We start from the raw sequence: 72,089 nt of genomic DNA, 5'->3' as shown, positions 1-72,089 counted from the left end.
CGACCATGGCATCGATATTAGGCAAAGGAAAAGAATCCTTGGGGCATGCTTTATTCAGGTCTTTATAATCTACACACATTCTAAGTTTGTTTCCCTTCTTAGGGACTACCACTACGTTTGCTAACCATTCAAGATACTTTACTTCCCGAATGGATCCTATTTTGAGAAGTTTGGTTACCTCGTCCTTGATGAAGGCATGTTTGACCTCAGACTGGGGCCTTCTTTTTTGCTTCACCGGGCAGAATTTAGGGTCCAGGCTCAGTTTGTGAGTGGTAATTTCTAGTGGGATCCCTGTCATATCGAGGTGGGACCAAGCAAAGCAATCCATGTTAGCTTTAAGGAAATGAATAAGTTTTTTCCTGAGCTCTAGGGTTAGCCCCGTGCCCAGGTATACCTTTCGTTTGGGCTGATGCTTGGTCAATGTGACTTGTTTCAGCTCTTCGACCGTTGATTTGGTGGCATCGGAATCATCAGGAATTATGAACGATCGAGGGATCCAGTAGTCTTCATCCTCGTCGATCCCTTGCTTCTGTAATTGGGTCGAGGCCGGTGTCTGTGGTTGCTATTTGGCCTCCTGCTTTCCCTTCGAATCTGATCCCTTCATTAATGAGAGCGCCGATACCGGTATCACTTCATCGACTGCAAACATCTCCTTGGCGGCAGGTTGTTCTTCGTACACTATTTTGATTCCCTCCGATGTCGGGAACTTCAAAACTTGGTGAAGGGTCGAGGGTACTGCCCTCATGTTATGGATCCACGGGCTTCCGAGCAGGGAGTTGTACCTCATATCACCCTTGATCATATGAAACTTTGTTTCTTGGATGGTCCCAGCCATGTTCACTGGCAAAGTAATTTCACCTTTGGTCGTTTCGCTTGCCATGTTGAAGCCGTTAAGTACTCGGGTTGCAGGCACAATTTGATCTTCTAGGCCGAGCTTTTTTACGACCCTCGATCGAATAATGTTGGCCGAGCTACCTGGATCAATCAAAACACATTTAACTTATTCATAAGGACAAATATTACCAGTGCGTCGTTGTGGGGTTGTAAGATCCCCTCTGTATTCTCGTCATTGAAAGACAGGGTTCCTTCCGGTACGTAGTCTCGAGTCCGCTTTTCCCTCGTGATCGACACCTTGATGCATTTGAATACGCCTCCCTGAGGAGTATCGACCCCTCCAACAATCATGTGGATCACATGCTGTGGCTCTTCTTGCTCATTCTGTCTATTTGAATCTCTGTTCTTTAAATGGTTTTTAGCCCGATCGATTAAGAATTATCGAAGATGCCCTTCGTTGAAAGAGCGAGCTACCTCCTCCCTCAGTTGTCTGCAATCTTTTGTTTTATGACCATGGGTTCCATGATATTTTCACATTTGATTAGGATTTCTCTAGGCCGGATCAGTCTGTAGAGGTCGGGGCCACCTGGTGTCTTTGATGCGCCGAATGACCTATACAATAGCTGATGCATCAATGTTGAAGTTATATTCCGATAGTCGTGGTGCTTCTTTGGGTTTGGCATTTCTATCAAAACTTCTTTTACTCATGATCCCTCGAGAGCTCTGTCCTCAATCATTTCTTCTATCAATACGAGCCGGGTTGCGTCTAGGCCCGCTGTTTCTCTGATCTCCAACGTATGGCTGATATCGATCTCTGTTTGACTGTGGTTCCCGGTCAATATCCCTTTTAACTTTGTCTATGGTCCTGTTAGGATAAACGGACCTGGAAGGAGTCCCCAACTGGTCATCCTCGACCCTAATCTTTGACTGGTACCGATTATGTACGTCAGCCCAGGTTACAGCTAGATATTCGATCAAGTTCTGCTTCAACTGTTACGAGGCTACCGAACTTCGTATGTTTAAGCCTTGAGTGAAAGACTGAACACCCCAATCGTCGGTGACTGGGGGCAGATCCATGCGCTCCATTTGGAACCGAGATACGAACTCTCTGAACATCTCGTTGTCTTTCTGTTTTACTTTGAAGATGTTCGATTTTCTAGTCTCGACCTTTATCGCTCCGGTGTGTGCTTTAAGGAAGGAATCTGCGAGCATGGCAAAAGAATCAATGGAGTTAGGTGGAAAATTATGGTACCATATCATCGACCTTTTTGATAAAGTTTCTCCAAATTTCATCAGCAGTACGGACTCAATCTTATCGTCCTCTAGATCGTTCCCTTTTATTGTACATGTGTAAGAAGTGACATGCTCGTCAGGGTCGGTAGTTCTATATACTTGGGAATTTCTGGCATGCGGAATTTCTTTGGAATGGGCTTTGGAGCCGCGCTCGGGGGGAAGCACTTTTGTACGAACTTCTTTGAATCCAATCCCTACAAAATCGGTGGTGCCCCCGGAATTTGATCAACTCGGGAGTTATATGTTTCCACTTTTTTGTCATTCACTTCAATCTTCTTCTCCCCTGATTCAATTCGCTCTGTCAGCTCCTCGAACATTTTCAAGATAGCGGGGTCGGTCCCGGACTCATTCACATTTAACCTCCCCGGCACTGGCTCGGCCCTGTGAATAATTTCTTGTGATGGATCGGGTTTGACCCTACTCGGTGCGTGGTTATGAATTTGCAGTTGTGCTATTGCAACTTGTTCAGCCTGCAACATTTCGAATATTATTCGAAGGCTGATTCCACCTTCTTCGCCGCCCTGTGCGTTCTGACCGGCTAATCGAACGTCTTTGCGGATGCTATTTTTGGGGTCGACGCCCAGATTTGCATTCAGGGCAACATGGGAACTAACGTCGATGGCGTCTGCAACTGGTACTCCCTGCAGTTCAAATGGAGGCACTTCGTTTCCTGGGGCGGCTACATTGTCGTTTTCGTCATAAAAACCAAGACCATTGTCGATGTGTGTGGGTACTGCTTGAGAGTTCGACATGCTGATCCTGGAATCAAAACTGCTTACAAGAAAAAGTGTAAAGCAGTGTGTGTTATGAAAATTTGCACCACGCAATCACTATTATCCTTAGCCCCACGGTGGGCGCCAAACTGTTTACCCTTAAAATCGGATAACAATTAAATTTGTAAGTAGTTTTAAGGATATGTGATTTCACTTGGCACAAACTGAGATATATAAGAATTGAAGTTAGAAATTAATTGTAAAATGAAACAAACCAATGTAACGCGCAACTTCGGCCCTCGAGCTAGGTTGCCCTCGAACCAACTGAGTATATTATTGAAAAGTAAGAACTGAACAACTGAATAAAAGAGCTTAAGAGAGAAAACGTAATATATTGCTTTGTTATGAGTGTCTTTACAAAATGGTTGGAACCCCCTTTATATAGTAGAGGAGTTCTACATATAGTACAATTCTAAATACATAAGAAAATCTTCAGATTGGCTAATCAACTGGTCTTGACTCGATATATGCCGAGATCTCCGCCACGATCCTCGCCCGGTCACGGATTCCTCGGCTTTCTGTTATTCGGCCTAGCAGGCTTCCTTCGATCTCGCTAGATCCCTATCATTCTTGGTCTCTACCTTAGCTGGTCTCGATCTCGACCGATACCTGAATCATGAGCTAGGCAATATTTATTCATGTAACCATCCAATATAACTTGGGATTGAACCTCGGTCTGCCACCCCCGGTCTCGATTAACGATACAAAATCGGGCAAGCATGATTTTAACCGTATATATGTGGTTTTATAATAATTATCGATGATGATATTTTTATGCATATCAAGTCATTAACTATAATATCTAAGTTCAAGTGCAAGAGTAATTTGCTTCCTTTTGAAATTGAGTATGACATAGATGATTATATATTCCAATTTGGTGGAAAGAGGCATGAAAGTTATGAGAAGAGGCTTGCAAATAAGTTAAATACTTCTTCTTCTCTTATTCAAGTATCTAATGAGTTTTCATGTAATAAATTGCTAGAATGTGATATTTGTTGTGTGATGGGAAGTCATTCTTCAAGTCATGTTGATTGTGATCTTGCAAAAGTGTTTGCTACTAGTAAAGAGGATATACATGATTATTGTGATGCTAGTGATCAAATACTCATTCATGAAAAAATCTATGACTCTTTCTGTGATAATTTGAGCAATTGTTTAGAATTCTTTGATGTTGAGAATATTATTGGGAAAAGTTATAATCGTTAGCTTGAATGTATTAAAATTTGTATTTTTGGATTTATGAGTTATTCTAACCTTCTTGAGAATTTATGTACTTCTTTGAATAACTTAGATGTAGAAGAATCCATGGGATTTGTAACTGATTCTTGGTTATATAATAAAGGTATCTTATTTGATACATGTGGTAGAGATACTTGTATTAAATAGATGCATGGTCAATCTTTTGTAATTTTTTTGGCATGCACATGTTTGGACTACCTTATTGACAAGATCGAATTGCAAGTTTTATTGCATAGTGCATCTAAGAGAGGTTTTTATTGGACAAATCTAAGTAGGCATAAATTTTTATTGGGATGATGATGTCTATATACTTTATAAGGGGAGTATTTACACCTATTAGGATTAATTGGGTTAAGTGGACACACGGTCACTATCTTGTTTTATTCCTACCATTTTTTCAGATTAGTGGATGTCATTTACTAGTGCTTGTTTATTTTTCTTGCAAGGTCAAAATTCGAGGATGAATTTTCTTCAGGAAGAGGGGAATGATAGTATCCTAGGAAGCTCAATTCTATTCAAGGACAGGGATGAAGCTTTAGAATCTTAAAGAGAGACTTTACCAAGATCTCAAGCTAAAACATTACAAAACAAGATCATTGGACTTCAGGGGCGAACAAAGAAGCTGTTAGTTAGGAGAAAGAGATCAAGGAAAAAGGATATGAGTTGTCTAGGTGATATAATTATTTTATGGCCCAAATTCATGTCCAAGAAGAGGTGGATTAAATCCCAAGAGACATCCTCTGAAGAAGAACCAAATCAGGCTGCTGTTGGACCTATTTGGCACCTAAAATTTGTCCAAACTTTCATCCCAAGAAGTCCTACATAAAACCATGTTTTAATAACATAAAAAGGACTTACTTGATATCCAAGAAAGGGTACAATAGTCGTTCTAGAAGTTGAGTGCAAGTTGGTGCCAAGTTGCTTGCAAATTTCCTTCAAGATTTCCAAGATCTGTCCAAGATTAGTTTGGGACTTTCAAGATCCTATCCTAGATTGGTTTTAACTCATTTCCATATATTTTAGTACTATATTTATTTCTTTCCTAGGTAGTTAAGTTTATATTTTTCTTTTCCTAAGATTGTTAGAGTTACTTTCCAAGATTGACTTGGTTTTTATTTCCTAGTGTTTTTCCTTTTCCTAAGGTAGTTGGACTTGTTGTCCAAAGTAGCTTACGACTTTATTTTCTTATTTTTAGGATTAATTTCGTGACCTCTTACCGATATAAAGGGGTGTCTTCTTTGTGTTTAGAATAGATTACAACAAGAACCACGACGACAACAACAACAACAACAACAATAACAACAACAACAACCAAGTGTAATCCCACAAGTGATTTTTAGAATAGATTATGATAGACTATTATCAATAAAAATTGTAAGTCTGTTCTTGAAATCTTGTGTATGGCTACTCTTGGATTTATTCTTCAACCTTCCAGACTCAACTTAAGGTGGTAAGATAATTTCTTTGAAAACTTAGATCACTTCTAGGTATTCCAGAAATGAGATAAGTTAAGGCCTTTTGTTATTCTTGTTATTCTAAAGGGTCGGGTTTCAAAATCTATCTCTTGTCTTTAATTCTCTACCAAAGGCGATTAGTTCTTTGTTAGCTAATTGTTGTTGTTAGGATTTAACTTCAAAAATAGAATTCTTGAATTCAAGAAACTCTTTCTTGCATTCAATCTATCTTTAATTTCTGTCTTCTTTTTTTGTGTCTTTATTTTCTTTTAGCTTCCGCATGTTTCTTGATTTTCTTATTTTTTTAGTAATTCTTGGACCCCTATCGTGTTGTTATCAAGTGGTATTAGAGCATAGGCTAATCTAGGCTAATCTAGATTTCAATATTAATAATCCTGGGAGGTTCTTGAGCCAAAAAAAAAAAAGAAGAAACAAAAAACAAATCAAAACAAAATCTGGCCAAAACGAAATTTTTTATTGCTCATTATTATTTCAAAATTTAAGTATTATTTGTTTTCCAAGTCAAGAAAGGAAACAAGAAGAGGGATCTTAGTTCTTGAATATTAAAGTAACTTCTTTCCTTATTCTTGTGGGTTTTGGGTTTCCTAAATTCGTTCCTTTTTTTTTCCTACTAACCAATTCCTATTCTTCCTAGGTTTGATCCTTCACTTTCCTTTTCTTTTTCTAACTCTGTATTCTTATCACTCATGGTAATGACTAGTAAGTTTTATTAATAAATCAAAATATTAAGGACCAAAGGTTGCTTGAGTGGAAAAAGGCAAGTGAGGCGAGAGCATTTGTCACGACCCCAATTTCCACTCCATAGGATGTAGTGATGGCACCCAGTCTCTACGACTAGGTAAGACTAACAATTAATAATAACTAAACAGATATAATTAACAAGTTACTGGAAAAAACTAAATAACTAATAAAAACCTTCCGAAAATAGAATCTCACAATACACACCCCAAAACCGGTGGAACTGAGTCATAAGCTCTATAGAATAACTTTAGAACATCTAATACATCACTGACTGAAAGAAATACAACATGAAGTAAAATAGGGAAGGTGACTCCAAGGCCTGCGGACAAGTCCAAATCGGCTCTCGAAACTCAATTTCTTATTTTTAAAAAACTTGTCAAAGTTTCACAAATTTTCACTTTGATTCACATGATTTGATGTTAAAACCTAAGATATGATGATGGGATATGATTAGAAAGAGATTAGAATCACTTATCCAAAGTTTGTAGGTGAAAATTCCCTCTCCAAATTGCCTTCTACCGATCTAGGGTTCAAAAATGAGAGATAAATCCCGACTTCCAACCCTTATATTCAGCTGCAGATATCGCAATTGCAACAAAATCATCGCAAATGCGAACCTAACTCCACCCAAAAATTCTTCGCAAATGTGACCAAGGCTTTGCATTTGTGATACCTGAAGTTCCCTGCTATGGTCGCAAATGCGACTCTGGTGTTCGCTATTGGGACACCAGAGGGCACCATACACCAGCTTCCATTTTCAGTCCAAAAGTCTTCTGAAACATGTTCGGAACTCATCGATCCCTCGGGGCTCCAAACCAAACATCCACACAAGTCTAAAAATATCATACGAACTTGCTTGTGTGATCAAAACTCAAAAATAACATCTAAAACTATGAATCGAACACTAAAATGCATGATTTTCAAAGAAATTTTCAAGATCTTCTAGAATTACAACTAGACGTCTGAATCCTATCAAATCAACTCCAAGAGATAACAAATTTTACAAACAATTTCTAAATACCATAACGGACCTATTCCATGTCCCAAAATCAAATTCCGAGCTCGATAGCTAAAAGTCAACCTACGGTAACAATTTTCAACTTTAAATTGCCAAATTTCGGTAAATCAACACAAATCAACCTACGGACTTTCAAAATCAATTCCGGGCATACGCCCAAGTCCAAAATCATGATACGAAGCTATCAGACTCATAAAAATATAGTTCCGAGGTCGTTTTCACAAAAGTCAAAGTTTGGTCAATATTTTCAAATTTAAACTTCTAAGTCAAGAATCAAGGGTCCAAATCAACCCAAAAAGTTTCTGAAACGGAACTAACCAACCCCGCAAGTCATAAAAGCTTAAACACACATGTGTAAAACATGAAAATGGGAAACGAGGCGTAATTACAAAAAATGATCGATCGGGTCGTTACATTCTCCCCGGCTTAAAACAGACGTTCGTCCTCGAACGTGCGTAAGGACATACCTGAAGCAGTGAAAAGATGAGGATAATGACTCCGCATGTCATGCTCGGTATCCCAGGTCATCTCCTCGGTCGGATGACCTCTCTATTGAACCTTCACTGAAGCAATATCCTTTTATCTCAACTTCCGGACCTGTCTGTCCAAGATAGCCACAAGCTCCTCAATATAAGTCAAATCCTCGTCCAATTGGTCTGTGCTGAAGTCTAGAACTTGAGACGGATCACCATAATACTTCCGGATCATAGAGACATGGAAAACTAGATGAATTACAGATAAACTAGGTGGAAAAGCAAGCTTGTAGGCCACCTCCCCAATCCTCTCAAGGATCTCAAAAGGTCCGATATACCTAGGGCTCAACTTGCCCTTCTTCCCGAACCTCATCACACCATACATGGGTGAAACCCGGAGCAAGACTCACTCTCCAATCATGAATGAAACATTGCGAACTTTCCGATCTGCATAACTCTTCTGTCAAGATTGGGTTGTGCGAAGCCGATCCTGGATCATCTTAACCTTCTCCAAAGCATCTCGAACTAGATCCGTGCCTAATAACTTAGCCTCTCCCAGCATAAACCACCCAACTAGAGAACGACACCATCTCCCATATAGAGCCATCTGGATATTTGACTGGTAGCTGTTGTTGCAGGCAAACTCCGCAAGTAGCAAGAACTGATCCCAAGCACCCCCGAAATCCATAACACAGGCACGAAGCATATCCTCCAATATCTGAATAGTGCGCTCGGATTATCCGTTCGTCTGAGGGTTAAATGTTGTACTCAACTCAACCCGTATGCCTAGCTCACGCTGCACAACCTTCCAGAAATATGATGTGAACTGCGTACCCTGGTCAGAGATGATGGATACCGGTAAGCCATGAAGTCGGACAATCTCGCGGATATAAACCTGAGTCAGCTGCTCTAGAATAGGTAGTCACTATCGGAATAAAATGAGCCGACTTAGTCAACATGTACACAATCACCCATACCCCGTCAAACGTCTTCTGAGTACGTGGGAGCCCAACAACGAAGTCCATGGTGACACACTCTCATTTCCACTCAGGAATCTCAAGCTGCTGAAGCAAACCACCCAGTCACTAATGCTCATACTTCACCTGCTGATAATTTAGGCACCAAGCTACATACTCCACTATGTCTTTCTTCATCCTCCTCCACCAATAGTGTTGCCTCAAGTCCTGGTACATCTTAGCGACACTCGGATTAATGGAGTATAAGGAATTGTGGGCCTCTTGAAGAATCAACTCACGCAAACCATCCACAATGGGCACACATAACCGGACATGCATCTGTAACACACTGTCATCCCCAATAGCAACCTCCTTGGCATCGCCGTGCTGAACCGTGTCCTTGAGGACAAGAAAATGGGGGTCATCATACTGACGCTATTTGATACGGTCATGTATAGAAGACCGAGAAATCACGCAGGCAAGAACTCGATTGGGCTTTGAAACATCCAATCTAACAAACTGGTTGGTTAAAGCCTGAACCTCCAATGCTAATGGCCTCTCACATTGGCCTTCTGGGGATGATATAGAATGGTGATATCATAGTCCTTAAGTAACTCTAACCACCTCCACTGCCGCAAGTTAAGATCTTTCTGTTTGAACAGATGTTGTAGACTCCGGTGGTCGGTAAAGATCTCACAAGGAACACCGTACAAATAATGCCGCCAAATGATCAATGCATGAACAATAGCTGCCAACTCCAAATCGTGGACTGGACAATTCTTCTCATAAGTCTTCAGTTATAGATACGCGTAGGCAATCACCCTACCGTCTTGCATCAACACTGAGCCAAGGTTAACACGTGACGTATCACAATACACAGTATAAGACCCTGAGCCCGTAGGCAACACCAACACTGGGGCTGTAGTTAAAGCAGTCTTGAGCTTTTGAAAGCTCGCCTCACACTCCTCGGTACATCTGAAAGGAGCACCCTTCTGGGTCAATCTGGTCATAGATGCAGCAATAGATGAGAAACCCTCTATAAAATAACGATAATATCCGGACAAACCAAGGAAACTCCGGAACTCAGTAGCTAAAGACGGTCTGGGCCAACTCTGCACCGCCTCAATCTTCTTCGGATCTACCTTGATCCCCTCACTCGACACCACATGACCCAAAAACGCCATCGAATCAAGCCAGAATTCACACTTTGAGAACTTTGTATATAACTTCTTCTCTCTCAAGGTTTGGAGCATGATCCTCAAGTCCTGCTCATGATCTTCCCGACTGCGGGAGTACACTAAGATGTCATCAATAAACAACAATGACGAATGAATCAAGATAAGGCTGGAATACGCTGTTCATCAGGTGCATAAATGCTGTTGGGGCGTTAATCAGCCCAAATGACATCACGAGGAACTCGTGGTGACCATACCGAGTCTTAAAGGTAGTCTTCGGAATATTCAGATCCCGAATCTTCAGCTAATGATAACCTGACTGCAAATCAATCATGGAGAATACTCAGGTACCCTGTAGCTGATCAAATAGGTCATCAATGCGTGGCAACTTCATTGTAACCTTGTTTAACTAACTATAATTAATACACATACGCATAGAACTATCCTTCTTCTGCACAAACAAGACCGGAGCACCCCACGGCGACACACTAGGCCGAATGAATCCCTTATCAAGCAACTATTGCAACTGCTCTTTTAACTCCTTCAGCTCTACTGGGTCATACGATATGGTAGAATAGAAATGGGCTGAGTGCCCAAAAATAAGCCAATACCAAAATAGATATCCCTGTCGGGCGGCATTCCCCTAAGATCTGCTGGAAATACATCTGGAAAGTCTCTCATTACCGTAACTAACTCTACAGTAGGAGTATCAGCAATGACATCCTTACAAAGGCTAGATAAACATAACACCCCTTCTCAACCATCTACTGAGCCTTTAGAAATGAGATAACTCTATTAGGAACATAATCTAATGCAGCCAGCATCACAGTCTTGGTGTGACAATCAAGAGTAGCATGATAGGGTGACAACCAGTCCATACCCAAGATAACATCAAAGTCTACCATACTAAGTAACAATAGATCAACTTTGGTCTCAAAACCACCAATAACAACTAAGCACGACCAATATACACAGTCCACAACAATAGAATCTCCCACAGGTGTAGACACATAAATAGGAGAACTCAAACAATCATGAGATAAATCCAAATACGAAGCAAAGTAAGATGACACATATCAATAAGTGGATCCTGGATCAAATAAGACTGACGCATCTCTATGGCAAATCAGAACCATACCTTTAATGACTGAGTCTGAAGCAATTGCCTCTGTCCTACTCAGAAAAGCATAAAATCTAGCCTAGCCTCCCCTTCTAGGATGACCTCTACCCGTACGTGCCCCACCCTTAGCTGGCTGTGCGGGTGGAGCGGAAATTGAGACAGTAATCATGGCTTGAGAAGTCTGCGGACCTGACTAAATCCGTGGAGCCTGAGTAGTCTGGGAAGGTGCACCCCTCCTGAGTCTGGGGCAGTCTCTTACCATGTGGTGGGTGTCGCCACACTCAAAGCAAGCTCTCAGTAGGCATGGCGACTAGGACTGGCTTGGGCCTGGTCGGCTAGACTGACCGTTGAAGGCACCCCGTGTAGGAGCTGCACTAGAAAGTGGCTGAGCAAAGTGTGCAACATGAGACCTCGGAACGACCAGAGCACCAATAGAAGTTGGAAGTGCTGAATGAACTGGTTGCACACTTTAACAAGATCGCAAGCTAAAATATTGCAAAACAAGATCATTGGACTTCAGGAGTGGAAGTTGTTAATTAGGAGAAAGAGATCAAGGATAAAGGATATGAGTTGTCTATGCATTATAACTATTTTATGGCCCAAATTTATGTCCAAGAAGAGGTGGATTAGATCCCAAGAAGCATCCTCTAAAGAAGATCCAAATCAAGTTGTTGTTGGACCTATTTGGCACCTAAACTGTGTCCAAACTTTTAGACCAAAGAGTCCTACATAAAGTCACGTTTTAATAACATAAAAAGGACTTACTTGATGTCCAAAAAGGATAAAATTGGCATTCTAGAAGTTGAGTGCAAGTTGGTGCCAAGTTGCTTGCAAATTTCCTTCAAGATTTTCAAGATCCGTCCAAGATTAGTTTGAGACTTTTAAGATCCTATCCTAGATTGGTTTTAACTTATTTCCATATATTTTGGTAATAGATTTATTGCTTTACTAGGTAGTTAAGGTTATGTTTTCCCTTTACTAAGATTGTTGGAGTTATTTTCCAAGATTGACTTGATTTTTGTTTCCATGTGTTTTTTCTTTTTCGATCCTAAGGTAGTTGGACTTATTGTCCAAAGTAGTTTAGGACTTTATTTTCTTGTTTTTAGGCTCAATTTCGTGACCTCTTACCTATATAAAGGGGTGTCTTCTTTTTTTTTTTTAGAATAAATTATTGTAGATTATTATCAATAATAATTATGAGATTCTTCTTGCACTCTTGTGTATGGTTATTCTTGGATTTATTCTTCAACCTTCAAGACTTAACTTAATGTGGTAATATGAATACTTAGAAATCTTAGATCACTTCTAGGTATTCAATAAAGGTGATAAGTTTAGGGTTATTGTTGTTCTTGTTATTCTAAAGGGTTGGGTTTCAAAATCTATCTCTTATTTTTAATTCTTTATCAAAGGCGATTAGTTCTTCGTTAGCTAGTTGTTGTTGTTAGGGTTCAACTTCAAGAATAGACTTCCTGAATTTAAGAAACTCTTTTTTGAGTTCAATCTATCTTTAATCTCGGTCTTCTTTTTTGTTTTCCTATTTTCTTTTAACTTCTGCACCTTTCTTGATTTTCTTGTTTTTCTTTAGTTTATTCTTGAATCTCCTATCGTGTTGTTATCAAGGAGTATGACAGCCACAATAGCTGAAATTATGTGGCTGGTTGGACTCTTTTTAAGAACTAGGAGTTGATATCACTCTACATGTGTCCCTACACTGTGACAGCAAAGCAGTCATTCAAATTGCTGCACACCCAATCTTCCATGAAAGGACTAAACATATAGATATTGATTGCCATTTTGTAAGGGAGAAACTTGTACAAGTATTAACTCAAACTCAACATGTTGGAACAACAGAACAAATTGCATATGTATTGACAAAAGCACTATGAAAACCACAACATGACTACTTTCTGAGCAAGCTGGGAATGAAGAATGTATTTCATCCCTCAGCTTGAGGTGGAGTGTTGAGGGTTGTGGGTCCCACCTATTTAATTATACTGTAGTTAGTAAAATAGTTAGTTATAACTACGTAGTGGATTAGTAGTAGAGTTAGTTCTTAGCTCTTATAAATAATAGTACTTGCACAGATAAACAGAGTAGTTGTGCATATCACACTTGAAGTAAATGGAGTAACTACTTTTATCCTTCATTTCATTGTCTTCTTCTTTCTCTCTTATCTCCGCCATAGCCAGAGCTTCTTAACACTACAAAGACACGTAAAGGATACATAAGCATGACTCCCCTGCACACCAAAGACAACCTCATCACTGAAATTGAAGAAGCAACTAGTAATCCTCCCCATGGCCTTTGCATTAACTAGCAGAGGTCCTTTGAATCCCGAGCTCTCAATCACAACCACCCAATTGCCTTCGTGCTGATCATTTCCAAAAATAATGAGTAATCTGTAATCATGCTCTATATATAATATGAAGTTCATCTAAAAAAAAGGATCAAACAAATGCCAACTAATTTAGTCCTTTGTTCAAAGCTTGCTATAGGAACCTCTGAGGAAGCGCCAAAAGATAGTAAGACACTTTACTCCTAATACCTGTAGAGGTTCCAGGGAATATATACAGCATCGAAAAAGAATTTTAAGAAATCCAACAGATATTTCAGACCAAGAAAAGATCTGTGCAAGACTCCATCAGCATTGTGAAGAAACTAGTGTCCAAAAGAATTTTTTATTTTTTTGAAAAGAATCCTGGTAGTAAAAAGTAGACGGCCCAATTTTTGAATTATGTAAACAAGAGTTGAACACAACTAACAATAAATAGTGGAAAAATTAAAGCAATACCTGTCTAAGCGTTATCAGACACAACCATTGCACTAATTGTTTGATTTGTTAAATAAAGATCAGCATTTTCACTTGGATCAACCAAAAAAATTATCTCTGAAACTAATACTGTTGGGCTCTGCAGTATATTCACATTCTATTACTAAATATCAAACAGATAAAATATAGTAACTCAAAAGCAAATAGTAAATAAAAAGAAATTACTAGAAACCTGCAGATTCTGTGATAAAAGCCTACACAAATGCCTCTTCATTTCAGAACCTTGATTATGTTTCCTCAAAGAAAACACTGCTAGTATCAATCAATACATGAATTGATTTTCCTTTAACAGACACAGTGACTCTCATGCACCCAAAGTCATCTAGGCCATTAATAGCATGAACTCATACATGGGGCAGGATAGAGCCCTCATCATCAGTCTCAAATCCTTGGCCAGTCATTGTTAAAACTCAGCAAGTTCTAGTACTACATCATCATCCTCCAACTCCTTGATTTCTTCACATCCTTCATCTACTTCCATAGAATACAACTATCTTCTATTCTTACAAACATGCCCATAAGTGTATTTTTTATCACAATTGAAGCATAACTCTTTACTCCTTCTTTCATCCATCTCAGCAGGTGTTAGTAGTTTAGCATATTTTAGGTTTGGTCTCATATTTAGATTGTTATTTGGTCTGGTCATAGGGTTGTTAGGGGTGGTGTTTTGGGGTCTTGGATAAATTTGAGTAGGTTTAGCAAGTTAGATGGATCCATAAGAAAAAGTAGAAGCATTAAGACTGAACTTGTTATTGTTTTTGGGATTATGAGGAGAGGGATTAGAAAATATTTGTTTCTGAATCATTAGAGTTTGTTCTTGAATTCTAGCTAAGCTTACAGCCTTAGCTAAAGATCTAAGGCCTAACATCTTTACAGTTAGTACAATTTCTGGTTTAATCCCCCTCACAAAACAACTCACAACATAGTCTTTAGAAAGTTCTACCTTTTAAAGTAATTCATTTAAAGTATCTACATAATCCTGAACAGTAGTTCTCTGATGAAGTTCCTTGAAATCACCCATTGGGTCATCGAACAGTTCTGATTCAAATCTTGCGTATAAGCTCATAACATACTCACCACATCTTGGCCATTCCCTCATGACCCTATGCTTCATGTAAGATTGATGCCATTATAAAGCCTTCCCTTCTAGCTTGCAGGAAGCCAACTTCACCTTAGCATCCTCATGTGTTTCATCCATATCAAAAAATTATTTACAGCCATAGAGTCAATCCTTCAACCCATACCCATCAAACTTTGAGAAATCCACTTAGTAATTTCGAGCTGTTATTTGACAGTGGCCGACTAAATTATTGGCTCTATAACCATTCTCTATTGGGCAACATTGTTATCCGCATGATTTTTTCCATTAACATGAAGGTTTTGAATCATCGGAGGGTTCAAATTCCCTGCCACTAACCTCTTAATTTCCTAGATTGCTTGTGTAACCTTTGCATCTACTGCTTGCTGTAGATCTGTAATGGAACCAACCATACCTTTTATAGATCCTTTCAATGTGTCAACTTCTCTTCGTAATTCTTGCATACGAGTGATGTGTCACCCATGGTAGCAGGTCATAGGAACACTGCTCTGATACCAATGATACACACTTCACAGAATTAGAAAGAGGACAAGCTTAACCTAAGGAACAAATGAACATAATTGCTGCAGAACAATTTGAGCTCGATAGGGAGAAGAAGAAGAAGAAGAAGAAAGAGGAGGAGAGGGAGAAGGAGGAGGAGGAGGAGGAGAAGAAGAAAAAGAAGAAAAAGAAGAAGCGGAGAAGAGTTGAGAGAGATAAGAAATCTTATTGATTAATTGTTGAATGAAATCTACAGCTGGATCCACTGCTATGTATTTGAGAGGGAAGGGGAATTTCGAAAGTTAGTTATAACTAACTTTTTGACAGCTACAACTAATAATCACATGCTGCACATGCCTCTTAACTACCAACTAATTACAATGATTAATCCCTCAACTAAAATACAAAATTTGTAATTAAAATAGCTAAATTGGGAAATCAACTGGATTAACTCGTATCAGATAAAATAATAAAACACACTTGCCTTCTGTGATAGGTGTGACCACGTATATTTCGGGCACGTTATCTGCTGGTGGCGTCGACTTTTCCGATGAATCGGCAGTATCATCATCTACCTGAAACCAATCATCCAAAAAAAAGAAGCAATTGACTCACCGAACAGTAAACGAATAAAGAAATAAAAACTAATTGAAGTGGAAATTAGTAAGAAGCTTTTGTTGCTTTGGATAAGAAGGTTTATTATTAGAAGCTGATGATGACCTCTTTTTCACGGCTAGGGGTGACAAATGGGCGGGTCGCACCGAAGATGGGCGGGTTGAAAAGGGTAATGCAAAAATGAATAAATTATGCGACCTGACTCATATTTAATACGGATAAAAAAGGATTAACTGGCGGATAATATGAATATCCATATTATCTATGACTTCTTGAATATGATCACTTTTGAAAAAATTCCTAGTATCCCAAACTTGAGGAATTCTCAATTTGAGGTTTTACAAATATAAAAGTTAAACCCATTAGTTATTCATTGAGTATCCATTAGTTAACCATTTTCTAAGAGGATAATATGGTTATTATCCATATTTGACCCGTTTTTAAAAAGTTCATTATCCAACCCATTACTTAGTGGATAATATGGATAGATAACTATTTTCTTTTAATTATTTTGCTATCACTATTTACAGCCAATAGTAGAGAACCACTACCATTTTCTAGAAAGAGCTTGAAGTTTTGGTTTTTCGCTTCTTTCTTGTTTTGGTTAGTTTTTGTATGATATGATTACTGTTTTATTGCTTTTTGAAGGGGCAGACACGTTGGGTGCGTGACAAACTGCACAAAAAGAGCTATTAGATGCACAAATTTAAATAGAGATTATAGGAACAATAAAGAAACTTAATATGCCTAGGAAATTGAATAGTTGTAGGCGTTTCTCACTACTAGAAATTCGGTAAAATCGATCACGGTCGACCGATCAATATTGATCGGTCACAAAACCAACCAAAAAATCGATCAAAGTTGGTCGGTTTTTCAAAATATTTTATTTTTTAATTTTTTTTACGAAACCGACCGACTTTGGTAGGTTTTCTTTGGCGCAAAAATGCGGGAAACTATTTTTGAGCCCCGCGAAATTTATTTTTCAAGAAACCGACCAACTTTGGTAGTTTTTTATTTAAAATAAATTAAAATTAATATTAAAAAACCGACCGAAATCGGTCGGTTAATTTGGCCGGTCATTTTAAAAAACCGACCGAATTCGGTCGGTAATTTTATTTTTTAATAAAACCGACCAACTTTGGTCGGTTATGTTCATGCGAAAATATAATTAAAAAGTATAAATGAAATCAAAGACAGTCTTAAAAAAAAATGCACCAATGGTCTAGTGGTAGTTAGAGGATTGTTTTTCTGAGGCCTAGATCACACCTGGAGTGTGACTAGGATTATGTTGTTATTAATGGTAAATTCACAGTACAACAATAACAACAAACTCAGTATATTAGTGTGTGCGCAGATCTTACCCCTACTTAGTGAAGATAGAGAGACTGTTTCCAGTAGACCCTCGGCACAAAAAGGATGAGAAGAGGAAGAAGAATGAAGAGAAAAGAGAGAAAGGAAAAAAAAGGGGAGGGTGGGGGGAATAAATAGTACTATATAATAACAACAGGGAATATGGTACCTAAAGCGAACTAAACCACGTGATGTAATAAAGATCTAAGAATATGAAGGAACATGAGTGCTACTAAAACTACTGGTAAGAAAAGGAGAATCTTTCAACTATCTACTAATATTCTACCCTAATCCTCGACCTCCACACCCTCCTATCAATAGTCAGGTCCTCAATAAGCTAAAGTCGCGCTATATCCTGCCTAATCACCGCTCCCTAGTACTTATTTGGCCTACCTCGACCTCTCCTCAAACTCGCCAAGGCCAATATCTCGCACATCCTAACAGGAGCATCAATATTTCTCCCCTTTACATGCCCGGACCATCTTAACCTCGACTCTCGCATCTTGTCCTCCACGGAGATCACTCCCACTTTGTCCCGAATGGATTCGTTCCTAATCTTTTCGCTCCTGGTACGCTCACTCATCCATCTCAACTTCCTCATTTCTGCTACTTTCATCTTCTGCACATGGGAGCTCTTGATTGGTCAACACTCAGCCACATATAGCATAGTTGGTTGAACCACCACTTTGTAAAATTTACCCTTAAGTCTGGGCTAGGGGTGTACATAGGTCGGGTTGGTTAAGATTTTTCAATTATCAAACCAAACCAATGGTGTCGGGTTGTTAAATTTATAAACCAAACCAAACCAACAAAGTCAGGTTTTTCAATCTCGATTTTTCTCGGGTTTTCGGTTTTTTTTTTAGATTTTTGGGTTTTTTCCGGTAAAGTCTTCATAGCATAAAATATGTAACTTGTGCTCCAAATATTTCTTAAGTCCTAGTAAAATACAACTACATAATGCGTTTTCCAAGAAACTAACACAATAATATGAGATAAGGATAAAATAATAAAATTACATAAAACAAATATTGCTAATTAATAAACCATAATAAAAATCAACATAATCTAAAAATACTATATAGGTCATGCTAAAATAAGTATAGCTAATAAGTACTAATATTAATTATATAACTAAGCATTAAAGAAAAAGATAAACTAAGTTATGCATTTTCATTATAAACCAATGTAAAACTAAAATAATTATCCAATACTATCGTCATTCCTAGTATTGAATTGAATTTCTTTTGTTAGTATTAGTATTGATTTGAACTTTATTTGAGTTACTACATTTGTGGGCTATAAAATTTATTTACCATTCAAGAATATTAAGTCTAAACTTGAAATAATACGTTAAAAGATAAAACTGTGAAAAAGCTTAAGAAATATTTATAAATTATATTACAATAAATATTTATATGTGTAAAATATTTTTAAAATTTATATAAATGTACTATCGGTTTGGTTTGGTTTTGGTTTGACTTTTTTTAGTTAAAACCAAACCAAACCAATTATGGTCGGGTTTTATTTTTCTATGCCAAACCACATCGGGTTTTTTTTCGGTTTGACTCGGATTATCGGTTTGGTGCGGTTTATCGATTTTCTTTGTACACCCCTAGTCTTGGCGGCACATTCTTATCACATAAAATATTATATGCGAGTCTCTATTTTATCTATCCCGCTTCAATACGGTATCCGACATCCTCGTCAATCTCCGTGTTACCTTGGATAAAAGACGCGAGATACTAATGGTAAATTCACAGTATTACCAAAGACATAATAATTTCAAATTCAGTTAACTTCTCCCAGAATCACTAATATTTTCTTTTTGGGTAAAACGCATAGCATTTATGAACCTTTATTTCTAAATTTGGTAATAAGTTGTAGCACTAAACATCCGAAATCTAGCTGGGTTTTAAATTTTAGGAACAAATTACTAATTAACTATGAATAACTTCTATGAAGAGTAAAAATTATAGAAAACATTATTCTCGGTGACAATTCGTAATGAGTTAGCTTATATTTGGTTTATACATTTTTTATTAGGGGATAGTTCGTCAATATATCAAGTATCAAAATATCATTTTCTTTGTAGCTAATATCTCATGAAAATTTTACGGTATTTAATTTTTGAAGTTGAAGCAAATAGGTTGTAAAATAATTAATTTTAATGTCACTTTAGGTACGTAACTTTTTCAGACTATCACAAAATTATGTAAATTATTTTTAATTTTTATTGTTATTTGCTCTTAATAGGCTAAATGAAAGCAGTCGATCATCTTCAAAGTAATATGTCCTTATTGTTGTGATTTTCGTTTTATGGTTTTTTAAATTTATTTAATACACAATAATATGTTCTTCACTATTTAAATCAAACACTCCTTTACATACAAAGAATGTAAATATACATTCAAATAAATACTATAGTAGATATAAATTTTCAATAACTACTATCATTGTAATTTTTTAACACAATATTAAATTCTAGAAAATCTTTCATAATGACACGGCAATTGCATATCAAATATACACATATAATAGTATTTATACAAATTTTAAAAAATATTTACTCATTAATATAGATATACACTCAAAGCTAGTACCCTCAAATTGTCTAATAGCATTGAGATTAAAAATTTCTAAGTAATCATTTCTTTTTTCTTCCGTGTGCAGACAAAAAAAGGTCCAAAATCAGACAAGTAAAGGAGGAGACCGTAGTCCGTTAGTTACACAGGAAAGGATTGGGAAAGATGGAGTGTCTTACCATTGTTGGAGCAAATCCTTTTGTTTCTTCTTCACTTCGTACACCCTCTTCCAAAATCACCAACTTTTCCTGCAGTCTTATCATCCCAAACGCCGTTGTTCCGAAGCACCACTTAGCTGCATTGCGACCAGTATTTCATCTTCTCTTATGCCCCCAAAAGGCACCATAGAACCCGCATTTTCCTACCCCATTTGGTTGCTTCCATGGTAATTCCTTTTTTACTTTCTCAACATATATATGCAGTAAGAAGTAATATGATATAAAAGTTACTGACTGCCCAATAAAGATTTTTGCCACCCAACTTCTTTTTTGCCCCTTAAACTCTGCCAATTTGAGCTACTAGTCACGAGCCCACGTAGGAGAGTTGTAAATTGAGAACCATTGTAAAAATAGTGTAATTATGATATTGCCTGATTAATTTGGGATTGGGGCTTAGTTGGCTGATTTATTTATCATTAGAGTACTATTTTGTTGGAATTTGTGTTCAGGAAGAAGTGGAGCAAACGTACAATGCTGAGCCACAATCAGAGGAGACCTTGCTGTTCAAACTGGAAGGTTGTGCCATATATATTATTATCATCTTATTCATTTGTGTATGTTCAGTAAGTACCGAGTTATGGTATTTAGAAGTGTTTCGATGTTGACAAATTTACAAGATTTTGATGGCAATTTATGTGCAGAAATGTGGTACATGGAAGTGATAGCCCTGACAATGGCAAGCGTGAAATAGGTCAGTTCTTTCCTAGTTTAGCAAATTAGTTGAGTAACATGTAGAATCAACTTAATATGGCGTCCCCGTCATGTTACTAAATTTTTTCACCCATTTGAGCTGCTAGTTGGACATGAATGAAAACTCGTACCACAATCTTTACAGATTAAACAGGGATGACTTCGGTTTTAGTATTTATGAGAGAAAGCAAATGAAAGCAAAAGTTTTACTTTTTTTCCTTCTTCTGTTTGATAATGAAGCGAGTGAAAGGGCAAGAGTTTTTCCTTTATCATCACAAAGGACTCTCTAATATGATATCAAGATGTGCGGATAAGTCAGCTGTTGACCAAATAATAAGGCTTAGAAATTTTACTGCTGTAGATTACGTTTTTCATTGAACAAAATGAGCTCACATTATTGTCTAAAGATGATAATGGCGCAGTACCTTCACCCTGGGACATCCAACCTCAAGGCTTGAGGGGTTTGCTTTGAGTGCATTCTGACCAGATTGTGTTTTCTCCAATTTGAAAACACTTGCGTTTATTTTTTCACCACAGTGATTATTAAGCATTTTATCAGGTCTTTCATGCCTATTCACGAGTTTGTGATTGAGGAATAGTTGATTTATTGATTTCATGCTTCCACTCAGCAAGTGTGTATATGGAGGAAAAGAACGTAGTTTCAGTAATTATGTCCTCCAATTCACTGCTTCACTTTCTCTCTCTCACCGCCATCACTCCTATTTCTGCTCCTATTCGTGTTTTCTTTTTCATAATTTACATGAGTGCTGTCAGATGAATCTATTTGTTAGGGCGGAAGTCTGAGGAAAGACCCAACATGAAGTTAAGTTCACGATGATAATGTACTTATATGGAAGTACCCCTTCTTTTCAGTTTTGTACAAGTTTTATAAACTCCATAGTAAAACCAGAATACTCAGAATTATGTCTGTTTACCCGAAAAATCGGATAACGTTAAATTTAGATATGGTTCTAAGGGTATGCGAATCCCTTTGATACAAAATGACAATACATGTATTTTTGCTATAAAATGGGAATGATGGACGGGAAGACAGAAATGAGTTAGAAAAACAAGCACAATGAAATCTTAATGTATCTTGGAGAACTTGCCTCTATTGCAGTCTATCCCCCTTTTTATAGTAGAGGATCACTGCTTTATCTATAACAACATAATAAAATAATACATATAGTGGAGGACCCATGATGGTTTGTCTCTTCCTTGATTCTCGCCAAGATTCTCTCCCTCGGTGCAGTTGTAACGGCTCTTGTCTACGAGTTTAGCACTGGCTCGAGCTCGGTGTTAGGTCGAACCCCCAGTCTTGGTTCGAGCTCGGTTCTTCTTGGGGCATCGATATTCGGGGCCTGTATCGATCGATGTTGCCCCGTAGTCCGATTCGGACACGGGCTCGATAATGATATCGAGTTTTGCCGTTTATAGCGCGAAGCTCGACGTCCCTACTTCGAAATTCGTCCGAGCTTGTCATGTGGATACCCTTCGATTGAAACGTCATTATCTCGACCGGTCATTATGACTAAAAATCGGTTTTGACCCTACACAGATAGTCCCGACGTTTTTCGAAAATGATGTGGCGAGGGACGATATGATTTCCCTGCGGCTCGATCAAATTTATGCTGATGTTTCTATCGAACCCGATCTTGACGTATGTGATAGCTGTCCCATTGACTCGGTTTTACCAGAGCATTTAATGTGTGTCAGACAGTGGTCGGCCACCGCTGATACCGAACCGTCATGCCTTAGTCTATAAATAGTCTTTCCATACAACCTTTACCACTTTTGCGCCTTCTCTTCTACCAAACTTTCTTATCTATCCTCTCTATTTCGCTGCTACGGGGCCGCCCATACCAGAGTTTTGGTGCTGTCTATTTCTTCACCTTCCTTTGCACTCTTTCCTTTCATATCAATGGCGAAAACTTCCAAAACCGTACCTCAGAAGGAGAAAGCTTCTTCCTCACGGTCGTCTGATGATAAGGCGCCGGTGGAGCCGTCAGTTCATGACTATGTTCCTGGCCCGTGCACTTTGAAGATCGATTTTAAGGTGGAGAATCCTTCCTCCGTTCCGGGTCGATGTGAACACGTATCGATGTATACGTGCTCTATAACGGAGGATCACCTCGAGGCCGTCCGAAAAGACTACAACTGGGGTTCCGAGGTCGTGTTGCAAATTCCATCTTCCGATGAGAGTGTTACCACTTACGTGGAGGGGTTCTTAAGTGTTTATACTTATCCCTTCACACTGGGACCCGTCGACCCGGTGATTATTGATTTATGCAAAAGGTATCAAGTCACCCTTGGCCAAATTCATCCCTCTCTATGGCGTATAGTGATCTTGTTCGTTTCTTCTCTATCAAAGCCGGGGGGTTGGATTTTTTTCTGAACCACCTCATACGACTGTATCGGCTTCAGATCTTTCAAGGACTAATCAGACTCCATCGTCGGGCATCGAAGGCTTTGATGTCGAGCATCGATGAAGATAAGGATCGGGGTTGGATGGGTCGTTATATTCGAGTGAGGACCCGTGATCTCATTCCGGATGAGAAGATGTCGTTCCCTGAAAAATGGAATTTTGACCGTAAGTGATTTTTGTTCACTTTTCATGTCATTTTCCGATTTTTTCTGATGTCCTTCCCTAATGTTCAGCTGCCCCTTGGATGCCACAAGTGGTGCCTGACCTCGAGGACTGGGTTCGGAAGTTAGCCTCGACCTCCTCTTACGCCGAGCGCGCTTGGCGCGATTTGGCAAAAGGCAAATGGGAGGCCAAGAACCATGGTGAGGTTTGCTTCTTGTTTCCTTCGAAGTATTCTTTGCGTTCTATTCGTTACCGATTTCCTTTTGTGCAGGCGTAACCAGGGATGCCGCTTTGAGGCCTTCGAGCGGTGAAGAAGGAAACAAGTCCCAAGTCCCTAAACAGGGGGAAGATAAGAAGCGAAGAGCTTTCTCTCGGTCAGAGGACCCCAAGCCCAAAACTCGAAGGGTGAGGAGAAAAGTAATTGCCCTTTTGATTGACTCGGTCCATCGACTTTGAGAAGAAGAAGAAGAAGAAAATAACTCTTCGGCTTTGGTAGTCCGATCTACGGAGGCCATCGAGGTTGCCAGAGCTCCCGAGCCGATGGTGGCTGTGACTACCGGGGTTGTTTCCGAAGACCTGAGTCTCGACTGGAGTACTCCGAGTGCTTTGCTCGGGGCTATGACAATGGGTCATTCGCCTTCTCTTCCATCTTTTTCTGAGGAGGTGTTGAAGGAAGCTCGAGAGTTGAAGGCTCCCGATATCGGCGAAGGCTCTGGTGCAGGGGATCCTTTTAGGGATTGTTTTACTGGAGTCGACGATGGTTTCGATATTGGTGACTCTTCTCTTTTATTAGAGGAGGCTCAGCATTTCATTACTCGGGTAATGATTCTTCCATACTTGGTTTCTTTGTTCTTTTCCACACTTGACTCGTGTTTCTTACTGTGCAGGCCATTAGTAGGTTTCGAGTCGATCTTAGCCAGTGTGAGGCCGAGCTCCGGAAGGTCTCAGGTGAGAGAGATGCCTTGCGGCTTCTTTGCAGCCAAAAGGACGAGGCTATAAAGGACCTCCAAGCGGATTTGGCTAATGTCCGTGAAGAAAGGGTCGAGCTCGATAAGTAGGTGAGCCTCGTTCAGTTAAAGTATGGGTCTGACTCAACCGTGGAAGTTAACCCTTAGTTGTCTCAGTTGCAGCAAAAGATCTAAAAGATCGGGTTACTTCGAAAAGAAGTCGATCAAATCCGAGCTGAATGCAATCAGTGGAAGGAGACCCTCGACCGCCTGGCAGCGGAAAAAGAAACCATCTTAACGAAATTATTATCGGCCGACGTTCAACTTCGAAGTGCCAAGCAAAAGGGGTCGGTTCAAGCTAAGAAGATCGAGGAGCTTGAAACATGACTTGCTGAGGCTAAGGCGAAGGTTGAGTCATCGAATGTCTTGGAAGATAAGTCCATTGCTGTATATCGGGCTGATGCTGAGGCTGCTCAGATGGAGGCCCGGGAAGCGGCGAAGACCGCCGATACTCGAGCTCATTGGGTTGCCGAACTTGCCAAGTGTAGGTCTCGAAGGGAGACCCTCGAGGAGATACACGCTCGAGGTTTTGACCTTACCGAAGATGTAAAAAAGGCAAAAGAGCTCGAAGCGGAAGCTGAAGCCTTAGCTTATGATAATGATGATGATGATAATGGTAGCAAAAGCGGATCCGAGGACGAGGAAGAGCTCGACTAGGAAGCTTAATTTCTAATTCTTCATGTTTGCAATTTAATCACGTAGGCAATTTTTGTTTATATATGTATAACGAGGTCGACTTGTTTTTGTTTTGTGAAGACTTTTGATCGAATGTTGACCTTGTTGTAATCTCTCTGATCGATCAGATTTGTAGCCCCTGGGTTTGCTTGTTGAGTCAATGATTCAAACTTTGAAGGAACATAATCCGTAGGTGTAATGTACTGGTTGAGTTAATGAAAACTCAGAGTAAAAGTAGCTTATTAGCCGTTGTGTGAATGTTTTGAACTTGAAATATTGTAGCCGTAGGCGTAATGGTCGAGTGGGTGCTTGTTCGAACTCGGAATAACAGTAGCCCATAGGCTTAATAGTCGAGTGAATATTTCGAACTCGAGATAGTGTGGCCCGTAGGCGCAATGGTCAAGTGAGTGTTTGGTTGAACTCGAAATAAAGATAGCCCGTAGGCTTAGTCGAGTGAATGATTCGAACTCGAAGTAATGTGGCCCGTAGGCTTAATGGTCGAGTGAGTGCTTGCTCGAACTCGGAATAACAGTAGCCCGTAGGCTTAATGGTCGAGTGAGTGCTTGCTCGAACTCGGAATAATAGTAGCCCGTAGGCTCAATAGTCGAGTGAATGTTTCGAACTCGGAATGTCGTAGCCCGTAGGCGTAATGGTCGAGTGAATGTTTCGAACTCGAGATAATGTGGCCCGTAGGCGCAATGGTCGAGTGAGTGTTTGCTCGAACTCGAAATAATAGTAGCCCGTAGGCTTAATAGTCGAGTGAATGATTCGAACTCGAAGTAATGTAAGTAGCCTGTAGGCGTAATGGTCGAGTGAATGTTTCGAACTCGAGATAATGTGGCCCGTAGGCGCAATGGTCGAGTGAGTGTTTGCTCGAACTCGAAATAAAGATAGCCCGTAGGCTTAGTCGAGTGAATGATTCGAACTCGAAGTAATGTAAGTAGCCCGTAGGCTTAATATTCGAGTGATTATTTCGAACTCGGAATGAAAGTAGCCCGTAGGCTTAATTCTGGTTGCACAATAAATCTCAAGTCATTGCACATGTGGTTATGTTTGGGCCAATCTATATGAGCATGGTTCATTTTGACCATTTGGCTCTTACAATTTTTCCTGTTGGAACCCTATTGTTGTGAGATGACTTTTTTGCATCTGAGCTCGATGTATTTGAGGGCCCTGATGCCCCCCGGTATTCGAGGTCGGTTGGAAAGAGGCCTCGGATATTGTCAAAAGTGCAGCACGATCGATGGTTGCCTCATTAAAAACCTTGCCGAAAAATCCATTTGGGAGAAAACCGATCTAGGGGAAAAAGAGTGCAATGCATGCTTTTAAGCGAAAGATCTTCTTCAGCTCTTGTTCGGACTTCTGCATGGGTCAGTTAGATGAATATGGAAAGGTCGTACCTTAGCAGTAGTACCGTTTTAGATGTGATACATTCCAACTGCTTGATAGCTATTTGCCGTTTATGATGTCGAGCCTGTATGATCCTTTTACAATGTTCTCGAGCACCTGGTATGGTCCTTCCCAATTTGGTCCTAATTTTCCTTCGTTTGGATTCTGAGTATTAATGGTGACTTTTCTTAATACTAAGTCCCCGGGCTTGAAATGGCGAAGTTTAGTTCTTCGATTATAATACCTTTCGATTCGTTGCTTTTGGGCGGCCAATCGGATGAGGGCAGCTTCTCGTCCTTCGTCCGATAATTCAAGGATGGTGTTCATAGCCTCGTTATTTGATTCTTCCGTCATGAATCGAAATCTGGGATTAGGTTCACCGATTTCGACTGGTATTAATGCTTCGGAACCATATACTAAGGAGAATGGGGTCGCCCCCGTACTGGATTTTGACGTTGTTCGGTATGCCCAAAGGACTTCGGGCAGGATTTCTCTCCATTTTCCCTTCGCGTCGTTCAATCTCTTCTTCAGGTTTTGAAGAATAGTCTTGTTCGTTGATTCGGCTTAACCGTTCCCACTGGGGTGGTATGGTGTTGATAATATCCTCCTTATTTTGTGATCTTTGAAGAATTTTGTGATTTTGCTGCCGACGAATTGCTTCCCATTGTCGCACACTATTTCGGCGGGTATCCCGAATCGGCATATGATATGATCCCAAATAAAGTCTATAACTTCTTTCTCTCTTATTTTCTCGAACGCCTGCACTTCAACCCATTTAGAAAAATAGTCAGTCATAAATAAAATAAATTTGGCTTTACCTGGGGTCGATGGCAGAGGGCCGACGATGTCCATTCCCCATTTCATGAATGACCATGGGGATAGGACCGAGTGAAGTTGCTCTCCGGGTTGATGGATCATTGGCGCAAACCTTTGACATTTGTCACATTTACGAACAAATTCTTTCGCATCCTTGCCCATATCGATCCAATAATACCCCGCTCTGATCACTTTTCGAACTAATGTGTCGGCACCGGAGTGATTGCCACAAGTGCCATCGTGTACTTCCTGGAGGATGTAATTGGTATCTCCCGGACCCACGCATACCGCATCGGTCCATCAAATGTTCTTCGATATTGTGTTCCGTCCGCAGCCAACGTGAATCGAGCAGCTTTAGTCCGTAGGGCCCCTGGAATCTTTAGGGTCTGAAGGGAGCTTTCCGTTTCTTAAGTATTCAATATACTTGTTTCTCCAATCCCAGGTTAAGCTAGTAGAATTTATTTTGGCGTGCCCATCTTCGATTACCGATCTTGAAAGTTGAACGACAGTCCCCGAGCTCAAATCATCTACCTCGACCGACGATCCCCAATTTGCAAGAGCATCGGCCTCACTATTCCGTTTTCGTGGAACATGCCGTAGGGTCCATTGTTTGAAATGGTATAAAGTGATAAGCAGTTTGTCCAAATACCTTTGCATCATACCTTCTCGGACTTCGAAGGTTTTGTTTACTTGACTCACCACCAGCAAAGAGTCACAATGCGCCTCAATGACTTCTGCTCCCAAGTTTCTAGCTAGTTCGAGACCTATAATCATGGCTTCATACTCGGCCTCATTGTTAGTTAATCTGATAGTTTTAATAGCTTGCCTAATAATGTTACCCGTGGGGGGTTTCAAAACTATGCCTAACCCGGACCCCTTTATATTCGAAGCACCGTCCGTAAAAAGGATCCATACCCCGGACGATATACCCGATTTCAAAAGGAGTTCCTTTTCGACTTCGGGTATGAGGGTTGGTGTGAAGTCGGCCACAAAGTCTGCCAAAATTTGAGACTTGATAGCCGTACGGGGTTGATATTCGATATCGTACCCACTGAGTTCGATGGCCCATTTGGCCAATCGGCATGATAGTTCGGGCCTATGTAAAATATTACGGAGTGGGCAGGTGGTTAATACTCTTACGGGGTGACATTGAAAGTACGACCATAACTTTATAGATGCGCTTACCAGCGCAAGTGCCAATTTTTCTAAGTGCGGATACCTAGTTTCCGCTTCTCCTAAGGTCCGACTTACGTAATAAACGGGAAATTACGTACCTTGATCTTCTCGAACTAGGACACTGCTTACGGCGACTTCCGATACCGCTAAGTACAAGTATAGTTTTTCGTCGATTTTTGGAGTGTGAAGCAGTGGTAGGCTCGATAGATATCGTTTCAAATCCTGCAATGCTTGTTGGCATTCCGGTGTCCAGGCGAAGTCGTTCTTCTTTTTGAGTAGGGAGAAAAATTTGTGACTTCGATCTGATGATCTTGAAATGAACCGGCCTAAGGCTGCAATTCTTCCCGTTAACCTTTGTACAGCTTTCACACTGTCCACGATGGTGATGTCTTCGATGGCCTTAATTTTGTCGGGGTTGATCTCAATTCCTCGATTTGACACCATGAAGCCGAGGAACTTGCCCGAACCGACCCCGAAAGCACATTTTTCGGGGTTGAGCTTCATGTTGTATTTTCGCAGAATCTCGAACGTTTCCTTCAAATGGGCCAAATGGTCCTCTGCGCGCAGGGACTTAACTAGCATGTCATCAATATAGACTTCCATTATTTTACCTATTTGTTCTTCGACCTTTCTGTTTACTAGACGTTGATAAGTAGCTCCAGCATTTTTTAGCCCGAAGGGCATTACGTTATAATAATATGTTCCATGTCGGGTCACAAATGAAGTCTTTTCCCGGTCGTCCGGGTTCATCTGAATTTGATAATACCCGGAATAGGTGTCGAGAAAGGTGAGGATCTCGTGGCCGGCCGTGGCATCGATCATGCGATCGATGTTGGGCAGTGGAAAGGAATCTTTGGGGCATGCTTTGTTCAAATACTTATAGTCCACACACATTCTAAGTTTGTTTCCTTTTTTAGGTACTACAACCATATTGGCTAACCATTCGGGGTATTTTACCTCCCGAATGGACCCTATCTTGGGAAGTTTTGTTACCTCGTCCTTTATGAAGGCGTGTTTTTCCTCGGACTGGGGCCTTCTTTTTTGCTTAACCGGTCTGAACCTAGGGTTCAAGCCTAGCTGGTGCGCTGTTATGTCTGGCGGGATCCTTGTTATATCTAAATGGGACCAGGCAAAACAGTCGATATTATTGATAAGAAATTGAATGAGTTTCTTCCTGAGTTTGGGGCTCAAACCCGTTCCTAGGTATACCTTTCGTTCGGGCCAGTGTTCGATCAATATGATTTGCTCCAGTTCTTCAATTGTTGATTTGGTGGCATCGAAATCATCGGGGGTTACGAAGGATCGAGGGATTCATCGGTCGTCATCATCTTCTTCAATGTTCTGCTTACCTGGCTGGGTCGAAGCCGATGTGTGTGATTGCTATTTGGCGCTCTGCTCTCCGATTGTGTCTCCTTCTGAACCTGATCCTTTTATCGGCCAAGACGAGGATATTGATTTTGCTTCTTCGACGGAGAACATTTCCTTTGCGGCCGGCTGTTCTCCGTACACTATTTTGACACCTCCCGATGTTGGGAATTTGAGGACCTGGTGTAGGGTCGAGGGTACGGCTCTCATGCTGTGGATCCACGGCCTTCCGAAAAGGGAGTTATATCTCATATCACCTTCGATCTCGTGAAACTTTGTTTCCTGGATGGTTCCGGCCACGTTTATTGGTCGGGTAATCTCGCCTTTGGTGGTTTCACATGCCATATTGAATCCGTTTAGAACCAGAGTTGCGGGTACGACCTGATCTTGTAGGCCGAGCTGTTCTACGACCCTCGATCTAATGATATTGGCCGAGCTACCTGGATCAATTAACACATGCTTAATCTTAGTTTTATTTATGAGTACGGATATTACCAGTGCATCGTTATGGGGTTGGATGATTCCCTCTGTATCTTCATCACTGAAGGACAAAGTCCCTATGGGTGTATAATCTTGAGTTCGAGATCGCTTTTCCCTCACAATCGATGTTTTAGTGCGTTTAAGCATCGGTCCCTGAGGGGCATCGACGCCGCCGATGATCATGTGAATGACGTGTTGCGGTTCTTCTGGCTCGTTTTGCTTGCCGAATTCCTTGTTCCTAAAATGGTTCTTCGCCCTATCACTCAGAAATTCCCGAAGGTGTCCTTTGTTAAATAAGCGGGCCGCTTCCTCTCTTAGTTGCCTGCAATCTTCCGTTCTGTGGCCATGGGTGCCATGATATTCGCACATTTGATTAGGATTCCTTTGGGCAGGATCAGTTTGCATGGGTCGAGGCCATCTGGTGTCTTTGATGCGTCCGATGGCCGATACGATGGCGGATGTACCAATGTTAAAGTTATACTCCGATAATCGAGGGACTTCTATAGGATCGACATATTTATCAAAGCCGCTCTTGCTCATAAGTCCCCGATCAGTCATTCGGTTGTTCCGAACCGCATCACGTGCTGAACCGTTGTTCATCTGATCTGTGTCGTACGGTTGGTATCGGTCTCTGTTCGACCTTTGTTCTCTGTTGATTTCCCTCTGATTTTTAGTGGTTGTGTGGTTCTGACGTACGGGACCATACGGAGCTCCCAATTGATCATCTTCAACCCTGATATTTGATTGGTACCGGTTGTGTACATCTGCCCAAGTTATTGCTGGGTACTCGATCAAATTTTGTTTCAGCCGACGTGATGCTGTCGAACTTAGCTCGTTCAGTCCTTGGGTGAAAGCTTGTACGGCCCAATCATCTGTGACCGGTGGCAAGTCCATACGTTCCATTTGAAATCGGGATACGAATTCCCTCAGCATTTCGTTATCCCTTTGTTTTACTTTGAAGAGATCTGATTTCCTTGTTGCAACCTTTATGGCACCAGCATGTGCTTTTACGAACGAATCTACTAACATGGCAAAAGAATCGATGGAATTTGATGGTAAGTTGTGATACCAGATCATTGCTCCCTTTGCGAGGGTCTCTCCGAACTTTTTCAACAACACGGATTCGATCTAATCATCCTCCAAATCGTTGCCTTTGATGGCACATGTGTAGGAGGTGACGTGTTCGTTAGGATCGGTCGTACCGTTATATTTGGGAATTTCGGGCATACAGAATTTTTTGGGGATTGGTTTGGGGGCCGCGCTCGAGGGAAAAGGCTTTTGTATGAATTTTTTCGAATCGAGCCCTTTTATCATTGGCGGAGCCCCGGGATTTGATCGACCCTATCGTTATACGTTTCCACTTTTTTGTCGTTGTCTTCGACTGGTTTTGTGAGTTTCTCGAGCAATTTAGCAATTACAGGAGCGGTCCCTGATTCCTGCTCGTTTGATTTCACTACGGCGGGCTCCGTTATGGGGGTGACTTCTCGAAGAAGCGGATTGGAGTTTGGCCCGCTTTGCATATGTGTTCAGCTCTGCAACTGAGCTATCGTTGTTTGTTGGGCTTGTAACATTTTGAAAATCATACGCAAGCTGACCCCGATTTCCCCCATGCTGTACGTGTCTCGGGCTATGAGTCGAGCACCGCCCTGAACGCTTTTTTCCGGTTCAGAACACTGATTCACTTCTAGAGCTATTTGTGAATTGATATCCAATGGTACTTCGGCTCGAATTTCGGGTTCTTCGATTCGAGCCTCATTGCCGTCGTCAGGTAGCCTTCCGGCCCCGGGCGCCAAGTTATTGGTTTCATCTTGAAGGCCGGCTTCGAGGTCAATAGGTAGAGCCATTTTGAAGTTGTAAGCTGGAGTGTACTGTAGATTTATATCAAACAATCACTGTTACCCTTAGCCCCACGGTGGGCGCCAAACTATTTACCTGAAAAATCGGATAACGTTAAATTTAGATATGGTTCTAAGGGTATGCGAATCCCTTTGATACAAAATGACAATACATGTATTTTTGCTATAAAATGGGAATGATGGACGGGAAGACTGAAATGAGTTAGAAAAACAAGCACAATGAAATCTTAATGTATCTTGGAGAACTTGCCTCTATTGCAGTCTATCCCCCTTTTTATAGTAGAGGATCACTGCTTTATCTATAAAAACATAATAAAATAATACATATGGTGGAGGACCCATGATGGTTTGTCTCTTCCTTGATTCTCGCCAAGATTCTCTCCCTCGGTGCGGTTGTAATGGCTTTTGTATGCGAGCTTGGAACTGGCTCGAGCTCGGTGTTAGGTCGAACCCCCAGTCTTGGTTCGAGCTCGGTTCTTCTTGGGGCATCGATATTCGGGGCATGTATCGATCGGTGTTGCCCAGTAGGCCGATTCAGACACGAGCTCGATAATGATATCGAGTTTTGCTGTTTATAGCGCGAAGCTCGACGTCCCTACTTCGGAATTCATCCGAGCTTGTCATGTGGATACCCTTCAATTGAAACGTCATTGTCTTGACCGGTCATTGTGACTAAGAATCGGTTTTGACCATACACAGATAGTCCCGTCGTTTTTCGGAAAGGATGTGGCGAGGAACGCTATGATTTCCCTGCGGCTCGATCAAATTTATGCTGACGTTTCTATCGAACCCGATCTTGACGTATGTGATAGCTGTCCCATCGACTCGGTTTTACCAGAGCATTTAATGTGTGTCAGACGGTGGTCGGCCACCGCTGATACCGAACCGTCATGCCTTAGTCTATAAATAGTCTTTCCATACAACCTTTACCACTTTTGCGCCGTCTCTTCTTCCAAACATTCTTATCTATCCTCTCTATTTTGCTGCTACGGGGCCGCCCATACCAGAATTTTGGTGCTGTCTATTTCTTCACCTTCCTTTGCACTCTTTCCTTTCATATCAATGGCGAAAACTTCCAAAATCGTACCTCAGAAGGAGAAAGCTCCTTCCTCACGACTGTCTGATGATAAGGCGCCGGTGGAGCCATCAGTTCATGACTATGTTCTTGGCCCGTGCACTTTGAAGACCGATTTTAAGGTGGAGAATCCTTCCTCCGTTCCGGGTCGATGTGAACACGTATCGATGTATACGTGCTCTATAACGGAGGATCACCTCGAGGCCGTCCGAAAAGACTGTAACTGGGGTTCCGAGGTCGTGTTGCAAATTCCATCTTCCGATGAGAGTGTTACCACTTACGTGGAGGGGTTTTTAAGTGTTTATACTTATCCCTTCATACTGGGACCCGTCGACCCGATGATTATTGATTTATGCAGAAGGTATCAAGTCACCCTTGGCCAAATTCATCCCTCTCTATGGCGTATAGTGATCTTGTTGCGTTTCTTCTCTATCAAAGCCGGGGGGTTAGATTTTTCTCTGAACCACCTCATACGACTGTATCGGCCTCAGATCTTTCGAGGACTAATCAGACTCCATCGTCGGGCATCGAAGGCTTTGATGTCGAGCATCGATGAAGACAAGGATCGGGGTTGGATGGGTCTTTATATTCGAGTGAGGACCCGTGATCTCATTCCGGAGGAGAAGATGCCGTTCCCTGAAGAATGGAATTTTGACCGTAAGTGATTTTTGTTCACTTTTCATGTCCTTTTCCGATTTTTTCTGATGTCCTTCCCTGATGTTCAGCTGCCCCTTGGATGCCACAAGTGGTGCCTGACCTCGAGGACTGGGTTCGGAAGTTAGCCTCGACCTCCTCTTACGCCGAGCACGCTTGGCGCGATTTGGCAAAAGACAGATGGGAGGCCAAGAACCATGGTGAGGTTTGCTTCTTGTTTCCTTCGAAGTATTCTTTGCGTTCTATTCATTACCGATTTCCTTTTGTGCAGGCGTAACCAGGGATGCCGCTTTGAGGCCTTCTAGCGGTGAAGAAGGAAACAAGTCCCAAGTCCCTAAACAGGGGGAAGATAAGAAGCGAAGAGCTTCCTCTCGGTCAGAGGACCCCAAACTCAAAACTCGAAGGGTGAGGAGAAAATTAATTGCCCTTTCGATTGACTCGGTCCATCGACTTTGAGAAGAAGAAGAAGAAGAAAATAATTCCTCGGCTTTGGTAGTCCGATCTACGGAGGCCATCGAGGTTGCCTGAGCTCCCGAGCCGATGGTGGTTGTGACTGCCGGGGTTGTTTTCGAAGACCTGAGTCTCGACTGGAGTACTCCTAGTGCTTTGCTCGGGGCTATGACAATGGGTCATTCGCCTTCTCTTCCATCTTTTTCTGAGGAGGCATTGAAGGAAGCTCGAGAGTTGAAGGCTCCCGATATCGGCGAAGGCTCTGGTGCAGGGGATCCTTTTAGGGATTGTTTTACTGGAGTCGACGATGGTTTCGATATTGGTGACGCTTCTCTTTTATTAGAGGAGGCTCAGCGTTTCATTACTCGGGTAATGATTCTTCCATACTTGGTTTCTTTGTTCTTTTCCATACTTGACTCGTGTTTCTTACTGTGCAGGCCATTAGTAGGTTTCGAGTCGATCTTAGCCAGTGTGAGGCCGAGCTCCGGAAGGTCTCAGGTGAGAGAGATGCCCCGCGGCTTCTTTGCAGCCAAAAGGACGAGGCTATAAAGGACCTCCAAGCGGATGTGGCTAAGGTTCGTGAAGAAGGGGTCGAGCTCGATAAGTAGGTGAGCCTCGTTCAGTTAAAGTATGGGTCTGACTCAACCGTGAAAGTTAACCCTTCGTTGTCTCAGTTGCGTCTAAAAGATCAGGTTACTTCGAGAAGAAGTCGATCAAATCCAAGCTGAATGCAATCGGTGGAAGGAGACCCTCGACCGCCTGGCAGCGGAAAAAGAAACCATCTTAACGAAATTATTATCGGCCGACGTTCAACTTCGAAGTGCCAAGCAAAAGGGGTCGGTTCAAGCTAAGATCGAGGAGCTTGAAACACGACTTGCTGAGGCTAAGGCGGAGGTTGAGTCGTCAAATGCCTTGGAAGATAAGTCCATTGCTGTATATCGGGCTGATGCTGAGGCTGCTCAGATGGAGGCCCGGGAAACGGCGAAGACCGCCGGTACTCGAGCTCATTGGGTTGCCGAACTTGCCAAGTGTAGGTCTCGGAGGGATACCCTCGAGGAGATACACGCTCGAGGTTTTGACCTTACCAAAGATGTAAAAAAGGCAAAAGAGCTCGAAGCGGAAGCTGAAGCCTTGGCTTATGATGATGATGATGATGATGATGATAGTAGCAAAAGCGGATCCTAGGACGGGGAAGAGCTCGACCAGGAAGCTTAATTTCTAATTCTTCATGTTTGCAATTTAATCACGTAGGCAATTTTTGTTTATATATGTATAACGAGGTCGACTTGTTTTTGTTTTGTGAAGACTTTTGATCGAATGTTGACCTTGTTGTAATCTCTCTGATCGATCAGATTTGTAGCCCCTGGGTTTGCTTGTTGAGTCAATGATTCAAACTTTGAAGGAACATAATCCGTAGGTGTAATGTACTGGTTGAGTTAATGTAAACTCAGAGTAAAAGTAGCTTATTAGCCGTTGAGTGAATGTTTTGAACTTGAAATATTGTAGCCCGTAGGTGTAATGGTCGAGTGGGTGCTTGTTTGAACTCGGAATAACAGTAGCCCATAGGCTTAATAGTCGAGTGAATATTTCGAACTCGAGATAGTGTGGCCCGTAGGCGCAATGGTCGAGTGCGTGTTTGGTTGAACTCGAAATAAAGATAGCCCGTAGGCTTAGTCGAGTGAATGATTCGAACTCGAAGTAATGTGGCCCGTAGGCTTAATGGTCGAGTGAGTGCTTGCTCGAACTCGGAATAACAGTAGCCCGTAGGCTTAATGGTCGAGTGAGTGCTTGCTCAAACTCGGAATACTATTATTCCGTAGGCTCAATAGTCTAGTGAATGTTTCGAACTCGGAATGTCGTAGCCCGTAGGCGTAATGGTCGAGTGAATGTTTCGAACTCGAGATAATGTGGCCCGTAGGCGCAATGGTCGAGTGAGTGTTTGCTCGAACTCGAAATAATAGTAGCCCGTAGGCTTAATAGTCGAGTGAATGATTCGAACTCGAAGTAATGTAAGTAGCCTGTAGGCGTAATGGTCGAGTGAATGTTTCGAACTCGAGATAATGTGGCCCGTAGGCGCAATGGTCGAGTGAGTGTTTGCTCGAACTCGAAATAAAGATAGCCCGTAGGCTTAGTCGAGTGAATGATTCGAACTCGAAGTAATGTAAGTAGCCCGTAGGCTTAATATTCGAGTGATTATTTCGAACTCGGAATGAAAGTAGCCCGTAGGCTTAATTCTGGTTGCACAATAAATCTCAAGTCATTGCACATGTGGTTATGTTTGGGCCAATCTATATGAGCATGGTTCATTTTGACCATTTGGCTCTTACAATTTTTCCTGTTGGAACCCTATTGTTGTGAGATGACTTTTTTGCATCTGAGCTCGATGTATTTGAGGGCCCTGATGCCCCCCGGTATTCGAGGTCGGTTGGAAAGAGGCCTCGGATATTGTCAAAAGTGCAGCACGATCGATGGTTGCCTCATTAAAAACCTTGCCGAAATATCCATTTGGGAGAAAACCGGTCTAAGGGAAAAAGAGTGCAACGCATGCTTTTAAGTGAAAGATCTTCTTCAGCTCTTGTTCGGACTTCTGCATGGGTCAGTTAGATGAATATGGAAAGGTCGTACCTTAGCAGTAGTACCGTTTTAGATGTGATACATTCCAACTGCTTGATAGCTATTTGCCGTTTATGATGTCGAGCCTGTATGATCCTTTTACAATGTTCTCGAGCACCTGGTATGGTCCTTCCCAATTTGGTCCTAATTTTCCTTCGTTTGGATTCTGAGTATTAATGGTGACTTTTCTTAATACTAAGTTCCCGGGCTTGAAATGGCGAAGTTTAGTTCTTCGATTATAATACCTTTCGATTCGTTGCTTTTGGGCGGCCAATCGGATGAGGGCAGCTTCTCGTCCTTCGTCCGATAATTCAAGGATGGTGTTCATAGCCTCGTTATTTGATTCTTCCGTCATGAATCGAAATCTGGGATTAGGTTCACCGATTTCGACAGGTATTAATGCTTCGGAACCATATACTAAGGAGAATGGGGTCGCCCCCGTACTGGATTTTGACGTTGTTCGGTATGCCCAAAGGACTTCGGGCAGGATTTCTCTCCATTTTCCCTTCGCGTCGTTCAATCTCTTCTTCAGGTTTTGAAGAATAGTCTTGTTCGTTGATTCGGCTTGACCGTTCCCACTAGGGTGGTATGGTGTTGATAATATCCTCCTTATTTTGTGATCTTCGAAGAAAATTATAATATTAAAACTTAAGAGTTTGAACGATCCCACTTGCCAGCCTTAGCATATGATATGATCCCAAATAAAGTCTATAACTTCTTTCTCTCTTATTTTCTCGAACGCCTGCACTTCAACCCATTTAGAAAAATAGTCAGTCATAAATAAAATAAATTTGGCTTTACCTGGGGTCGATGGCAGAGGGCCGACGATGTCCATTCCCCATTTCATGAATGGCCATGGGGATAGGACCGAGTGAAGTTGCTCTCCGGGTTGATGGATCATTGGCGCAAACCTTTGACATTTGTCATATTTACGAACAAATTCTTTCGCATCCTTGCCCATATCGATCCAATAATACCCCGCTCTGATCACTTTTCGAACTAATGTGTCGGCACCAGAGTGATTGCCACAAGTGCCATCGTGTACTTCCTGGAGGATGTAATTGGTATCTCCCGGACCCACGCATACTGCCATCGGTCCATCAAATGTTCTTCGATATTGTGTTCCGTCCGCAGCCAACGTGAATCGAGCAGCTTTAGTCCGTAGGGCCCCTGGAATCTTTAGGGTCTGAAGGGAGCTTTCCGTTTCTTAAGTATTCAATATACTTGTTTCTCCAATCCCAGGTTAAGCTAGTAGAATTTATTTCGGCGTGCCCATCTTCGATTACCGATCTTGAAAGTTGAACGACAGTCCCCGAGCTCAAATCATCTACCTCGACCGACGATCCCCAATTTGCAAGAGCATCGGCCTCACTATTCCGTTTTCGTGGAACATGCCGTAGGGTCCATTGTTTGAAATGGTATAAAGTGATAAGCAGTTTGTCCAAATACCTTTGCATCATACCTTCTCGGACTTCGAAGGTTTTGTTTACTTGACTCACCACCAGCAAAGAGTCACAATGCGCCTCAATGACTTCTGCTCCCAAGTTTCTAGCTAGTTCGAGACCTATAATCATGGATTCATACTCAGCCTCATTGTTAGTTAATCTGATAGTTTTAATAGCTTGCCTAATAATGTTACCCGTGGGGGGTTTCAAAACTATGCCTAACCCGGACCCCTTTATATTCGAAGCACCGTCCGTAAAAAGGATCCATACCCCGGACGATATACCCGATTTCAAAAGGAGTTCCTTTTCGACTTCGGGTATGAGGGTTGGCGTGAAGTCGGCCACAAAGTCTGCCAAAATTTGAGACTTGATGGCCGTACGGGGTTGATATTCGATATCGTACCCACTGAGTTCGATGGCCCATTTGGCCAATCGGCCTGATAGTTCGGGCCTATGTAAAATATTACGGAGTGGGCAGGTGGTTAATACGCTTACGGGGTGACATTGAAAGTACGACCATAACTTTATAGATGCGCTTACCAGCGCAAGTGCCAATTTTTCTAAGTGCGGATACCTAGTTTCCGCTTCTTCTAAGGTCCGACTTACGTAATAAACAGGAAATTACGTACCTTGATCTTCTCGAACTAGGACACTGCTTACGGCGACTTCCGATACCGCCAAGTACAAGTATAGTTTTTCGTCGATTTTTGGAGTGTGAAGCAGTGGTGGGCTCGATAGATATCGTTTCAAATCCTGCAACGCTTGTTGGCATTCCGGTGTCCAGGCGAAGTCGTTCTTCTTTTTGAGTAGGGAGAAAAATTTGTGACTTCGATCTGATGATCTTGAAATGAACCGGCCTAAGGCTACAATTCTTCCCGTTAACCTTTGTACAACTTTCACACTGTCCACGATGGTGATGTCTTCGATGGCCTTAATTTTGTCGGGGTTGATCTCAATTCCTCGATTTAACACCATGAAGCCGAGGAACTTGCTTGAACCGACCCCGAAAGCACATTTTTCGGGGTTGAGCTTCATGTTGTATTTTCGCAGAATCTCGAACGTTTCCTGCAAATGGGCCAAATGGTCCTCTGCGCGCAGGGACTTAACTAGCATGTCATCAATATAGACTTCCATTATTTTACCTATTTGTTCTTCGAACTTTCTGTTTACTAGGCGTTGATAAGTAACTCCTGCATTTTTTAGCCCGAAGGGCATTACGTTATAACAATATGTTCCATGTCGGGTCACAAATGAAGTCTTTTCCCGGTAGTCCGGGTTCATCTGAATTTGATTATACCCGGAATAGTTGTCGAGAAAGGTGAGGATCTCGTGGCTGGCCATGGCATCGATCATGCGATCGATGTTGGGCAGTGGAAAGGAATCTTTGGGGCATGCTTTGTTCAAATCCTTATAGTCCACACACATTCTAAGTTTGTTTCCTTTTTTAGGTACTACAACCACATTGGCTAACCATTCGGGGTATTTTACCTCCCGAATGGACCCTATCTTGGGAAGTTTTGTTACCTCGTCCTGTATGAATGCGTGTTTTTCCTTGGACTGGGGCCTTCTTTTTTGCTTCACCGGTCTGAACCTAGGGTTCAAGCCTAGCTGGTGCGCTGTTATGTCTGGCGGGATCCCTGTTATATCTTAATGGGACCAGGCAAAACAGTCGATGTTATTGATAAGAAATTGAATGAGTTTCTTCCTGAGTTTGGGGCTCAAACCCGTTCCCAGGTATACCTTTCGTTCGGGCCAGTGTTCGATCAATATGATTTGCTCCAGTTCCTCAATTGTTGATTTGGTGGCATCGAAATCATCGGGGGTTATGAAGGATCGAGGGATCCATCGGTCATCATCTTCTTCTTCAATGTTCTGTTTACCTGGCTGGGTCGAAGCCGATGTGTGTGATTGCTATTTGGCGCTCTGCTCTCCGATTGTGTCTCCTTCTGAACCTGATCCTTTTATCGGCGAAGACGAGGATATTGATTTTGCTTCTTCGACGGAGAACATTTCCTTTGTGGCCGGTTGTTCTCCGTACACTATTTTGACACCTCCCGATGTTGGGAATTTGAGGACCTGGTGTAGGGTCGAGGGTACGGCTCTCATGCTGTGGATCCACGGCCTTCCGAAAAGGGAGTTATATCTCATATCACCTTCGATCTCGTGAAACTTTGTTTCATGGATGGTTCCGGCCACGTTTATTGGTAGGGTAATCTCGCCTTTGGTGGTTTCACATGCCATATTGAATCCGTTTAGAACCAGAGTTGCGGGTACGACCTGATCTTGTAGGCCGAGCTGTTCTACGACCCTCGATCTGATGATATTGGCCGAGCTACCTGGATCATTTAACACACGCTTAATCTTAGTTTTATTTATGAGTACGAATATTACCAGTGCATCGTTATGGGGTTGGATGATTCCCTCTGTATCTTCATCACTGAAGGACAAAGTCCCTATGGGTGTATAATCTTGAGTTCGAGATCGCTTTTCCCTCACAATTGATGTTTTAGTGCGTTTAAGCATCGGTCCCTGAGGGACATCGACGCCGCCGATGATCATGTGAATGACGTGTTGCGGTTCTTCTGGCTCGTTTTGCTTGCCGAATTCCTTGTTCCTAAAATGGTTCTTCACCCTATCACTCAGAAATTCCCGAAGGTGTCCTTTGTTAAATAAGCGGGCCACTTCCTCTCTTAGTTGCCTGCAATCTTCCGTTCTGTGGCCATGGGTGCCATGATATTCGCACATTTGATTAGGATTCCTTTGGGCAGGATCAGTCTGCATGGGTCGAGGCCATCTAGTGTCTTTGATGCGTCTGATGGCCGATACGATGGCGGATGTACCAATGTTGAAGTTATACTCCGATAATCGAGGGACTTCTATAGGATCGACATATTTTTCAAAGCCGCTCTTGCTCATAAGTCCCCGATCAGTCATTCGGTTTTTCCGAACCGCATCACGTGCTGAACCGTTGTTCATCCGATCTGTGTCATACGGTTGGTATCGGTCTCTGTTCGACCTTTGTTCTCTGTTGATTTCCCTCTGATTTTTAGTGGTTGTGTGGTTCTGACGTACGGTCCCATACGGAGCTCCCAATTGATCATCTTCAACCCTGATTTTTGATTGGTACCGGTTGTGTACATCTGCCCAAGTTATTGCTGGGTACTCCATCAAATTTTGTTTCAGCCGACGTGATGCTGTCGAACTTAGCTCGTTCAGTCCTTGGGTGAAAGCTTGTATGGCTCAATCATCTGTGACCGGTGGCAAGTCCATACGTTCCATTTGAAATCGGGATACGAATTCCCTCAGCATTTCGTTATCCCTTTGTTTTACTTTGAAGAGATCTGATTTCCTTGTTGCAACCTTTATGGCACCAGCATGTGCTTTTACGAACGAATCTACTAACATGGCAAAAGAATCGATGGAATTTGGTGGTAAGTTGTGATACCAGATCATTGCTCCCTTTGCGAGGGTCTCTCCGAACTTTTTCAACAACACGGATTCGATCTCATCATCCTCCAAATCGTTGCCTTTGATGGCACATGTGTAGGAGGTGACGTGTTCATTAGGATCGGTCGTACCATTATATTTGGGAATTTCGGGAATACAGAATTTTTTGGGGATTGGTTTTGGGGCCGTGCTCAAGGGAAAAGGCTTTTGTATGAATTTTTTCGAATCGAGCCCTTTTATCATTGGCGGAGCCCCCGTGATTTAATCGACCCTAGCGTTATACGTTTCCACTTTTTTGTCGTTGGCTTCGACTGGTTTTGTGAGTTCCTCGAGCAATTTAGTAATTTCAGGAGCGGTCCCCGATTCCTGCTCGTTTGATTTCACTACGGCGGGCTCCGTTCTGGGGGTGACTTCTCGAAGAAGCGGATTGGAGTTCGGCCCGCTTTGCATATGAGTTCAGCTCTGCAACTGAGCTATCGTTGTTTGTTGGGCTTGTAACATTTCGAAAATCATACGCAAGCTGACCCCGATTTCCCCCGTGTTGTAGGTGTCTCGGGCTATGGGCCGAGCACCGCCCTGAACGCTTCTTTCCGGTTCAGAACGCTGATTCGCTTCTAGAGCTATTTGTGAATTGATATCCAATGGTACTTCAGCTCGAATTTCGGGTTCTTCGATTCGAGCCTCGTTGCCGTCGTCAGGTAGCCTTCCGGCCCCGGGCGCCAAGTTATTGGTTTCATCTTGAAGGCCGGCTTCGAGGTCGATAGGTAAAGCCATTTTGAAGTTGTAAGCTGGAGTGTACTGTAGATTTATATCAAACAATCACTATTACCCTTAGCCCCACGGTGGGCGCCAAACTATTTACCCAAAAAATCGGATAACGTTAAATTTAGATATGGTTCTAAGGGTATGCGAATCCCTTTGATACAAAATGACAATACATGTATTTTTGCTGTAAAATGGGAATGATGGACGGGAAGACTGAAATGAGTTAGAAAAACAAGCACAATGAAATCTTAATGTATCTTGGAGAACTTGCCTCTATTGCAGTCTATCCCCCTTTTTATAGTAGAGGATCACTGCTTTATCTATAACAACATAATAAAATAATACATAGAGTGGAAGACCCATGATGGTTTGTCTCTTCCTTGATTCTTGCCAAGATTCTCTCCCTCGGTGCGGTTGTAACGGCTCTTGTCTGCGAGCTTGGCACTGGATCGAGCTCGGTGTTATGTCGAACCCCCAGTCTTGGTTCGAGCTCGGTTTTGCTTGGGGCATCGATATTCGGGGTCTGTATCGATCGGTGTTGCCCCGTAGTCCAATTCGGACACGGGCTCGATAATGATATCGAGTTTTACCGTTTATAGCGCGAAGCTCGACGTCCCTACTTCGGAATTCGTCCGAGCTTGTCATGTGGATACCCTTCGATTGAAACATCATTGTCTCGACCGGTCATTATGACTGAGAATCAGTTTTGACCGTACACAGACAGTCCCGTCATTTTTCGGAAAGGATGTGGCGAGGAATGATATGATTTCCCTGCGGCTCGATCAAATTTATGCTGACGTTTCTATCGAACCCGATCTTGACGTATGTTATAGCTGTCCCATCGACTCGATTTTACCAGAGCATTTAATGTGTGTCAGACAGTGGTCGGCCACCGCTGATACCGAACCGTCATGCCTTAGTCTATAAATAGTCTTTCCATACAACCTTTACCACTTTTGCGCCTTCTCTTCTTCCAAACATTCTTATTTATCCTCTCTATTTCGCTGCTACGGGGCCGCCCATACCAGAATTTTGGTGCTGTCTATTTCTTCACCTTCCTTTGCACTCTTTCCTTTCATATCAATGACGAAAACTTCCAAAACCGTACCTCAGAAGGAGAAAGCTTCTTCCTCACGGCCATCTGATGATAAGGCGCCGGTGGAGCCGTCAGTTCATGACTATGTTCCTGGCCCGTGCACTTTGAAGACCGATTTTAAGGTGGAGAATCCTTCCTCCGTTCCGGGTTGATGTGAACACGTATCGATGTATACGTGCTCTATAACGGAGGATCACCTCGAGGCCGTCCGAAAAGACTGCAACTGGGGTTCCGAGGTCGTGTTGCAAATTCCATCTTCCGATAAGAGTGTTACCACTTACGTGTAAGGGTTTTTAAGTGTTTATACTTATCCCTTCACACTGGGACCCGTCGACCCGGTGATTATTGATTTATGCAAAAGGTATCAAGTCACCCTTGGCCAAATTCATCCCTCTCTATGGCGTATAGTGATCTTGTTGCGTTTCTTCTCTATCAAAGCCGGGGGGTTGGATTTTTCTCTGAACCACCTCATACGACTGTATCGGCCTCAGATCTTTCGAGGACTAATCAGACTCCATCGTCGGGCATCGAAGGCTTTGATGTCAAGCATCGATGAAGACAAGGATTGGGGTTGGATGGGTCGTTATATTCGAGTGAGGACCCGTGATCTCATTCCGGAGGAGAAGATGCCGTTCCCTGAAGAATGGAATTTTGACTGTAAGTGATTTTTGTTCATTTTGCATGTCCTTTTCCGATTTTTTCTGATGTCCTTCCCTGATGTTCAGCTGCCCCTTGGATGCCACAAGCGGTGCCTGACCTCGAGGACTGGGTTCGGAAGTTAGCCTCGACCTCCTCTTACGCCGAGCGCGCTTGGCGCGATTTGGCAAAAGGCAGATGGGAGGCCAAGAACTATGGTGAGGTTTGCTTCTTGTTTCCTTCGAAGTATTCTTTGCGTTCTATTCGTTACCGATTTCCTTTTGTGCAGGCGTAACCAGGGATGCCGCTTTGAGGCCTTCGAGCGGTGAAGAAGGAAACAAGTCCCAAGTCCCTAAACAATGTCACACCCCGAGGCCTATGCTTTGCCTCAATTTCGCCTTTTAAACAATAAATGAGAAGATGTGACTAAAACAATGTGCAAGCAGATATGCGCTTGCATGTTTATTTATTCACATCAATTCAGTTGATAATCCTTGGTCATCCACAACCAATCCTAAGTTGTGCATCCGAATAAACATTGACTGTTACTCTTCACAAACTTGGTAAGTTAGGTTTACTGATTTGAACATTAATGATATGTATTTCTAAGAAAGCTCGAGTATTTGCTAGCTTGTCCCATGTGCCGCTCTCTGGAAAAAAAAAAGCACCCAAATATCTATATGCGTGCAGTTTTAGCTGATTTGTGGTGGCTAGGAAGTAAAAGACCACCTATAACTAGGATGTGTGTTCCAGTAAGATAGATAGCTGACTAGTTGGTTTGCCCTGTAAATTTTTAGATTTGTGATTTCTCTACTGATGAAGTGAGTAGTGAGTGTTAGTTCTTGGAAATTATTTCTCTCGCAAATGAAACTGAAGTCTTTAGCAGAATACTTTAGTTTGTTCCTCAAATTAGAATTAGTTAGCCTTGATTCTCATTTAATTGGTGTTTTGATCTGTGTTCATTTCCTTTCTGCAGCTCTTTGGTTTAAAGAAGGTGAATTATGTGCATGGGCAGCAGTTCAAGAACCTTGGTTGATGGAATAATATCTTAGCTTTATAGGGTTCTTCATCAAGTTTTGGAGGTTTGAGCTTAACTGTAAGAGATGGACAGTAATGGAGTATCAGTTATTCGGTGTTTGTAATTCAAAAATACAAGCACTGTAATTGTATCATTTTCGTCAGGGTTTGGGCTGTTTATATAAAGAGGGTTACTAGTGGATTTTTCCAACTTGATGTCAAACTGGAGAATTAAATTTGTAACTGTTATTTTGGTTGTTAATTCATTGTAGTTATCAAAAGTACTCTAGATGTTCCTCGCAAATGGAAGAGAGAACACAGTAGCAGCAAAGTCCACATTCTCCTTCTGCTTCATTTATTATAGATTCTGGTACTGCACCCATTTCTCCTTGTTCTTTCCCTTTATCCACAGTGCTGGTTTGCGGATAGTAACAATACAATAATTTGTTTTGATTCAATCCCCCAAAAAGGTCCCCAAGGATATTCAAAGAAGAGAGAAAAATTAATAGGATTGTAAAAGGTAGCCTTATTTTTAGGCTTTTTATTTGTGAGCCTTGTTGGCACATTTGGAGCCTTTTATTTAAGGCCTTGTTGGCCAAATAAATGGCCTTGTATTTTGAGAGGATGTGGCCAATTGTTGGCCAAACATTTCTTTCTTCTTTTCCTATATAATGAGGACTCTTACTCATTTGAATACACACCAACAAGACTTGAGTCTTTATTTCTTGTTTCTTACTTTCCTCCTTTATTAAGAGTATTTTGTATGAGAGCTAAGTGTTGGGAAGAACTTGTATGAACCCTTCATTTGGAGTGATATTGTGAGATTATTCTCTTAGGGTATTTGGGATTAATTTTGAGTATTTATTCTAATTTTGTACACATATTGGTATAGTGAAATTGCTCCTCTTCGCTTGTGGACGTATGTCACATTGACTGAACCATGTTAAATTGGTGTCTTCTTTATCTACTTTAATTGCCGTTATTATCAACTTGCATTGTCTTTGTTATTGTCACTATAAAGTTGTTTGGCTAAATTCCGCACTACCCGAGTTCCCGATCCTAACAAATTGGTATCAGAGCCGGATCTAACCGGGTTTATTTCAGTAACCAATATGACTTTAACAAAGACTTATGTTGAAAAATTTGATCGAAGTGTAAACTTCGGAATGTGGCAATTAAAGATGGAAGTTATCCTAATTCAGGATGGCTTAGATTTGGCATTGCAAGAAAATGAGAAGAAGTCGAATAAAATGACGGATGAAGAGTTTACCGTCATAGACAAAAGGACAAAAACATGTATCATTTTAAATCTCTCAAATGAGGTTTTACGTGAAGTTTCTACAGAAACCATAGCCAAAGGCATATGGGAAAAATTGAAAACTTTATATATGAAGAGGACGGTGGAAAATAGACTTTACCTGAAGCAGAAGCTGTATACAATTCGTATGGGTGAAGGTACTTCTATTCTCTCTCATCTTAACACCTTTTATTTCATTCTTATGGATTTGAGTAATATAGATGCTGAAATTAAAGATGAGGATCAAGCCGTGTTACTACTTTGTTCTCTACCCCCATCTTTTAAGCACATAAGAGATATTATGCTTTATGCAAAGTATAATATCTCTTATAAGGATATAAATCTATCTTGAAATCAAAAGAACAGATAGATAGTGATATTACTTGTGAAGATAGTGGAACTCAAGTGGAAGTTGGCTTGTTTGTTAGGGTCAAATCCGACTCTATATCCAGATACAATAATTTAAAGTATCGCTATTGTCATAAGAAAGGTCACATTATCTCTGAAAGCTATAAACTGAAAAATAAAGAAAAGCATAAAGAAAGAAAAAATGAGCACAAAAATATTGACACCGCCGAAGCTAGTGTAGCAACTGATGAGATTGAGGGAACTATATTTTGCAACTAAAACTAGTTTCAGATTAGACAATGAGTGAATTTTAGATTCCGGTTGTTCATATCATATGTGTCCTAGCAGGGATTTATTTTCTACATATGATTCAGTTGCAGGTGGAGTTGTCCAACTAGGTAACAATGTTACTTGTAACGTTATTGGGAATGGTACAATTCAGATCAGAATGCACGATGGTGTGGTGAGAACTCTCATTGATGTTAGATATGTTCCTGAGTTGAAGAAAAATCCCATCTCTTCGGACACTTTAGAATCCCTTGGGTGCAAATTCACTGGTGAAGATGGAGTTCTAAAAAATTTTCAGGGTGCTCTTGTGATCATAAAAACACACAGATCTGGTTCGTTGTATACTTTATTGGGATCTACTGTTACTACAGTTTCAGTATCAGACAACTTGTCTGATTTTGATGGCATTAAATTTTAATATATGCCTATTGGGGCTTTTGCGGAGAAGGTGAAGCAAATTTACTATATCATCCAAAATTAGGCCAAGGTGGAGATCTGTAAAAGGTGGCCTTATTTTTAGGCTTTTCATTTGTGAGCCTTGTTGGCACATTTGGAGCCTTTTATTTAAGGTCTTGTTGGCCAAATGAAGGCTTTGTATTTTGAGAGGATGTAGCCAATTGTTGGCCAAGCATTTCTTTCTTCTTTTCTTATATAATGAGGACTCTCTACTCATTTGAATAAACATCAACAAGACTTGAGTCTTCATTTCTTGTTTCTTATTTTCCTTCTTTATTAAGAGTATTTTGTATGAGAGTTAAGTGTTGGAAAACACTTGTGTGAACCCTTTCTTTGAAGTGATCTTGTGAGGTTATTCTCTTAGGGTATTTGGGATTAAATTAGAATATTTACTCTAATTTTGTACTCTCTTTTGTACTCTTATTGATATAGTGAAATTGCTCATCTCCGCTTATGGACGTAGGTCACATTGACCGAACCACGTTAATTTGGTGTCTTTTTTATCAACTTTAATTGTCGTTATTATCAACTTGCATTGTCTTTGTTATTGTTATTATAACGTTGTTTGGCTAAATTCTGCACTACCCGAGTTCCCGATCAGGATGATTCACCCAAAAAAATGCAATAGCTTATATGAAGTTGCCCGATATGAACGTACAGGCGGTAACACCCTTCACCTTGGTTCAAAAACCTTCCCTCTTGCAGTCTTTTCCTCTCAAGAATAGTTCTATTACACTTCAAATATTCAACGAGGAAAAACTTCACTGACTCAACAAGTATGCTTGAAGAGGAATGTAAACTATGTGAAATAAACATAACATGCTGTCCTGATCAGTAGGAGGCGGCGGCTGAGTTTCTAGCCTTGAATATAAACAATAAATCACTTCTCTACAACTGCAATTCCATTCTCAAGAGTTGCTTCCTGGTAAAATGGTCCGGAAGTTACCGCACCTGGCACTTAAATTAAGAGCAAGGTTTCTGTGGAGCGTATAATTGAATATTGAATGAGAGAATGGAGAAGAAATTCCAAGAATGAGTTATTGTATCCGATCTCCCGATTTATGTACCTTGCTTCTGATTGTCACTGCCCTGCATGTTGCTTTGCATTTCAAGCAGCTTGTGTTGCTCCTCCTCATCAGCTACTTGTGGATTTACATCTTTCATGGCCTTGGGCTTGTTGCTTGTGGACTGCTGGTACATAATGCCACCAGACATGCAGATCAACAGCCCCAGTGTTCCGATAAGTTTGGAGTGTTTATCCCATATAACTAGATTTATCACCACTGTCAAAAGTTTGTTTACAATGCCAAGAACAGTAAATCCTGTTGCAGAGATTGTTCTACGGCAAGAAAATCCAAAGAAGGATATTGCTAAACCAAATAAACATGACAGGGCTACTGGTAACACCACTTGAAAGCTATGCCAATCAGACTCGTCGTCAATTTCACGTTTAATCTTCTTCAATTCACCCATTATAAGTAACTCTATAGGAAAGAGAAGCAATGCCTCAAGATTGTTGTACAGCACAAGACCCCATGTGTTTAGACCAATTGTCATAACCACGTGCTTGATGTAAACAAAATCAATAGACATGCTCACTAAATAGGCCAAGGCCCAGCTATAAGCTGTAAGAGTGAACTGGTAATCTGTACTGACATAGAGCACGCTACCAGCGAAAATTGTACCAAGTGACAACCACATTTTTATTGTTGGCCACGGCTGGTGCAAGTAGAGGGTCTCTCCTATCGCAACAAAGATGGGGACTGCTGATCTGAAGACAATAAATGTATCAACATTGGCGTGGAGGAGAAGCTCACTGTTTGTGAAAAGAGACAGGTAGAATATAATTGCTGCAGGTAGGAACCTCCACATTGTTAGAAGATCAAGTTTATCATGCTCGATAAGATTAAGCCATCCGCACACAAGAACTCCAGCTGCACTTGTGAAGTACTGCAATGCAGTTAGTGCTCCCGGGTACGGAAATTTCATTATGGTCCACTTGTTAATGATGGAGAGCAATGATGCTGAAAGACAGTACCCAGCAGCTATGCCATAAACCGATGCTTGCTCAAGTAAGCCACTATACCAAGTTGATTGAAAACTCTGTGACAGGGAAGAAGCATCCAAAGATGCCCTGGAATCTTCATCTTTGGGATTTTCCACATCTTTTGACATCTAATCTAAATAGACGAACAGAAGAAATTTTCATATAAGTTACAATTAACCATTAACAACTATTAAATCTTTTACCTTTTACTACAAAAACACACAGCAGAAGTTAACCCTGCTGCTTTATGAAGCCAAATCCATTTACTGAATTATCTAGAAACAGTAATTTTGTCACAAACATCAAAACTTCATCTATAAGCAATTGCAATAATGGGGTTCATTGACATTCATAGTATAGAAGATGCTATATCACATATAATTATACTCAACTCGGTGGAATTGTTGATCTATAAGCAGCCCATAGTGGGTGCGCTTTTGTAAAATGTAGAAAATAGAACTCTTAATTCCATTCATATCTGACGAATTCAGTACTAGCTTCTCTTTCATTATTTAAACTTCTCTGAACTAACGAAATATTGAAAAACTTTTACTCCATTTTAAGCTATTTTTGTCTATTCCTAAGCAGCTAATTAAGAATTCACCTTATTCTTCCCCAATTTTTTTATTGCGCTGCAGTTTTTTAGCTGTGAGAACATTGAATATTTGAATGCATGGATTGTTCTAAGCCCCTAACGCCTAGAGAATTGGTTTGGCAGATCAAAAACTTCAGCTCCCCCTCCATTGCTATTTCACTCTGCATTAGTCTTCAGACAAAATTGCAGCTACAAAACACCAGCATTGACAGAAAGTCCGAAGTTTATTTAGTTGTTCCATCCGAAATTCCTTATTTATTACCACAAAAGGCAAACCCGTCTTCATATTTATGAAAAATGAATGTCATCAAAAAGATTATGTGACATTATTCACTGTCTTTCCTTTCCTTCTTTTTTTGGCTGATAAACCCCATTATTTAAAAATGGTTCAGACCCTGTATTTATGCAAAGAGATCCACTAATAATTGATTTCGAACCCAGTAAAATCAAATGGTCCATGGAAGAAATAAATACAAATGATAACTGCCTCCTTAATGATTCAGATGCATACCTTGAGCAGAATATAGGTAGTAATTTTTTCACAACCACTAGTTCCCGCTGCGCCGCAACCTGCAACAAAAGTAGTCATTCAGCTCTACATCTTACAAAAGGAAATAGCCGATAAAGATTAAGAAATGGGAGAAAGAAGATTACCGGTGCTGAATCCGGCGTCGGTAGCGGTGGCTCGTATACCGCAGAGAGAATGGGAGCTAGAGAGAGCTGAGAGCAATAGGAAGTAAAGCGTATGTCGCTTACTAAGCCCTTCATTGTTTTTCGAATGTCAGAATTTAAATCCTCAAGTTTTTCAAAGCAACAAACAAGCCCTTAAAGTTTAACAGCTAAGGAAAATTGTTAAGGTTCTCCGCTTCTAGGGGTGTCAAAGGTTCGTTTCGGCCAGTTATTTTATAAAATTTATATCATATTAATTTTTTAGTTATTTTATTAAGTATAATTAAAATTAGACTTTTCGAAACCGTCTCAATCATGTCGGTTGCTCTTCGGTATCGATACGGTTCGGTTAATTTGTTTTAAGTATCATATAAAAGTCACCGGTAGAAGTAGAATGCATAACATACATACTTTTATAGGACTTAGCAAAACTCTTTAGATATTTTAACTGTTTAAATGGTGATGAATTAAGAAAATATGAAAGATGGCCTGAGTGTAGATCCATCAACTATGCTACATCAGCGTAAAAGAAACTAAGCAAAGACAAAAAATAATATAAATCACACGAGTGAAAAGATATTAACTAAGTTGGGACTCAAGAATAAAGTCTATAGAAAATTATATATTCAAAAAGATAAATGTAAATCATATACATTGTAGTTTGATACTCATAATTGCTAAAATATATTGTCTCATGCTAGTAAATATGCAGGAAATAATTTAGTTTCAGTGGGAGTAGCATAATAAGTTTGGGAATTACGATTTTGAGTCTAATTACTTGTTGGTTTGTAACTGTTTTCATAATTCCAAGGCCCAAGGAAAAATTGAATACTTTATTATTTTTAAACTTAATATATAAATATATTTTTCACATATAAATTTATTCGGTATGGTTCAGTATTTTTTTGGTTTATTTTCATAAAATAAAAAACTTGTCCTAATTATCGGTATAGTTATAGATTTATATAAAAACCTAAGATTTTATCAAAAAATACCAAAAAATTGGTTCGATACGATACAGTTCGATTGATATAGTCGATTTTTAAATATCTATTGACGCGTCTATCCACTTTTATAGCGAGAGACTCAGCCACTCGGGGGTGTGCATTATTTGGATTATTATGCCAATTCATAACTGTGAGTTTTCAGTTTCGCTTTTTTATTTTTTGTTTTGGCTTACTTTTAAATGGGGAATATAAATTTTTGTTGTTCGTTAGGATTTTGCTGTTAAAAGAATGAATTAGCTATAAAAATTGATATTTTCATTTTCATAGCAGAAAGGATGGAACGTTAAAAAAAAAGACAAAAACAAAAAGGGGTGAAACTAATAAGAATGTGACGAGTACAAAATCAGTATATAAAATTTAAAGTTCGCTAGTCAAATATAATATAGAAAAATATTGTGTTCACAAAGACTAATTTAAATAATACTCAAATAATTATTGGCTAATCGATATTCAGGATGAATTACACTTTTGAATTGAGATTTTTAATGACTACAACTATCAAACTAAAATTATGACCAAGTAAAATCAATCACAGCAAACTAGATATTTGAGCTAAGACGGGTTATTATCAATATGAGAAATAAGGGTTGCGACATGATAGGTGCAAGAAAGTTATTTGGGATTTAACTCTATTTAACTTTACTTAAGATGTTCTAATGATTCTCACGAATTAACTAGATAATTATCTTAATTGTAAGATCAAGATTCTTCTCTCGAATGAACCTAAACTCTACTAGGTAAATTAATATGAATCACTATGAAGATATGCAAGAAAACACAAATGGAATGGTCTCTAGACAAACGTCTATCGAATATTATCCTAACTATGTTTAATCAACAATTCAAGAAGCTCTTTTGATTACCTAGAAGAATCAATAACTAAATCAAATAAAATATTGCAAAGATAATCATCAAAATATTTTTCTATTGATTAAATAAATCGGTGAACAAATTTGCAATCAATTCAAAGCCACATAAACGAATTCATGCAATTAAATAAGAGTTAAATCCATAAATAATGCTCAAAATACCATATTCATCGAAACTATAGGGAAGAACTACTCCATAAATATGGAGAAATTCATCATAAATAGGTTAAAAAACAAAGACAATATTGAATTTAACGATTCGATACAAACTTCTATTTTGCACTAATTGTTGATTAAAAAGTTGATAAAATTATGCGTCTTCTTGCCGTAGCCGCTCTACAAAGATTTTCAAAGTCGAATCTCCCGTCAAAAATGAGTTAATGATGTTTTTATACCTAAGTAGTCTTGGACTGAAATAGCCGTAATGGCCCCCCCAAAAAAAGTACATTGAGCCAAAATTACAATGAATAACTGAAAACAATAATCACAATCCCTTTAGAACATATAATGACAACTCAATATGGTAAAACCCATATTTGGTTACGAAACATCAAATAGAAGCAAGACATGTGATGAAATGTTAAATATAACAAATAACTCAGGTAAGTGCAAAACATAAGCTTTTAGAAACAGCTATGAGAATGAAATATCAACCTCGTCTCAACACAATCACATAAATAAGAAGACACCCCGAAATATCACATAACATCATCAAAATGCCACCCTTATTACGCCACATATGCATATAAAAATGATATGTTATCCTTATTTCGCCACATGCATATACAACCAACCTTATTTTGCCCCACACGCATAATAATAGATAAAATTGCATAACAAAAACCTCGTGCTGACACCCCCAATCAATTAGCTCAACATGTCCATAAGTGCCACGGTACCACAAAAATAATAATGTCAAGCACCACAATATCACAATAATGGTACCAAAGTTTTATCAAAGTATAAGTTCACAACTTTTAGTAACCGTGCACGAGAACATAATAAATAATCATAGAAGCGGAGGGGTGTTCAATAGATAAAACATGATTATGGCTAAGGCAATGCAATGATCATGATCAAAAAGTCATAAAGTGATCTCACAAGTTTCATATAAAGTTCATTATCACATTAAGGCATATAATAGCCTACAGTCTATTCTGGTCAAAATCACACATAGTACCCGTATACACGCTCATCACATCATGTAAACGTCACTTATCACATCACAAAAATCAACAAAATAGGGCTAGAACCTAAGGGGTATTCTCCCATACAAGGTTAGGCAAGATACTTACCTCAAATACGCTAAATCAATTCACGAATAAGCCCCTCCCGTGCAAATCCACCCCCAGGCGGCTCAATTCTAGCCAAAATAACTTAATATCATAAATAAAAGCCATAGAAAATGATTTCGGATAATAAAGTTTCGATCTTTAATTAAAATAAAAAAAGTCAACTCAAAAAGCCAACCCCAGGCTCGCACCCTCGAACCCAACCAAACTCATAAATTCTGAACACCCATTCAAATACGAGTCCAACCATACCAATTACATCCAGTTCCGACCTCAAATCGATTTTTAAATCAGCAAATCTCACTCTCTAATAACATAGTTCAAAAATTCCCAAATCTCATCTTTAATTAATGTAAATTAGGTATAATAATCTACGAGTAATTAATATCTAACACCAAAATCAAGTAAGGATCACTTAACCCTTCAATTGTGATGAAAATCCCTTCAAACATCGCCTACAACCGAGCTCCACAACTCCAAATAGTGAAAAATGACCAAACCCTTCAAAACATAAAGTATGCCAGTGATTTTGCATCTGTGGTCACTTAACCGCATCTGTGGTACCGCTTATGCGGATAAAAAGTTGTATCTGTGATCCCTCTCTCAGCACCGACCTTCTGCTTCAGCGGCTCTATATACGTACTTGTGCTTCCGCTTCTGTGGACAATGCACCACATTTGCGGTCCTTGCTCATCCAGCCCAAATTCGCTTCTGCGGAGGAATATTTGCTTCTGCGCTTCCTTGTCCGCACCTGCAGACCCACCCTTCCCCATCCAATCACCGCATCTATGGCCAACCAACCGCTTCTGCGGCGCCACACTTGCAACCCAATAATCGCAGGTGCGAAAGCACCATAACTCAGCAAACTTCAGCAATGCAACCAAGTCTCAAAATGGTCTGAAATCAATCCGAAACACATACGGGGACCCCGGGATCCCGTCCAAGCACACCAATCAATTCTAAAACATAACACGAACCTACTCGAGGCCTCAAACCACACCAAATAATATCAATACTATGAATCACATCTCAATTCAAGCCTAATGAATTATTGAACTTTCAACTTCCAAAACCCATGCCGAACCATATCAAATCAGCTCGGAATGACCTCAAATTTTGCATGCAAGTAGAAAATGACACAACTGACCTATTCCAACTCACGGAACAAAAATCCAAACCTGATACATCAAAGTCAACTCCCGGTCAAACCTATCAACCTTCCAAACCTTTAACTTTTTAACTTTCGCCAAAAAGCACAATATCAACCTACATATCTCCAAATACACATCCGGGCATACACCTAAATCCAAAATCACCATATGAAGCTATCAGAACCATCAAAACATTATTCCAGAGGCGTCTACATAAAATTCAAACTCCGATAAACTCTTACAACTTAAGCCTCTAACGTTGGTACTAAGTATCCCAATTTACTCTAAAACCTCATCAAAACCAAACCAACCACCCCGACAAGTCACATAACCACAATATGCATAAGCAAGGCATAAAATAGGGAAATGAGGCTAAAATGCTCAAAACGACCAGCCGAGTCATTACATTCTCCCTCTTTTAAACAAATGTTTGTCCTCGAATGAGTATAGAGACATACCTGAAGTGCCAAATATATGAGGATATCGGCTCCGCATATCATGCTCGGTTTCCCAAGTCACCTCCTCGACCAGTTGGCCTCTCCACTGAACTTTCACCGATGCAATGTTCTTCGACTTCAACTTCCGAACCTGGTTGTCCAAACTACCGGATCCTTAGCGTAGGTCAAATCCCTGTCTAATTGCACTGAGCTGAAATCTAACACATGTGACGGATCACCATAATACTTCAGGAGCATGGAAATCTGGAACACCAGGTGAACTCCCGATAAGCTAGGTGGCAAAGTAAGTCTGTAGGCCACCTCACCCACTCTCTCAAGAATATCAAAAAGGACAATATATCGAGGGCTCAACTTGCCCTTCTTACCGAACCTCAACACACCCTTCATGGCGAAACCTTCTTACCCACCATGAATGCCACAACACGAGCCCTCCTATTTGTATAACTCTTTTGCCTGGATTGCGCTGTACGAAGCCGCTCCTGAATCTGCTTCACCTTATCTGAAGCATCTCGAACCAAATCAATGCCCAACAAACTAGCTTCCCAGGCTCAAACCAACCAATCGGAGAACGACATCGCCTCCCATATAAGGCCTCGTAAGGAGCCATCTGGATGCTAGTCTGATAGTTGTTATTGTAGGAAAACTCTGTGAGCGGTAGAAACTGATACCATGAACCTCCGAAATCAATAACACATGCACGTAACATGCCCTCCAATATCTGAATAGTGCACTCAGATTGTCCGTCCATCCGAGGATGAAATATCATACTCAACTCAACCTGTGCGCCTAACTCTCGTTGCACTACTCTCCAAAAATACGATATGAATTGCATGCCTCGATCCAAGATAATATACACCGACACACCATGAAGGCAAATAATCTCCTGAATATAAATCCGAGCCAACTGCTCTGAAGAGTAGATAGTCATGAGTGGATTGAAGTGTGCATACTTGGTTAGTCTGTCCACAGTAACCCACACAACATCAAATCTTCTCAAGGTGCATGGGAGTCCAACTACAAAATCCGTAGTGATACGCTCCCACTTCCACTCCGGAATATCAAGTCTATGAAGCAAACCACCTAGTCTCTGATACTCGTACTTCACCTGCTCACAGTTCAAACACCAAGAAACATACTCAACAATATCCTGCTTCATCCTCCGCCACCAATAGTGCTGCCTCAAGTCCTGGTACATCTTTGCGGTACCCGAATGAATGGAATACCGTGAACTATGGGCCTCTTCAAGTATCAACTCACGTAACCCATCCACATTTAGGACACAAATTCGACCCTGCATCCTCAACACCCCATCATCCCCAAAAGTAACCTTTTTGGCATTACCATGCTGCACCATGTCCTTAAGGACAAACAAGTGGGGATCATCATACCTATATGCCTTGATGCACTCAAACAAAGAAGACCGTGAAACCACACAACTAAGAACCCATCTAGGCTCCGAAACTTCCAACCTCACGAACCTATTGGCCAAAGCCTTAACATCCAAAGCTAACGGTCTCTCCCCAGCTGGAATAGAAGCAAGACTACCCATGCTATCAACCTTCCTACTAAATACATCAGCTATCGCATTGGCCTTTCCCGGATGATAAAGAATGGTGATATCATAGTCCTTTAGTAGATCTAACCACCTTCATTGCCTCAAATTCATATTTTTTTGCTTGAATAAGTGTTGTAAACTCAGTGATCCATGAACACCTCACATGACACGCCGTAAAATAATGCCTCCAAATCTTTAATGCGTGAACAATGGCTGCTAACTCCAAATCATACACTGGGTAGTTCTTCTCATGGTGCTTCAAATGATGCGAAGGATAAGCAATCACTCTACTCTCCTACATCAACACACACCTGATGCCAATTCATGAAGCATCACAATAGAATGTATAAGAACATGATGCTGAAGGTAAAACTAGAGCTGGAGTTGTTGTCACGTCCCAACCTTGGGGAGCGCGACCGGTGCTCAACCGAGTAGACCCGGTCGAGCAAGCCTATTAGACACTATCTATCCGACTCTCCTATGATCCAGGGAAGGCATGCTCTTATTAGTTAAGCAGTCGAAGGTTCATACATATATACATTACTAGGTCGTTTCATTTTGTCACATCATTGTTAAGTTTCAAAATACATACATCCTCATGACTGAGTGGAACAAGAGCCCAAAACACAACATGATCCGTTGACCTTTCTAACACCCATATACAACCTACATAGTTTCTACGGAGCCTCTAAATATACAAAAGAGAATAAAGATGGCACCGTCAACAAGGCCCCGGCTATACCTCGAAAAGTGACCAAAATATAAACAAAAGGTACAACACATGACCCCAAAATGAAATGGGGCTCACCAAGTCCGCTGAGAAGAGGATGCATTACTATCTGTGATCAACACTGTCTGCTATGTAACCACCTATATCCATTTAAAGATACAACGCCCCCGACAAAAAGGACGTTAGTTCCGTCGAATAGTACTAGTATGTATAGCTAAACACCATCTCAATAGAATGAATAATAATACAAGAGGAACAATCAAGAATTCAATAAGAGCTTCAAATAATATTAAAATATCAAGTTAAGGATCACATAGCTTTTTAAGTCAATTCCCGCATTATTAGGTTGGATGGTTTTTAGAGCTAATATTCCACAATTAACAATACCACCATGTTCTTACACGGAGTCCGATCTCTGCCCGATCGGCTAAGCCATCTCATTTAAGACATCAACCATATTCACTATTTCATTCACAATACCACCGTGTTATTACACGAAGTCCGATCTCGGCCCGATCGGCTAAGCCATCTCATTTGAGACATCAACCATGTTCACAATTTCACTCACAATACCACAGTGTTATTACACGGAGTCTGATCTCGTCCCGATCGGCTAAGCCATCTCATTCGAGACATCAACCATTTCAATCGATCATCTTACTTCATATTTCTTTCTCATCTTTTCAGCACATTGGCACAAATGGCTTTAGTTATAAAGTCGTCTTGGCACTTGGCCTTATTTCATAGTTCAAGTTCTTTTCCACAATCCAACATTATTATTATCATCAATAACAATGCGGTTTTCATTCAAGACTCTTGATTTCACGTGTGAGCAATTTAGAATCCAAGGCACATAGAGGCTTTTCACACAATTTGGTATAACAGTCTTTAATCGAATTTGACTTGAAGTCTAGGCATATTAGCACATATTCTAAGTCTTGAAAATTTCCTCAGGTGACGAAATAACATGATGAAAGCATGGGAATACATATATATGCAAAGGAAGCACATTCGGGACAACAATTTCTAGGACGTTCAATTTGGGACTTACGTCGATTGCATGAATACCGTGGGATTCAATTTTGAGAAGAGGGGGTTTAACCAACATACCTCAATTGATCCTCTTAAAACTCTAAGATGTTCAGGAATATTAGCAACATCAATCTATTTTAGCAATATAGCAAAATTGAATCAAAAATTAGGAAAACGATCATAATTCTTGCTCACTTGAGAATTCTACCAAACACTATGTGTGTATTAAGGTTCCATGGCCCTTTTATGAAAGACTTCACCATCCCACACCCCATTATTTTCTATATTTAACTCACAACCTCCCCACATACCTTAGGAACACATGCATGCAAGGTAAGTACCCCCATCCCCATGAATTACCTTACTAATGGTCCATTCTAGTTACATTTTAAAATTTAAAAGTTTAGGTGATAGAATCTTACCTCTTAGGAAGAAGACCTAGGTGCCTCTCTTGATAATCTTCAAGGTTTTAAGTGAGAATCGAAGAGCAATTTGATGAAGATCACTTTCTCCCTCTAGGACCCTCTCTCTCACTCTAAAAATATCAGAAAAATAAGTTCAAAATGGTCCAAGGTAGGTGTTTTAACGGAATAGGGTCGGGTTTAAAAACCCCAAAAATGAAGCTCCGGAACAGGTTCTGCGATCGCATATGCGACCGCATAATGGTTATGCGGTCCGCAAAATGACCGCAAAAAGTGGCCCTGGGAACTAGGCTGGCCTGCTTCACTCTACAGCCGTTATGCGGCCCGCAGACCTGTTCTGCGGTCGCATAATGTGTTGCAGAACCTCCCACCGCAAAAGTCCAAGGACGATTATACAGCCAAAGTGCGGCCCGTGAAACGGTTATGCGGTCGCATAATTGGCCCCGGAATTCACCTCAAAATTGGCCAAAAAGGCCGCTTCACTCTACGGCCATTCTGCGGCCCGCAGAGTGATTATGCGGCTGCATAATGGGCCGCAGAAATGCCTATTTCTGCAAAAATATTTTCTTCAACTCCCCAACGCACTGTTCAATCCAAAAAGTCCGAACCGCGGCTAGCAAGCTCGCCGTGAAGAATTTCTACTATTATTAACCTCTACGTCTACTTTGGCATCACGGAATCCAGATTTTTAGGAAAACTTTTACAGGGCCTTACAATTGTTGTCAGGGCAGTCTTGAGCCTATAAAATCTCTCCTCACACTCGTCAGACCACCTGAATAGAGAACCCTTCTGAGTCACTCTAGTTAAAGGAGCTGCAATGGACGAGAAATCCTCCACAAAACGGCGATAATACCCAGCCAATCCAAGGAAACTTCGGGTCTCAGTATCAGAAGATGGTCTGGGCCATCTCTGAACTGCCTCAATCTTCTTTGGATCCACTTAATCCCCTCACTGGACACCACGTGGCCCAAGAATGCCACAAAATCAAGCCAAAGCATGCACTTGGAGAATTTAGCATATAGCTTCTTCTCCCTCAACATCTGGAGCATGATCCTAAAGTGCTGCTCATGATCCTCATAGCTGCGAGAATACACCAATATGTCAATGATGAAAACGATGATGAAGGAATCACGATACAGCTGAAACACACTGTTCATCAAGTGTATAAAGGCTGCTGGGGTATTGGTCAATCCAAAAGACATCACTAGGAACTCGTAGTGACCACAACGGGTACTAAAAGCCGTATTCAGAATATCTGAAGCCCGAATCTTCAGTTGATGGTACCCCGACCTTAAATCAAACTTCGAGAATACCCTAGAACCATAAAACTAATATAACAAATCATCAATACGCGGTAGTGGATACTTGTTCTTGACTGTAACCTTGTTCAACTTCCTATAGTCAATGCACATCCTTATCGAACCGTATTTCTTCTTCACAAATAGAACTGGAGCACCCCAAGGTGAAATACTCAGCCTGATAAAACCCTTGTTAAGCAACTCCTAAAGTTGTTTCTTTAATTCCTTCAACTCCACTGGTGCCATACGATATGGTGGAATAGAGATGGGTTGAGTGCCCGATACCAAGTCAATACCGAAATTAATATCCTTATTGCGTGGCATGCCCGGTACGTCAGTTGGAAATGTATCTGGAAAATCTCTTACTACCGAAACTGACTCAACGGTAGGAGTATCAGCACTAACATCCCTCACAAAGGCTAAATATGCCAAGCACCCCTTCTCAACCATCCGTTGTGCCTTCAGAAAGGACACCACCCTACTAGGATTATGATTCAATGTACCTCTCCACTCCAACCGCGGCAAACTCGACATAGCCAATGTCACAACATTAGCGTGACAATTCAGGATATCATGATATAGTGACAACCCCTATATGCTCAAAATCACATCAAAGTCCCCCATATTGAGTAATAGAAGGTCCACCCTAGTCTCATAACCCTTGATAGTGGCCAAACACGACCGATAGACACGGTCTACCACATTCAAGTCCCTCACAGGTGTAGACACATAAATAGGAGTACCTAAATATGAGACACATCCAAATATGAAGCAAAATAGGATGACACATATGAATAAGTGTAACTCGGATTAAATAAAACTGATACATCTCTATGACAGATCAAAACTATACATGTGATGACAACATATAATGCAACTGCCTCAGTCCTACCAAGAAAAGCATAACAAAGGGCCTGACCTCCCACTCTAGGATGACCTCTACATGCCGGTCCTACGTCCCTAAATGGCTGTGTAGGTAGAGTAGTAACTGGAGCAGAAACCATAGCCTGTGAACCATGCGGAGGTCCACCCCTCCAAAGTCCGGGACAATATCTCATAATGTGCCTAGTATCACCATACTCAAAACAACCTATCTGTGGGTGTGTCTGCTGGCACTGAGTCTGGCCCGGTAGGCTAGAGTAGCTGTTGTAGGAACCCCGTGCAGAAGGTGCACTGAAAGATGGTTGTCCCATATGAGTACCCTGAGGTCCTTGACTAGCCGGAGTACCACGAGTAACCTGAAGTGCAGACTGAAATGGTTGACTGGTAAAACCTCTGCCATAAAAGAGCTTGCCCCCAAAGTAGGAGCCCCCAAATCCTCCAAAACCACGAGGCCTCTTCGCCTCCCTATCCTCCCTCTCCTGACCTCAGATACGCTCTAACCTCGTGGTAATCTCCACAACCTGCTGAAATGGAGTATCAGTCTCCGGCTCCTATGCCATCCCAAATTTGAGACCATAGCTGAGTCCTTCAATAAATTTGCGGACTCTCTATTTGACTGTGGAAACCAAAGCGGGTGCATGATGAGATAGCTCACTAAACCTCATGGCATGCTCTTACACGGTCATAGTCCATTTACACAACTGCTCGAACTCTCTGCGCCTCGCCTCATAAGCCTGCCACCATTTATATGCGGACCCCATTACCTGGAAATTAGTAAGGTCTACCCTGCTCACCTCAACTATGCCCATTTTGCGTAGAGTATGGTGACACTAATCTAGAAAAACCTATCCATCCTCATAATCTGCACCACTAAAAGTAGGAGGAAAATACGTCTTGAACCTCTTAAGCCTCTGCTTCTTCCCCTCATCTGATTCTACTTGCCTGACCTCAGGCTGAATCGCAAGCACAGACTGTATCATCATAACACCCAAATCCTGATCAACATGGGCCCGTTGCAATGGAGTATAGGTGGCGGGAGTTTGGGCTCCTCCCCTAGCTTGAGAAGTAGCTGGTGCAACTGGGATGAATCCCGCCTGAGCCAAGGTACCAAACATGCTCAGGAAATTTGCGAGAGTCTCTTGAAGTCCAGGGGTAGCAATAGGCGTCTCAGGTGCTTGCTCCCTAATCAGAGCTATTGGTGGCTCCTCAGTTCTTACTCTGGCAGGTGCTCTAGCTGTAGCACGTTCCCCTCCTATGCCTCTACCATGGCCCCGACCTCTCACAACTCTAGCGGGGGCGCGAGTGTCTGCTTAGCTGATTCGGTAGTGCGTTTCCTCACTCACCATCTGTTAGAGAATAGAAATACAAAAGCTGAAGCTCCGAAATCAATAAATCCATAAGAAAAGGAATGAAAGAATTGAAATTTCCTAATAGTTCCATAGACTCTCGAAGATAAGTACAAACATCTCTGTACCGATCCACAAGACTCTACTATACTTGCTCGTGATTCGTAGAACCTATGAACCTAGAGCTCTTATATAAACTTTTCATGACCCAAAATCCTCCACAAGAGTCGTGATGGAACCTAGTTTCTAAAATTAGGTAAGTCTAACACTTAATAATTATTAAAACAGTAAAAGCATGAAAAAACGAGACATAGTTTATTAAAATGCGGTAATAAGAGTAATACAGGCCCAAACAACAATACTCAGCATAACTTCCCAGACCTAGGTTATACGTAGTCATGATCTCTAGCTGAATACACGGGAATATCTTAAACATAATACTGTTTGAAATACATAAATAGTAGAAATGAAACAAGGAAGGTGACTCTAATGCCTGCGGTCGGATCATGCAGGGATACCTTGAAGTCTCAGGTGTATGAAATGTCTCACTGTCAATTAGTACAGTCTGAAGTACCTAGATCTGCACAAAAATGTACAAAAGCTTAGTATGAGTACACCACAATCGGTACCCAATAAGTATCAAGACTAACCATGATGGAGTAGTGACGAGGTATAAGTCATTTGATACTCACTACACAAATAACTTGTGCAATAAACGTATCAAATAAAACTGATAATTTAAAATATAACTGAAAACACTAATCACAATCCCTTTAGAACATGTAATAACAACTCAGTGTGGAAAAACCTATCTTTGGTCGTGAAACATCAAATAAAAGCAAGGTATGTGATGAAATGTCAAATACAACCATTAACTCAAGTAAGTGCAAAATGTAAGCTTTCAGAAACAATTATGAGAATGAAATATCAACCCTGTCTCACCACAATCACATCAACAAGAAGACACCTCGAAATACCACATAACATCAACAAAATGCCACCCTTATTACTCCACATGTGCACATAAAAATGATATGCCACACTTATTTCTCCACATGCGCATATAATCACCCTTATTTTGCCACGTGGATAGCCAGAGATATCGCCAACCTTATTTCGCCCCACACGCACAACAATAGAAAATATTGCACGGCAAGAACCTCGTGCTAAAACCCCCAATCAATCCACCCAACATGTCCATAAGTGCCACAGTACCACAGAAACAATAATGCCAAGTGCCACAATATCACAACAATGGTACCAAAGTTTCATCAAAGTATAAGTTCACAACTTTTAACAACTGTGCACGAGGACATAATAAATAATCATAGAAGCGGAGGGGTGTTCAATAAATAAAGCATGACTATGGATAAGTAAATGAAATGATCATGATCAAATAGTCATAATATGATCTCACAAGTTTCATATAAAGTTCATTATTACATTAAGGCATATTACCTACAGTCTATTCCGGTCAAAACCACACATCGTACCTGTATACACGCTCGTCACATCATATACACATCACTTATCACATCATTGAAGTCAACAAAATAGGGCTAGAACCTATTTTAGGCACACAAGGTTAGGCAAGACAATTACCTATAATAAGCTAAATCAATCTACTAATAAGCCCTTTCTGCATAAATCCACCTATGGACAGCTCGAATCTTGCCAAAATAACTTAATATCATAATTAAAAGCCATAGAAAACAATTCCAAACAATAAATATTCGATCTTTAATTAAAAATAAAAAAATCAACTTCAGGACTGCACCCCATAACCCGATCAAACTCACAAATTCTGAACACCCATTCAAATAGGAGTTCAACCATATTAATTACATCCAATTCCGACTTCAAATCGACCCTCAAATCACCAAATCTCACTCTCTAATAACATAGTCCAAAAATCCCCAAATCCCACCTTCAATTCATGTAAATTAGGTGTAATAATCTATGAGTAATCAATATCTAACAATAAATCAAGTAAGGATCACTTTGTCACCCCCAACCTCGGGGAGCGCGACCGGCGCTCAACCGAGTGAACCCGGTCGAGCAAGCCTATTAGACATTCCCTACCCGACTCATTCATGATCTGAGAAGAGGACACGTTACCATATGCTAAATAGGGGAGAGATCAGATATACATACACAAATGTTGCCAGTCTATTTTTCATTATATAAATTATGCCATAGTTAAGTTTTCAAAATACAACTTAGTCCAGTGACCACTCCGATACCCATACACGACCCACATAAACGTCTACGGAGCCTCTAATGATACAAAAGACGAACATGACATTGCCGACAATAAGGCCCCGGCTATACCTCAAATGTGAAAACTTCTACAAAAGAAGGACTATATGAACCCAGGAGGAAATGGGGCTCAGCAAGACTGCTGTGATGAGTGTGAGGGAGAGCACAACTATCTACGATCAACGCTATCTGCAATGGAACCACCTACATCCATTCAAATATGTAGCGCCCCCGGCAAAAGAGACTTTAGTACTATCGAATAGTACTAGTATGTAAGACAAACCAATCTTAGTAGAATGAACAGTGAAACAAAGAGAAGGCAGTCATAATAATCAATAAGTGCTTTACAGAAATATATAGAAACACCACGTAAGGGTCACATAGTTTTTGATTCAATCGTCCCATCTTTTTAGGTTAATAATCTTTAGTGCCAAAGCCACAACTCACAATGCCATTGTGTTTTAACACGGAGTCCAGTCTCGGCCTGACCAGCTAAGCCATCTCAAGTGCGACATATCCATATCCACATTGTAAATAAATAATTCCAACACAAATGCCACCATGTGTACAACATAGCGTACGATCTCGGCCCGATCGGCTAAGCCATCTCACTTGAGACATAACCTCTTTCAATTGTTCACTCAATTCACATTTCTTTCCCATCTTTCGTTTCGTGGCACAAACAGCCTCATTTATTAAATAGTTCTTGGCAACTGGGAAAAATTTACAATTCAAGTCTTTCCCTTTTTATTTGTTCAAATAACATCATCATTCATGTAGATAAGTACCATCACATAAAGCATTGCACACATAAGGTAATGAGCTTGGAAAAAACATAATTACGTTCTCAAATAGCATGATGACATGGTAGCCATCTAAAACAATTAGGGAACATGAATCTTTCAATCCAACACACTAAGGCAAACAATTCTAGTATGATCAAGTTGGAACTTACACCAATTATTTGGACACCAGGAGTTCGATTCTAAGAAGAAGAGAGTTAGCCATACATACCTCAATTGCTCTTCTTTAGACTCTACAATTATCCGGAACCCTTAGCAACCTCAATCTATTTTAGCAATATACAAATTAAACCCAGAATTAGGAAAACGTTCAAGGTTCTAGCTCACTTTTTCCCCACACTCTTTATCACACATGCATGCAAGATAAACCACCCTCATACCCATGAAGTATCACACTAGTACCCCATTATAGCTATGTTTGGAATTAAGAGCTGGGGTGATAACGTCTTACCTTTTTGGATGAAGAATTTGGTGCTCTACTTGAATATTTCCAAAGCTTTAAGTGATGTTTGAAGATCAATTTGATGAAACCTTAGGCCCTCCCTCTTGAACCCTCTCTCTCTCACTCTAGAAATATCAGAAAATGAGCTCAAAATAGACTAAAGGGGTGTTTTAATGGAATGGGGGTCAGGTCTAAAATTAAGAAAAAAAAGTGCCCCAACACAGGTCTGCGGTCGCATATGCGACCGCATAATGGTTATGCGGTCCGCAAAGCGACCGCAGAAATGGCCCTCAGGGGCCTGAACTTTCGGCTCAGGTATGCGACCAGTATGCGGTTCGCATACTTATTCTGCGGTCGCATAATGCACCGCAGAACTCCCTCCACAAAAACCCAAGAGGAATTATGCGACCAATATATCGTCCGCATATCGATTATGCGGTCGCATAATCGACCACAAAGCTGACCTCAAATTGGCCAAACTTTCTGCTTAACTCTGCGGCCATTATACGGTCCGCAGAGTGATTATGCGGCCGCATAATGGGCCGCATAAATGCGTTCATCTGCGAAACATTTTCCATTAAGTCCGTAGGGTACTATTCAATCCAAAAAGTCGGAACCCCCGAGTTTTTGGTTAAAATTTTTACGGGTCCTTACATCCTCCCTCACTTAAGATCATTCGTCCTCGAATGAGGATCAAGGTTCACTTAACACAGTTTCAGTTGTGCCACATACCATCAACTCCAAATTTGCCTCACTTCATAACTTTCTGAAAATTTCGCCAGAGTTTCCTTTGTATTTAGGCCTATTCACCTGTCAGAGAGCCTCCGAAACACACCTTAGCAACATATATAGAATTAATGACACAACATAATGCAAAATAACACCAACCGATGCCTCATGGGGGACATATAACTAGAAAAGCGTGTCTTTATATTAACCGAACAAGTGATACAAAATTTAGGGGGGACAACTTTATAGATCTATTACATAGCTATTCAAATAAACGAGGTTACTTCTTTTTCAATTCATTCTCGGCTTCCCAAGTAGCTTTTTCGACTTGCTGGTTTCGCCATAATACCTTTACGGATGCAATTTCTTTGTTCCTAAACTTCCGGACCTGTCTATCAAGGATAGCAACCGGAATCTCTTCACATGACAGTTCTTCACTAATCTCTATGGTCTCAACCGGCACGATAGCAGACGGATCTCCAACTACCTTCTTCAACATGGACACATGGAATACCGGGTGCACTAATGACATCTCAGGTGGTAGCTCAAGCTTGTACGCCACCTGACCTATCCTTTGAATGATTCTATACGGCCTGACATACCTCGGACTTAATTTCCCTTTCTTTCCAAACCGCATGATCCCCTTCAAGAACACCCAATCATCTTCTTTGAACTCTAAGTCTCTGCGACGAACATCTGAGTAGGATTTTTGATGACTCTAAGCAGTTTTCAACCGCTCTTTTATGATCTTAACCTTTTCCATAGCCTGATGCATAAGGTCTGGTCCTATTAGTTTAGCTTCTCCAACCTCGAACCACCCAATCGGCGATCTACATCTTCTACCATACAAGGCCTCAAACGGTGCCATCTGAATAATGGCATGGAAGTTGTTGTTATAAGAAAATTCTATGAGCAGCAAATGATCATCCCAGCTACCCTTGAAGTCAAGCACACATGTACGCAACATGTCCTCAAGCTTCTGAATAGTCCGCTCTGCTTGCCCGTCAGTCTTTGGATGGAAAGTCGTGCTAAGATTTACCTGCGTACCCAAACCTTGCTGAAATTTCTTCCAGAAATTAGATGTGAATTGGGTCCCTCGATCGGAAATGATGGAAACTGGAGTGCCATGAAGCCTAACTATTTCCTTGATATACAATTGAGCATATTGTTCCATAATGTCGGTGGATTTAACTGGTAAGAAGTGTGCTGATTTCGTGAGTCGATCCACGATCACCCAAATTGAGTCAAACTTACGCGGAGTGCGCGGTAACCCTACCACAAAATCCATGTTGACCATTTCCTATTTCCACATTGGAATTTCTATACTCTGTGCTAACCCACCGAGCCTTTGATGCTTGTCCTTCACCTATTGGCAGTTTGAACATTTTGCCACAAAGTCCGCCATACGCCTCTTCATGTCATTCCACCAGTAAACTTCCTTGAGGTCATGATACATTTTCGTAGAACCTGGGTGCACGGAATATCTAGAAGTATGATCTTCTTCCATGATTCTTTCCCGAAGACCATCTACGTTTGGAACACATAGTCTCCCTTGGTACCGTAATGTACCATCATCCATGCCAAGAGAAAAAACTGTAGTCTTATGTTTATGAATTCCTTCCTTCAGCTGCACCAACACTGGATCACTATATTGCTTCTCCTTGACCTCCGTCACAAGCAATGATTCCGCCCTATTCCGCACAATCACCCCCCTTCATTAGAGTCTGCAAGACGAACTCCCAAACTGGCCAACCGGTGAACCTCCTGGGCCAAGGGCCTTTGACATGCCTACATGTGAGCCAAACTACCCATAGATTTCCGACTAAGAGCATCCGCCACCACATTAGCTTTCCCCGGATGATACAAAATGTCAAGGTCATAATCTTTGAGCAACTCAAGCCACCTTCTCTGCCTTAAGTTCAATTCCTTCTGTTTGAAAATGTATTGAAGACTTTTGTGGTCCGTGAATACATTTACATGGACTCCATACAAATAATGACGCCAAATTTTAATGCAAAAACCACCGCCGCAAGCTCTAAGTCATGAGTTGGATAGTTCTTTTCATGATTCTTAAGTTGCCTTGAAGCATATGCTATAACCTTACCATGTTGCATTAATACACACCCAAGACCGATCCTTGAAGCATCGCAATACACCACAAACCCCTCGGTACCCTCTGGCAGGGTCAATACCGGCGCCGAAGTCAATCTTGATTTCAATTCCTGGAAGCTCCTTTCACAAGCATCGGACCGCTGGAACATAACCGCCTTCTGCGTCAATTTAGTCAATGGAGAGGCAAGAGTGGAGAACCCCTCCACGAACCTCCTATAATACCCGACCAAACCCAAGAAACTGCAAATCTCTGTTGGAGTAGTACGTCTAGGCCAATCCTTCACTACTGCAATCTTTTGAGAATCGACCTTAATTCCTTCTCCGGAGGCGATATAACCCAGGAATGTAACAGATTCAAGCCAAAATTCACATTTTGAGAACTTTGCATACAATTGGTGTTGATGAAGAGTCTGCAAAACAACCCTGAGGTGGTCGGCGTGATATTTTCGACTTTGTGAATACACAAGGATGTCGTCAATGAATACTATCACAAATGAGCCAAGAAATGACTTGAAGACTCGATTCATAAGATCCATGAAAGCTGCCGGGGCATTTGTTAGCCCGGAAGACATTACCAAAAATGCAAAGTGCCCATACCGGGTTCTGAAAGCTGTTTTCGGAATATCCTGCTCCCTTACCTTCAATTGATGGTACCCGGACCGCAAATCAATTTTGGAGAAGAACTTAGCACCTTGTAATTGATCAAACAAATCATCTATTCTAGGAAATGGGTATTTGTTTTTGATTGTGACTTTGTAGAGCTGCCGGTAATCAATACACATCCGCAGCGATCCGTCTTTCTTTCTAACAAAGAGAACCGGTGCACCCCAATGTGACATACTCGGTCGGATGAAACCTTTCTCTAGCAAATCCCTTAGTTGTTCCTTTAGCTTTAATTCTTCCGGCGCCATTCTATAAGGTGGAATGGATATAGGCTGCGTCCCCGGCATCACATCAATCCAAAAATCAATCTCCCTATCTAGAGGAATTACAGGGAGCTCATCCGAAAAGACATCGGGGAATTCATTCACAATTGGTACAGATTCAAAGGTAGGCACCTCAACAGTGTTGTCCGTAACTCGGACCAAACGATAAATATACCCCTTCCTGATAATCTTCGTGGCCTTACGGTAAGAAATAAACCTACCTTTTGGCATAACATTATTCCCCTCCCACTCTATAGCTGGCTCGTTAGGAAACTCAAGCCTCATAATTCTGGTTCGGCAGTCGAGTTTGGCAAAACATGAATAGAGCCAGTCCATTCCCATTATTACATCAAAATCAATCATCCCTAGTTCAACGAGATCAGCCATGGTATCTCGACCACACACCATGACAACACAATCTCTATAAACCCGGGCGGCCGTAATGGACTCGCCAATCGGAGTAGATACAGAGAACCTCTTATGAAGCTATTCTGGTTCTATCCCGAAGCTCGTAGCAATATAAGGAGTAACAAAGGACAAAGAAGATCCGGGATCAATAAAGGCATTCACATTATGAGATTGAATAGTCAATATACCTATGACGACATCTGGGGCAGCTTCTGCACTCTGTCGACCACTCATAGTATAGAATCGGCTTGGTCCTCCCGAACTCTGTGCACCACCCCTGGCTGCACCATGCCCTGTGGGTGCTGGAGAGCCTCGAGTTGGAGGGGGTGCTGAAGATGTAGCAGTTGTAGGACTGGATGACTGAGCTGTGCCCCAGCCTGCACCCTGATAGGATGCACGACACTCCCTTTGAATATGATCTCTCATTCCGCATCCGTAACATACTGGCATGTCCAGGTAGCAGACTCCCGAACGTATCCTCCTACACTTAGGGCATGGGTCCCTCTGCTGCTGGAATCTCCCTCCTAATCGGCCCTGATGGTGGGACCCCCTGCTGTCCTGACCGGGCCTAAAGCGACTCCCCTACTACTGGCCGTGCCCTGATGGCGGGGCACTAGCTGATGACTGAGCATAAGACTGGGCCGGCCCTGATGATCCTCCCCGAACATCTAATCTCCCACTTCCGAATGAATCCCCAAGATTGCTCGCTGATCGGGCCCTACTACTACTTTCCCATTCCATCCCGAGCTTTAACTTTCGAGCCTTCGTAGCTTGGGCAAATGCCACCATCCTTCCATAGTTCATGTCAGAATTTAGAGCAGCTGTGGTAGCCTCATTAATAACCAAAGGGCTAAGGCCCTGCATAAATCGACGCACTCTTGCCTCCTATGAACAACATACTTCGACAGGCGCACGAACTCTATGTGATACTCCCACACATTCCTACTACCCTGTTTAAGGGTCTCAAACTCCATAATATGGTCTGCCTTAGTCTCGGTAGGCAAGAAATGGTCTATGAAGGCATCCGCGAACTCACTCCATCTCGCCGGAGGGCTGCCCTCCTCACGGGAATCCTCCCACATCTCAAACCAGGAATATGCCACCCTTTTCAAATGATAGGAGGCCAACTCTATTCCCTCCGTCTCAGTAGCACGCATA

The 72,089-nt window shown here is 41.2% G+C and overlaps 1 protein-coding gene and 1 long non-coding RNA gene across 3 annotated transcripts; one reads left to right on the top strand and one right to left on the bottom strand.

Annotated features, from left to right (window-relative positions):
- The first annotated feature begins 20,213 nt into the window (after window positions 1-20,213).
- LOC107794297 (uncharacterized) lies at window positions 20,214-46,472 on the top strand. The gene is made up of 4 exons (XR_012705356.1): window positions 20,214-20,438; window positions 20,721-20,787; window positions 20,913-20,962; window positions 45,470-46,472. It is a non-coding gene; the product is annotated as an uncharacterized LOC107794297 (long non-coding RNA).
- Window positions 46,473-48,577: 2,105 nt separating this feature from the next.
- On the bottom strand, window positions 48,578-51,321 carry LOC107817150 (GDP-mannose transporter GONST3). Of its 2 annotated transcripts, none has more exons than XM_016642923.2 (3): window positions 51,196-51,321; window positions 51,053-51,111; window positions 48,578-50,079 (listed from the first exon to the last, which is right to left on the bottom strand). In XM_016642923.2, the coding sequence occupies exon 3, from the start codon at window positions 50,072-50,074 to the stop codon at window positions 48,959-48,961; it is 1,116 nt and encodes a 371-aa protein (XP_016498409.1). In that variant the 5' UTR covers window positions 50,075-50,079; window positions 51,053-51,111; window positions 51,196-51,321; the 3' UTR covers window positions 48,578-48,958. The 2 variants fall into 2 exon arrangements, with proteins under 2 accessions (XP_016498409.1, XP_016498410.1); XM_016642924.2 differs by having other exon boundaries at window positions 48,578-50,074; window positions 51,196-51,315.
- Between the last annotated feature and the right edge of the window lie 20,768 nt (window positions 51,322-72,089).

This window comes from Nicotiana tabacum, chromosome 22 (assembly GCF_000715075.1).
Source record: "Nicotiana tabacum cultivar K326 chromosome 22, ASM71507v2, whole genome shotgun sequence".
NCBI lineage: Eukaryota > Viridiplantae > Streptophyta > Magnoliopsida > Solanales > Solanaceae > Nicotiana > Nicotiana tabacum.
This window is presented reverse-complemented; position numbering and strand designations above follow the sequence as displayed.

Coding starts and splice junctions, on each gene's coding strand:
- LOC107817150 (XM_016642923.2), bottom strand. CDS start 50,074: ATGTCAAAAGATGTGGAAAATCCCAAAGATGAAGATTCCAGGGCATCT.